At 47.7% G+C, this 60,948-nt stretch overlaps 1 protein-coding gene across 1 annotated transcript; it reads left to right on the top strand.

The window, feature by feature from the left end:
- The first annotated feature begins 19,738 nt into the window (after positions 1-19,738).
- On the top strand, positions 19,739-59,991 carry MEAK7 (MTOR associated protein, eak-7 homolog). Its single transcript, XM_082606146.1, has 8 exons — positions 19,739-20,367; positions 31,834-32,011; positions 34,293-34,523; positions 34,885-35,029; positions 43,978-44,400; positions 48,717-48,835; positions 50,491-50,670; positions 51,158-59,991. Exons 2-8 carry the CDS (start codon positions 31,859-31,861, stop codon positions 51,269-51,271), a joined length of 1,365 nt encoding a protein of 454 aa, XP_082462272.1. The 5' UTR covers positions 19,739-20,367; positions 31,834-31,858; the 3' UTR covers positions 51,272-59,991.
- The last annotated feature ends 957 nt before the right edge of the window (positions 59,992-60,948 follow it).

A 60,948-nucleotide genomic window follows, 5' to 3' on the forward strand; every position in this document is an offset into this window, starting at 1 on the left:
GACTGGCGGGGCTGGCAAAGGCGGATTGTGCTTTCTGAGGGCGATTTGCATGGAATCTGCTTATGCTCTTAGCTTGGCCGGTGCGGATGAACAAAAGATGGATGCAGAGCCCTGGGGCCACGTGGCTGCAGGGAGGCCAGGAGGGAGTTTGGGGTCAGCAGGAGAGGAGGGCCCTTCCCAAGCCTGGGGCTGAGGTGCTTCTCTGCACACAAGGCTTGTGGGGTGGAGAGTGGGGTGCTGTCAGTTCCAAGGTCGGGCTGGGGAGAGGGGCATTGGGGGCACCCCGAAGACAGAGCTCCTGAAAGTGTCTGGGGACCACTGGCTGGTCAGGAGGGGCCTTCCTTAGGTTCTTCTGGGCAAATGGTCAGCAATTCCCTGAACTTTCATCTTGATGTAAAGTAAGGGATGCTTAGCAGTAACTCAAAAAGCGAGTTATTAAGTTATCGTAATTATTAAGTTGGTGTCCATGGGATGGGGAAATATTAACAAAAAGTATGCACATCCTTCTCCGCTCTTCCAAGTGGGGCTGATGGCAGGATTGCCTGGTTGGCATCTCTCAGATCTTTATAGCTCTGATCAGGGAAATGGGTTATGTTTCTCTGAGAAAGGGCACAGCGGATAGATGCAGGGAAGAGGAGACCAGGTGTTTAAAAGGGAGAGAAGGATGGGAGAGAGGAGAGAGCAAGGGTGCTGGGGAGGGAGACGGAGGGGCGGCTGCTGCTTGGGGTGGGACTTTGGGGAGAGAGACGCACGCAGAGGACACTTGTCATGTTGTGGCCATGTGTGTCTCGAATCCCATGCCTGGATGTGGGGACCCACCCACCTGCTGGGTCCTGAGCTAGAAGCCACGTTGAACTCTGTGCCAATTCAGATGCCTGGTTGGAATTAGACGTGCAAGAGCCTGATTGGGTGGGAAGCCTGTGATGGACCGGTGGGGAGTGAGAAGGAGGGGAGACCTACGGTGTGGGTCTGACACCCGGGAAAGGAGACGAAGAAGGAAGAGGCTCGGCCTGCAGGGCAGCACAGAGGGAGTCTTGGCCCGGCTGATGGGGAGCCCCAGAGAGAAGGTGAGGTGATGGAGGAGCCCCCCGGGAGGCCGGAATGCCCCATTCCTCCAGGTCTGTCCTTGGCTGGGATCAGGGAGGCTGCTGAGTTCTCTCTTGGAGAGAGATGTGAGCAGTGCACCCCCATGGCCACCACAAACCCAGGAGCACAGACAGAGTAGCCCCAAAGAGCGTGGGTGCTGGAGGCAAAAGTCCGCTGCAGGACAGGGTTAGAAGATGAGCAGGGTCCCAGGCTGAGAGCCGCTGGTCTACACCAAGAGTGACGGGAAGTTGGATCTTTCGACTCAGCTACGCTGTGGATCCAACAGCCTGTGCTGTCCAACTGTGTGTGTCACACATGGCCCAGCTCAGGTAACCTCCAGCACCTGAGCCCCGAGGCCTGGGGACACTCACAGTCAGTGGGTCTCATCAAACCAACTCCCAGACCCTTCAGTGTCGGGTGTTAGGTGTTCAGGAAGCACCGCCAGATGCTCAGATAAGAACATCCTCTTATTTAGGGCCGGATCCTTCCCTGGTGGCTTCTCCTGGGTGCCCCAGTTTATTTTGTGAAATTTGCTGGTTGGTGGGTGGGGCCCTGTCTCAAGGCCACGCCCCCACCCCTGGGGGAGGAGTTTCGCCTGGCAGTCCCTCTCCAGCCTCAGTTTCCTGTCAGATGTCAATAGCCGCTGGTGCCACTGTCATCGAGGCTGGTGGCACCTGTCTGGGATGAAGGCAGCCTCTGCCATTAGCTCTCGGCAACTGAAATCTCTTAAAGGAGGATGCAGCCTTTCTTCCTCCCAGATGAGAGTGGAGACTTAAACATAAAACCTCCAGAGAAGAGGGGCTGAAATACTCAGAGGTGTAAGCCACAGAGCTGACCTTTGGGGGGCTGAATGGCAGCCCCCCTAAAAAGGCAGGTCCCAGCCCTCATACCTGGCCCCTGGACACGTGACCTCGTTTGGAAGTAGGGTCTTTGCAGATATAATTAAGGCTCTGGATAGGAGCTCATCCTGGATTAGGGTGGGCCCTGAATCTAATGACTGGTGTCCTGACGAGAGACAGAAGTCACAGCCTCAGGAAGGCCGTGTGGTGATGCAGGCGGAGACTGCTCTGATGCGTCTACAAGGTCCCTAATGCCCAGGATTGCTGGCAGCCACCAGAAGCTAGGAGAGGCCTGGGACGGTCTGTCCCTCAGAGCCCCGGAGGGAACCCACTCTGCCGACACCTTGATTTTGGATGCTGACCTCTGGGACTGTGAGAGAATACATTTCTATTGTTTTAAGCCCCACAGTTTGTGGTGCTTCATTAGAGCAGCTCCAGCAAGTAATATTTACAAGAGCCATTCCAGGAAAATCAAGCTTGAACACTGTCTTATGAAGAATAGGTGGGCTTGGAGGCCTGGGAGGCCCAAACCCGGGAGGCCACCCCATTGACCATGTCCTTGCATTTTGCCTTTAGTGAACCAGGTTGAACCTGGGTGATGCTGGGTCTGCTGGGGGTCTTGTTAAAATGCAGATCCTGAGTTAATAGTTGAGGGCGGCCTGAGGTCCTGCATTTCTAACAGACTCCCAGGTGATGCTGCAGGCCCAAGGACCACCCCGGGCAGCAAGGCCTTAGGATAGTGGGTCTGTGAGTGCTCCCTGGACCACGTGTGCCAGGGACACCTGGATGCTGAGCAAGGATGGGGACGTCCCAGGCCCCCACTCCGGACCTGCAGAGTCAGCCTCTCTGGGACCATGCATCACATCTGCCACCTCCCCAGGACAGCCTTACAACCACTGAATTTAAGGTGCCCAGGACCGTGTGGGTTTCTGGGGGTGGTCAGGGCTGGGGAGACAGTGGCCCTGAGGGAGCCAGAGTCCCTTTATTGGGGCCAGGGAAAAAGCATCCATGTTTTTTGAGCCCCTACTGTGTGCCAAGCCCTGTGACAAAATGCCTTCATTCATTAGCATATTTAATCCTCAGAACAACTCCTGGGAGGCAGCTCTTATTCTTACCCCATTTTACAGATGGTGAAACTGAGGCCCAGAGAGAGAGAGGCATCTTACTCAGTGTCCACAGACAGACACGGCGGCGGAGTGGGATGCACAGCCAGCTGTCTGACAGTTCACTGCCCCCAAATTCACGCTGTCTGACTGCATGCCTTTCTGGGTCTCTGCAGAGCTCGGCTTGGGCAGCCCTTCCCAAGCCTTCCGGTGCCTGCGAGTCACCTGGTGAAACTTGGGTTCTGGCTTCCAGGTGATGCTTTCTGCTGCCCTCAGACCAGGCATCGATGGGCCCAGTTTAGGAGACATCCGCAGGATCCCTCTGCAAACACACATAGGAGGTGTGCGACGGCGTGTTCTCGGGGAGGTGTGTGTGTGTGTGGGGTCAGACCACCATCCTGTTTTCTAGCCATTTTAACACCTGGATAGTAGAGGCCAGGCAATTGAATTACGGAGCAGTTGGCTTCATCAGCTAGAGCTGAGTGAATGAGCACCATGCCAAAGGATTTCTTTGAGAATGAAATCCAGTTGTCTCAAAAATCTCATCAGGCACGTGCTTGGAATTACCTTCCCCGAGCAACTTGGCCCTTCCTCCTGAGGACAGAAGGCTCATTCTGCACTAGAGACACCTGGGACCGCAGGGCAGCACTGAGAGCAGGATGGGGGCACCTGGGGGAGCCTCTCTTTACAAAACGACGCCCTTGGGGACGTTGGTGAGTGAGTGCACGTGTGGAAAACCATTCCAGGAGGAAGTTACTGCAGGTCTGTAGTAACTGAGAAACGCGAATCTTCTACGAAGCAAAGCATGTCGGGTTTTTTTTTTGCCTCTTAAACAAATCTTGTCTTGCTAAGATTTCGGTGTTAAAGTGGTTTTACTTTATGGAACAGAGGTGATGACAAATGGCGTTACTTTTTTTTTTTTTTTTTAACATCCTTGTCGGTAAATAAGAAGCAGGCAGCCTCGTATCAGCCCCTTGGTGTTTTTAATTCATCTGTGAAATCCACAAATCTGGAGCCCTTAGCGTTCGGCCGTTGGTATAAAGGTATATGCAAAAGGGTGTTAAACGTAACATCACACATAGAACTAAAAGATGGGGAGCAACGGAAATGCTCATCCATAGTGGATTGGCTTAAATCCGCTCAGACAGTGGCATGTAATGAAAACAGAGGCTTGTGTGGCTCCATGATTAAGTAGAGGAAGGAGAGGTATGAACTTGCAGTCGGCTGCCGGAGTGTGGGTTTAAGGGAAATGGATGGCTGTGAAGGTGGATTCATAGCAGAGCTCTGGGAAAATCCACCAGAAGCTTCTGGCCATGGTGGCCTCTGGGGAGCAGGACTGGGAACTGTGGTGAAATTTCCTTCCTCTCTTGGACTGTTTGAAATTGTTACTGTGTTGGTGTGTTAATATTTCAACCAACAAGTTAATTAACAAAGAAATTGGGAACCAGAGTTAGAGGGGGGATGTTGATTAGGAGGTCAGGAAGAAAATATCTGGTTTGTGGCTAGTGATGGATTTTGCTTCTTTTCACTGATGGTTCTTAAAACTCCCAATGGCTGGTTCGGATGGAGGCTGTTAAATGCACACCGAGCTCGGGGCCCACACCTCTCTGAGGCTTGTTCTCAAACTTGAGGTGCATGGGAATCACGAGGGGGGTGCTCCTTCAAACACAGCTTTCCGGGCCCCACCCCAGAGTCTCTGAAACAGGTCTGCCTGGGGCGTGAGCATCTGAATTTCCAACGAGCTCCCAGCTGGTGCTGAACTATTGGTCTAGGACCCCTGCTTTGAGGACTCCTGGCTTTGGGTATTTCTCTCCCCAGATAACTTGCTAGCCCTTTGCCACAAAGCAGTAGGCAGCAGATGATTTGCTGGCTGATGGTTAACTGGGGAAGCAGAACAGTGATTCCAGCCCGGCTACAGCTGGGAACCCCTCAGGAGCGTTACAAACACCCACCCCTGAGCCTCCGCCTCAGACCCATTATATCAGAAGCTTTCAATGGGGGCTCAGCTGGGGGCACTTAACCCCCCCCCACCTTTTGAATACTGAGTGTCCTAGGCCTGGCGCTGCAAAGTACCACAAGGTGCATGGTTTAAACAACAGAAGTGTATCCCGTCTTAGCTCTGGGAGCCAGAAGTGTGAACTCAAGGTGGCTCTCAGCAGGGGTGGTCCTTCTGAGGCCATGGGGAATGGGTCTGGTCCAGGCCTCTCTCTTTGGCTTGGAGACGGCCGTCTACTCTCTCTCTTAAAAATTTTTTTTTTTAATTTTATATTGGAGTATAGTTGATTTACAATGTTCTGTTAGTTTCAGGCATACAGCAAAGTGATTTAGTTATACATAAACATATATCTACTCTTTTTCAGAGTCTATTTCCCATATAGGTTATTACAGGATATTGAGTAGAGTTCCCTGTGCTGTACAGTAGGTCCTTGTTTGTTATCTGTTTTATATATGGTAGTGTGTATATGTTCATCCCAAACTCCTAATTTATCCCTCCCCCCACCTCTTCTCTTTGGTAACCATAAACTTTTTTTTCTAAGTCTATGTGTCTGTTTTGTAAATAAATTCATTTGTATCATTTTTTAGATTCCACATGTAAGTGATATCATATGACATATATATCATGTGACAAATAGTCTTTCTCTGTCTTCACTTAGTATGATAATCTCTAGGTCATATTGCCGCAAATGGCATTATTTCATTCTTTCTTATACTGTCTCTTCACATCACCCTCCCTTTATGCATGTCTGTCTCTAATTTTTAAAATAAGGACACCAGTCATATTGGACTAGGGGCCCCACCCTATGCCGGTCTGACCTCATCTGAACGAATTACGTCTGCAATGACCCTATTTCCAAATAAGGCCGTAGTCCGAGGTCCGGGGGGGTTAGGACTTCAACGTATGGATTTTGAGGGAGACAGTTCAATAACAGACCGGATGTAAAGTTTGTTTCTCAAACTAATGGGCACACGAATTCTTCGGGACCTTACGGAGATGCAGAATCTGATTGAGAAGGCCTGGGGCAAGGCCCAGGACTCAGCATTTCTAATCAGCGTCCAAAGAGTGAAGACCGGGTTATACTGAGGAAATATTGTTAATGGCATTGTGGTTGGGTAAGAAGGTGTCATTTTTATAGAGATGCAGACGGATATATTTAAGGCTAAAATGTTAGGGTGACTATCATTTTCTTTCAAATACTCCCATGAACAGTAGGAAATAGGGCAAAATGTTGATCATGGTTAAAGCTAGGTGGTGGGGTAAGGTTTGTTTTATTACCCTGCTTTTCCTCATGTTAGAAATTTCTCTTTTTGTGTGTGTGAATGTTGGTCTGGTATTTTTTTGTTTGTTTGTTTTTTTAAATTGAGGTATAGTTGGTTTACAATGTTGTGTTAATTTCTGCTCTACAACAAAGTGACTCAGCTATATATCCATATATGCACACACACATTTTCTTTACTGTTCTTTACCATTCTGGTTTCTCACAGGATATTGAAGACAGTGCCCTGTGCTCTACAGTAGGACCTTGTTGTGTGTCCATTCTCTATGTAAAAGCTTACAGCTGCTCACCCCAGCCTCCCATTCCACCCCTCCCCCGGCCCCCTCCCCCTTGGCAGCCATGAGTCTGTTAGGCTGAGGCAGATGGATGGACAGGTGGACAGGTGGGCGATGCGGGACATTTGGGAGGCGGGCCTTGGGTTCCAGGGCTGGCTCCTGAGTTCTCTGACTGGGAGCGCCAGCTGTATACATCAGTGTCCTCTGTGTGTAGGCACTTTGTTTTTCTACCACTGTCATTTCCTTCCCTGTGCCTCTCGCTGAGTTCTGGGAGGTGTCAGGAAGGGGGTGGGATTCTAGGATTCCCCTGCTGGATTTACCTGCTCTGGGGGCCAGGGACAATTCGTGTTTTTGAGCCACAGTCTTTGCTTCTGTGTCCCCAGCCCTTAGCGTAATGCCCAGAACATGACAGGCACTCAGTAAATGCACTGAATGAATGAACAGTTGTACACTTACTCTGAAGGCCTGGTCTACTCCAGAGGAGCCAGGCTCGGGGAGGTCAAGTGACCTGTCCTAACCGCCGAGCTGGGTCTGAACTTCCAGGCCAGCGCTGTCCAGTGGAAACAGGCAAGCCCCGTGCACGATTCTAAATGTTCTAGTGGCGCATTTTCAAAGCGGAAAGAAAAGGGCAGCATTAACCCTGATGATATATTTTGTTTAACCCAACACAGCCAAGATAAGATTTCAACATGCCATCTCTATTTTATAATTACTGTATCTTGATCATGGCGGTGGTTACACGAATGCACACATGCGATGAAAGGACGTAGAATTATACACACACGTCAGTTTCCTGGTTTTGATACTGTACAATAATTATGATAATTACATAAGATGTCACCATATGAAACTGAGTGAAGGGACCTCTGGGTACTGTCTTTGCAACTTCCCATGAATCTGTAATGATTTCAAAACGAAGCTGAAAATTTTGGAGATATTTTATAGTTCAAATTTTTTTAACTTAAAATTTAAAGATGCAGCCAAGTCTCTGAACTCTGGTGTGTGTTCCACACTCACAGCACATCGCAGCTGGGACCAGTTCAAAGGCTTGGTAGCCACATGTGGCCCGTGGCTGCTGCGTTGAACAGTGATCCTTTTCAGAGGGGGATTCCTGGAGGCCTCTTCAGTCTCTCCCGCTTGCTGGTTGTCTGGTAGAAAAGCTACTTATCTTACCTTAGATAAGTTACTGCCTTCCTCTGAGCCTTAGTTTTCCATATCTGCAAAGTGGGACTAATAGTGGTACTTATCCTACCCAGCTGTTGTGAGCGTTAAATGAGATACTGCGTTGGGCACTTGGTTCAGGCCTGGCCCATGGTTCACTAGAGCCGACGTTTAACTAATATTGTCATATTCAAAACCCCAAACTGCAGCTTCATCTGGTTCCCCTAATGTTATAATGCCCTCCTGCCTCTGTCTGCTAGCTGCTGGCCTCCCCAGGCAATGAATGCCCAAGTATCTCTTCTGGTTTTAACTGCTGAGAAGGAAGTAGGACCACGTCCCCGTGCGTCTCTGGCACCTAACTCCTGGCTGTTGACAGATACCCTGAGATACCCTGTAGCAAGCTGGCTGGGGCCCTGGAGGCCAGACCTGCAAAGATCCGTGCAAAGCTTCTTGCGAAACTGAGGACTTCCTTTCCGAGCCCTGGGCTGAACCCGCAGCGGGCGGGGCAGGCAGCTGCTTTTCACCTTATAAGGCAACCCCTCGACACACAGGTGAGCAGGGGTGAGCGGGCCGCTGCAGGGGCCTTGCTCCTTAGCCCAGCCCCCAAGGCGCTGCTAACTGAGGGTGTGCACCACAGGATCTCAGCAACGGGGGCGGGCGAGGGGGCGATTTGACATCTTTTATAGTTTTAGAGAAGAAGAAAAAGACCGTGCACCACAAAAGCAGAAAAACAGCTTTATCGTGGTGAGAAATGCTGGGTTGACCTCCCAGACACTTACTGCAAAACCAGAATGTAACTAACCCCTCAGAGCAGAGCGCCTGGCTCACAGGATACCGCGAAGGAGGCTGTGTGTGCCCCCGGGGTGGCAGGAGGCAGCCACAGGAATCACCTGCAGAATTTAAGCCCCGTGGGGGGGTGGTCATTGGCTGGAGGGGGCGTAAACCCCATCCCCCCTCCGGAGCCTCAGGGCTCATCCTTGGGGTCTTCCCTGCTGGCCAGGTTAGGTTTGCCCGCACGATCCTTGAACCCTGTTTTGTCTTCAGGGGGCATCACCCTCTCTGCTCCACGTCATAGAGGCATCTGGGGTGGGGATGGGGGGTGGAGGCGGGAAGGTCTCTGGGAGGTGGGATCTGAGCCGAGGCCTGAAGGTGAGGGAGTGGAGAAAGTGGGGCACCTGTCCCGGGCAGAGTGGAAGGGCCCTTACAAAGGCCCTGAGCTGGGGAGTCGGTGTGCCCCTGACCCGATGGGTGGAGGGATGTCGAGGCCCGGGGTGTGGAGGCCACAGGGTCTGCCTGGGACCCGGGGAGGTCACACAAGGGTTTCTAAGCAGAGAGATGTGATCTGACTTAACTGATGGAAACTCACTGAGCTACAGGGAGGCCGGCCTGGGTGGCGTGGGGTGGGGGCACCAGTCTCCATTCTGAGCACCTGCTGCGGCGCCGGGGGTGTGTGGGGGGCACATGCGCGGTGCCGCACTCCTGGGACGCCGCATCCTCGTGCTGCTCCCAGGGCAGCGCGACAGGGTCCCCTCTCCCACCGCTCTCCCTGGCCCCCCTCTCCTGTGCTCTCCTTCCTGTGACCCCTTCGAGGACACTGATGGAGGTTTACTTGGATCATCGGCGAGGTGGGAAGAGGCAAGAGCCCCGAGTAACTGTCCTAGGCTCCAACCTTTGTACACCCTGGGATGCATGTCTCCACTTACTTCTCAGGCCATGTGAGGGGCACCCCCTGCCCCCCTCTTCTCACACCCATCCCCACTGTTCTAACTGAACCAGGGGTGACACGAAATGATTTAAAAAAGGAAACCTTTGGGAGTTCCCCGGTGGCCTAGTGGTTAGGATTCCAGGCTTTTTCACTGCCATGGCCCAGGTTTCAATCCCTGGTCAGGGGAACTGAGATCCTGCAAGCCGTGCACCCAAAAAAAAAAAAAAAAAAAAAAGGAAACTTAAAAAACACATGATCCAAGAAGCTCATTATGGAAAAGGAGGAGCAAGTGTAGAGAGGAGAAGCTGGACGGGACTGACCTCAGCCAGGTGATCAAGGCCAACACTAGCAGTGAGGGGTCTTGGGGGCCACGTGTGCCCTTGATACCTGCAGTGAGAGGGCACTGGACCTCTGGGGTCCACATCCCCCAAATCCCAACCCCAGTCTAATCATGAGGAAAACCTCTGACAAATCCCATTAGAGAGGCACCTTACAGAACACCCATCCAGGTCACCAATAACCAGGAAAAGTCCGAGAAACTGTCATAGCCCAGAGATGCCTAAAGAGATATGATGACTAAATGTAATGCGGGATCAGTACTGGTTCATCAGTGCTGACAAATGTTCTACACAATGTAAGACGTTAATCACAGGGGAAGCTCGGTCGGGGACACACAGGAGCTCTTTGTATCCTATTCTCAACAAGCTTGTAAATCTAAAACTATTCTAAAATATGTTTTTGTGACAACAATGACCGGAGCAAATTGTTTCGCGGAGATCATGAGCGCCACCTTGTGGGCACACGGCTATATTAGCTGTTTCGGGTCTCCTCAGAAACGCAGGGGCACAGACTGGGCTTGGGGAATGGGATAGGCCTGCTTCCGGCTCTGCACTGGCTCCACATCCAGTGGGGAACGTGCAAAGCAAACACAGGACTCCTCATGGTAGCCAGCATCTATTTGCACCTTTACCTTGGGCGGGAGACGGAGCTGACCCATCCCACTGTCACTGGTCCAGGTCAGCCCGGCAGGTGCAGCAGCTTTATTTCCTGCTGTCCCTCCAACCTTATCAGTGTGATGGAGGGAGGGAGCCGCCTTTTCATCCTTGGATAAAAAGCCCAGACATTCCCTGTGGTTTTTTCTCTCCATTCTTAGGAAATTAGGTCCCCGGGTCACTTTAGATTGAAAGTGGTCCCAATTCAGGAACTAAAACTGTCCAGTCCCAGCTAATAAAGTTTGGGGCTTGATTTAATATTAAATCTCTCTTCTCCCCTGGAGCACTTGCCGTGGGTATCAGGGAGAGGGCAGTTTTCCTCTTCTTTGCTCTATTCTTCCCCTACAGCTGCTGTTTCTGGCTAGGGTTGCCAGATACAGCCACAATATCCAGGTAAATTTGTATTTCAGGCAACAAACAGATCACTTCTTGTCAGTGTACGTATGTCCCACGCACTATTTGGGACTATCCGTACCACAAAACGATTCATTGTGTATCTGAAATTCAGAATTAACGGGGCGTCTTGTATCTTTATTTGCTACGTCTGTCCATCCTATCTCTGTCCCCTCCAGGCTCGTGGCGGAGGGAGGAGAGGTGGTAGGTAGGCAGAAGGTTTTTACGTGACGGATGACAGTTTATTCATTTCCCATTGCTGCTGGAGCAAATTACCACAGATTTAGTGGCTCAAGATATTCACTTATTCTCCTACAGTTCAGAAAGTCAGAAGTCTGAAATCAAGAACTCCTTCCCTTGCTTTTTCCAGATTCTAGAAATCCTTCATCTTCAAACCAGCAGGCATAGCAGCTTCCAGTCCCTCCCTCCCTCCTTCCTTCTTCGCCCCTCCCCCCATCATCACATCTCTTTGTCTGACTCTGACACTCCGCGCTCTCTTTTTTTTTTAATTAATTAATTTATTTTTGGCTGCATTGGGTCTTTGTTGCTGCGCGCGGGTTTTCTCTAGTTGTGGAGAGCAGGGGCTACTCTTCATCGCTGTGCGTGGGCTTCTCATTGCGGTGGCTTCTCTTGTTGTGGAGCATGGGCTCTAGGCACACAGGTTTCAGTAATTGTGGCACATGGGCTCAGTAGTTGTGGCTCGCGGGCTCTAGAGTGCAGGCTCAGTAGTTGTGGCGCACGGGCTTAGTTGCTCCGCGGCATGTGGGACCTTCCCAGACCAGAGATTGAACCCGTGTCCCCTGCACTGAAAGGCAGATTCTTAACCACTGCGTCACCAGGGAAGTCCTGTCCTGCTCTCTCTCATAAGGACCTGTGATGACACTGGGCCCACCTGGATAATCCAGGATCATCTCCCATCTCAAGATCCTTAATCACATCTGCAAAGTTCCCTTTGCCATGTCAGGCCACATAGCCCCGCAGGTTCTGGGAATTAGGACCTGGACATCTTTGAGGGCTGCTGTTCCGCGTCCCACGGGAAGCACGCTGGCTTCAGGTCATCTGGGCCTGGCCCATGTTTTGAGCTGACTTTGATCTTATGGTCACCTCTGCGCATCCTTGGGAGGCCTCCTTGGCCACTGCAACTCCCCTGACTGGGCACTGCCTGCCCTGGGCTGACTGATGCCCTGCAGCCTGTTGCCATGGGGCCCTGGGGAGACTCACTGTGATTCCAGGCGGCTGCGCCCAGGGTGTGTCCTGAATCCTGTCCCAGATCCTCCTCCTCTGACGGGCTGCTGGGTGGCAGGGTGGTCACCGCCGGGAGCAGAGCCCGCTCCGCTGCCCTCACACCTTGGCTGTGTCACGTGTGATGTGGCCATTGGCTGGAGCCCTCGGAGGGGCAGTGTAGCCCCAAACCCCCAGGCCCTGAGGTCGGAGGCAGGCTCCCCCCTCTCCTCCCGGGGAAACAGACTCGGCCCTCCAACAAGTCTCTCCCCAGATCTCCCCTCATCTCCATGACCTTGACCCTTTGACACCTTCCTCCTGCGAGGGGTTGAGCCTCCCAGCAGTGGAGATGTGAGCTCACAGGAGGGAAGAAAGAAGGCCTGCCTGGCAGCGGGAGAACGGCCGGTGAGGCTGGGAGAGATGCGGACTGGGCGGAACGTCCCAGAGAAAGCGGAAATACACAGGGGACCAGGGGGTTGGGGGTCCCCGGCCTGCAGGCCAGCTTCATAGAGTGAAGAAGCTGCCTTTGCTGGGTCCGTGATGAGCTGAGGGCTCCCCAAACCAAGGTCACAGTGGGACCCTCTGGTCAGAAGGGCCCATTGTATCCACGTAATTTATGACTGTTGATGTCAGCTGTGATCATCTGCGTGCGGTAGCCTGGTCAGTTTACTGCCCTGTATGGTTCACGCCCATCTCCATTTCCATCCTGATCTCTCTGGAAGGAAGTCACCATGTGCAGCCCAGGCCCAAGGAGAGGGAGTCATGCTCCGCCTCCCCCACTTGGGAGCATCTGCATAAAGTACTGGGGTTCTCTGGAAAGGGAGATGTGCCTTCCACATTTATTTAATGCATCACATATATATGAACAAGTTTTATTAGCTTTGCTTTCAAGATTGCTTTCATGAAGCAGCAGCTGTATGAGTAGGGAAAGCTTTAAGCCTAAGGCTATGTTTGACAGAGATTCACCCAAATTGCATTACATTCTACAGTCCAGAAACTGAAAAGCCATTTATGTCTCAGTTCCTTTGGGATTTATTCTAAAGGCTTTTAGATTGTTTTGGAGTTGAGAATTTTTAACCACAAAAAGTCCAAGTGGTCGTGTAGAATGTCAGCACTGAAGTAGCCCAAGGCCTCTTTCTTGGTCATGCGCATCACTATGTTTATGATGTTTATTTCAAATCTACTCTTTCAACGCAGGAATATGTCTCACAGGAGGGGCTGGAGACCCAAAGTACACCCTGAGTGACCTCAGAAAATTCCGGGTATTTCAAACTTGCTCTTGAGTTGAATGCCTGTAGCTGTATCCATGTGTGTTGGGGCCAGATCTATAACTGGGTATTCTCCAAATAAACCCAGTGTTTTAAAAAAAAGTCTACTTTTTATTGAAGTATAGTTGATATACAATATTGTGTTAGTTTCAGGTATAAAGTGATTCACTTTTATACATATGTGTATATGTGTAATGTTTTTTCAGGTTCTTTTCCATTATAGGTTATTACAACATTGAATATAGTTCCCTGTGCTATACAGTAGGTCCTTGTTTATTTTATACATGGTGGTGTGTATCTGTTAATCCCATGACCCTCTTTTCCCCTTTGGTAACCATAAATTTGTTTTCCTTGTCTGTGAGTCTGTTTTGTAAATAAGTTCATTTGTATCATTTTTTTTAAAGATGTCACATATAAGTGATATCATATAATATTTGTCTTTGTCTGACTTACTTCACTTAATATGATAATCTCTAGATCCATCCATGTTGCTGCAAATGGCATTCTTTCATTCTTTTTTATGGCTGAGTAATATTCCATTGTATATATGTACCACATCTTCTTTATCCATTCATCTGTTGATGGGCACTTAGGTTGCTTCCGTGTCTTGGCTATTGTGAATAGTGCTGCTATGAACATAGGGGTGCATGTATCTTTTCGAATTGTAGTTTTGTCTGGGTATATGCCCAGGAGTGGGATTGCTGGATCATATGGCAACTCTATTTTTAATTTTTTGAGGAACCTCTGTACTGTTTTCCATAGTGGATGTACCAATTTACATTCCCACCAACAGTGTAGGGGGGTTCCCTATTCTCCACACCCTCTCCAGCATTTGTTATGTGTAGATTTTTTAACGATGGCCATTCTGATGGGTGTGAGGTGGTACCTCATTGTAGTTTTGATCTGCATTTCTCTAATAATCAGTGATGTTGAGCATCTTTCCATGTGCCTATTGGCCATCTGTATGTCTTCTTTGGAGAAATGTCTCTTTAGGTCTTCTGCCCATTTTTCGATTGGGTTGTTTGTTTTTTTGTTGTTGAATTGTATGAGCCATTTGTATATTTTGGAAATTAAGCCCTCGTTAGTTGCATCGTCTGCAGAGATTTTTCTCCCGTTCTGTAGGTTGTCCTTTCGTCTTGTTTATGGTTTCCTTTGCTGTGCAAAAGCTTGTAAGTTTGATGAGGTCCCGTTTATTTATTTTCACTTTTATTTCTATTGCCTTGGGAGACTGACCTAAGAAAACAGTGGTACAATTTATGTCAGAGAATGTTTTGTCTATGCTCTCTTCTAGGAGTTTTATGGTGATATATCTTATGTTTAAGTCTTTAAGCCATTTTGAGTTTATTTTTGTGCATGGTGAGAGGGTGTGTTCTAACTTCACTGATTTACATGTAGCTGTCCAGCTTTCCCAAGATCACTTGCTGAAGAGACTGTCTTTTCTGCATTGTATATTCTTGCCTCCTTTGTTGAAGATTTATTGACCATAGGTGTGTGGGCTTATTTCTGGGCTCTCTGTTCTGTTCCATTGATCCATATGTCTGTTTTTGTGCCAACACCACACTGTTTTGATTACTGTAGTATTGTCTGAAGTCTGGGAGGGTTATGCCTCCGGCTTCGTTCTTTTTCTTCAGGATGGCTTTGGCAGTTCTGGGTCTTCTGTGGTTCCATGTCAATTTTAAGATTATTTGTTCTAGTTTTGTGAAAAATATCATGGGTAATTTGATGGGGATTGCATTATATCTATAGATTGCTTTGGGTAGTACACCATTTTAACAATATTAATTCTTCCAATCCAAGAGCATGGGTTATCTTTTCACTTCTTTGAATCATCTTCTATCTCCTTTATCAGTGTTTTATAGTTCTCAGCGTGTAGGTCTTTCATTTCGTTGGTTAGGTTTATTCCTAGGTATTTTATTATTTTTTTGACGCAATTTTAAACAGGATTGGTAAACTCAGTTTTTAAAGAAATGTCATAAAAATGTACAATTTGAAGCTTATATAAATATTATAAATATACATGAAAAAATATAAATACAAAATATAAATATTATTAAAATATAAGCTTCTTGGAGCTCACTGATTCTCTCTTCCATATGGTCTGCTCTATTTCCAGTGCTTTTTAATGCATTTTTCATCTCATTGAGTTCTTCAGCTCCAGAATTTTTGTTCTTTTTTAGAGTTTAGTATCTTTCCTAAAGTCTTTCTTCTGTTCCTTAATTTTAGTCCTGAGCTCATTGAACTGCCTTTCTGAGTTCTGTTGTAGCTCTTTGAGTTTCTTTATGACAGCTATGTTGAATTCTCTATCAGTTAGATCATAGTATTCCTTGACTTTATGTTTGGTTTCTGGAGACTTGTCATTTTCCTTTTGTGATATGATGTTATTGTGGCTCTTTATGCTTTACGAGTTGTTCCTCTGTTGGCACATTTGAAGTAGCAAACACCTTTCTTCTTTGGGTAAAGTTTTTTTTTTTAATTCTAAGAATTCATTTTATAAATAAAATATATAAATAAAATATATAAATAAAAATATAAATATTATTAAAATATAAGCTTCTTCAAGCTCACTAATTTTCTATGAATTCATTTGAATTCTAAGAATTCTAAGAATTCATGCTAGTAAAAAAAAAAAAACCCAAACAAAAAACCGTAACAGTAACTGCAGTCCGGCCACTGTCTGCTTTTATACAGCCAGTGAGCTAAGGATGACTTTCACACTTTAAACAGTTGGAAACAAAATCAGAAGAATAATATTTTACGATGTGTGAAAATTATGTGAAATTCACATTTCTGTGTCCATAAATGTGTGACATAAACAGCCATGTCCAACTCTTTTTCTATTGCCTGTGGCTATTTTGGTGCCACAAGAGCTGTGAGTAGCTGTGACAGAGATGGTATGGCTTGAAAAATCAAAAATATTTACTGTCGGGCCCTTGACAGAAAAAGTCTGCCACCCCTGGTTTCGTGCTTAGCCCAATAAAAGGCTTTTTCAGGGAGGAGAATGATATCACTTGATGTTGCTTAGAATTGCTGGCGCTTGGGGATAAAAAGCAGACCAACTTTTAGTTGGTTTTATTGTCGGTATCTCTACAGCCGGGGGGCCCCCGCTGCCCCCCATTGCCTGCACCTGGGACCACCATAGCCCCCTGCCCTGGGCATGCTCTGGCCTCTAGGAAATTGCCTTTTTGCACAGAATGCCACCACCTCGGATATTCCTGAAAGTATACTCATGAGGTTTGCACGCATAAGTACAGGGGATCTAATCCTTCCACTCCCTTGGCTGCAGGCGGCAGAAACCTCAGTGCGTGGAGACGAAGAGCAGGGGTTACTCCCTCGTGTCCAGGAGGGTGAGGGCGCCTGGGCTGCGGAACACTTTGCTCCCACCGGACAGCCTTGGTGCTCAAACCCATCTCTCCACGAGGGCCTGTGCCTTACGGGCGGAAGCATTCAGGCAGTCCCCAGGCAGTCCCCAGGCAGTCCCCAGGCAGCAGGCAAGAGGGGCTCTGGCCAGGAGGCACCCGATTGGCTGGAACGGTGGGGACGAGGGTGAACTAAATGAGTCTGGAAGGCAGTAGTCCCTTGACACAAAAAAGGAAAATGTTCAGATGGCCTCTGAGTTCTTTTTTTTTTTAATTGAAGTACAGTTGACTAAAATGTCATGTTAGTTCCAGGTGTACAGCAAAGTGATTCAGATATATATATATATATATATATATATATATATTTCAGATTCTTTTCCCTTATAAATTATTACAATATATTGAGTATAGTTCCCTGTGCTATATAGTAGGTCCTTGTTGGTTTCCTATTTTATATATAGTGGTGTATATCTGTTAATCCCAAACTCCTAATTTATCCCTCCCCTCCCTTCCCCTTTGGTAACCATAGGTTTGTTTTCTATGTGTATGTGTCTATTTCTGTTTTTGTAAATAAGTTCGTTTGTACTTTTTTTTTTTTAAGATTCCACATATAAGCAATATCGTATGATATTTGTGTTTCTCTGTCTGGCTTACTTCACTTAGTATGATAATCTCTAGGTCCATGCATGTTGCTGTAAATGGCATTCATTCTTTTTTGTGGCTTAGTATATTCCATTGTATATGTATGTATATGTATATGTATATATACACACTACATCTTCTTTATCTAGTTCTCTGCTGATGGACACTTAGGTTGCTTCCACGTCTTGGCTTTTGTAAATAGCGCCGTTATGAACGTAGGCATGCATGTATCTTCTTGAATTATAGTGTTCTATGGATATATGCCCAGGAGTGGGATTGCTGGATCACATGGCAACTCTATTTTTAGTTTTTTTAAGGAACCTCCATACTGTTCTCCAGCTCTGAATTCTTTTTTTTTTTTTTTTTTTTTTGTGGTATGTGGGCCTCTCACTGTTGTGGCCTCTCTCGTTGCGGAGCACAGGCTCCGGACATGCAGGCTCAGCGGCCATGGCTCACGGGCCCAGCCGCTCCGCGGCATGTGGGATCCTCCCGGACCAGGGCACGAACCCGTGTCCCCTGCATCGGCAGGCTGACTCTCAACCACTGCGCCACCAGGGAAGCCCCTGAATTCTTTTTAAGCCTTGAAGTCTCTGTGTATTTTTTAATATCCCATCTATTTTCCCGCCATAGCTTCTCACTGTCCTGGTTTTTCTCCGTTATCTTCCCCAGCCTCTCCTCCACAGCCAGAAACCCCCCACCCATCCCCTCCCCTCAATTTAATCATGCTTCTCCCCACTCATTCAGCAGGTGGATCTGAATGATAAAGGACTAGAAGACTGAGGGCAGGGACTGTAATGCTCACTGCTGTATCACCAGGCCTGGCATGTATGTAGTAGGTGCTCAGTACTATCTGGGGACCTGTGACCGGCACTGCTCTTGCCCTTTGGACCTTACAGCTGTCCTTGCCCCACAGGCCCAAGACCACCAAGATCAACCCGCAGTCTGACAAATCAGGCCTGTTCACCCAGTGCACTGGGAACCCTGGGCAGCTCAAACTGACAAAGGCAAAGAGAGATTTCATAGGACTTTGTGGAAAGGGGTTTGGGTGAAACTTAAAAGAAGCAGCGTTTCAACAGGCTCAGGGCCAAACAGGGCTGTGTGGGAAGCAGCCAGCATCTCGTCTGCGCTGCAGTGTAGACTCGGCTCTCGTTCCCTTGGGAACCACAAAGTTAGGAGGGCAGTGGACCATCATGTCCAGAAACCACGTATATGGATCTGCACCTGGATTGGAAATCCAGGCTGCTTCTCCGTCAAAGTTGACTTAAATTCTCAGGCGGGAGCAGGAAGTTTCATTCTGAGTGATAGAATTTCAAACAGCGAAGTTTCTGCTCGTCTATGATCTTACAGTTCAAAGTTATTTTTGAGTAAAACAGTCACTACACAAAAAAGGGGGTTGTTATGACACTTTACAGCTGCAGCTGAGTGTCCTTGAGAAATGTTGTTCCTTGTGAACTTGAGGACAGCAAAACCCAGCAGCTGGTTTTATCTGTGTCTGTTACTCTGCTTGATCCTATGATGCCATTTCTCAGTCTTGGGGGCAGGATAAGGATTTCTGTGCTAACTGTTCCATTGGCTCTGGCTGGGAGATGGGTTGGAGGAGGGAAGGAGGCTGTTATTGGGGTCTGGCCCAGACAGGGGGCCCTGGGGACATGGAGGGAAGTGGGTGGATGCAGGCCAGATCTTGGAGGTGAAACAGATTGAGTAAGTAATGGAACATGGGGAGAGAAGGTGGAGGAAGCATCCAGGATGGTTCCAGTTCTCTGACTTGGGCCTGGAAGGTGGTGGCCGGCCCTCAGGAAGGAGGTAAATAGGAGATGCAGTTTTGGAGGGAAGAGTTTGGGTTTGGCTGGGCTGAGTTTGAGATGCAGCCTGATGGGCGTTAGGGGTCAGAGTGCAGTCTAGACCACCAGGTGGACGTGCAGGTTTGGGGGTCAGCAGAGCAGACAGGTGGGAAGTGAAGTCACCAGGAAGACAGTCAGGAGGAAGGAATTAATCTCAGGGAGGATGCGTAGAGTGAAAACTACCAGGGAGGGAGGGGAGAAAAGCCAGGGCCGAGTGACCTAGATGCCCAGGAAGGAGAGTTTGAATAAGGCAGGAATGCTGATTGTGAACCCCTGCATGTAAGGACTGAAAGTGCCCCATGGATCTAGTGACAGAGCCCCTGGGGCCAGGTTTCAGTGGTTTGGGGAACGAATGGAAGGTTTATAAATCCGGACAACAGTCCTGAGACATTTTGGAGTGAAGCTGGGGTCGAGGGGTTGGGGATGGGGTGGGAGAAGCTGGAGAAGGCCTGAGGGTCTAGGTGAGTTTATTTATCAAGACTGGATAGACTTAAGCACGTTGAAATGCCACTGGAAAGGACTGGGGGTCAGAGAACCAAGACAGAAGTGAGGGCTCCCAGGAAGAGAGGGGGGCTGGGCTGCGGAGGACCAGAAGCGGGGGTGGGGGGCAGGCAGGAGCCCGGGCCCTGGGATGCGAGGCTGCGCCCAGATTGGTTGGGGGAGGGGGAGGGGTGCCAGAGGAGGGTTGCCTGGGTCTTAATCCATGGAGGCCTCAGTAGTGGAGGGTCCCGAGGCTGGGTTACCTGCCTCTCTCGTCTCTCGCTGGGTCTCCCTTAGGCCCGCTCTCCTCTCTCCCAGCTCCGTCCTCATCCCGGCCACACCCTGTGCTCCCAAAGCCCAGCTACTTTACCCGAGGCCAGACAACCCCTCCCTCCCCAGGTACTCCTCCCTGGCTCCTCCCATGAACCCTCAGCCACTCTCTTTAGCAGTTCCGCCTCCAGCGTCTTTTCCAGCTCCTCCCACTGCGGCGCCCCAGGAATCCCACCTCCTTCCTTCCTGCGGCCGGCCCCGCCCACGGCCCCGCCCTCACCCTCCTGCGCCGGCCCGCTCCCCATGAGGTGCATATCCATTGGCTGAATTCTTTATAAGGCTCCGCCCCCTAGACTTCAGCTTCTGCGATTGGGGCAGATAGCCGTCCGTCAGCGCCGTCGTCTGGCAACGGGGTGGACTGCTCTAGAGGAACACCTGTGGACTGCAACCGGAACGGCAGGTCAGGTCGGCTCTGGGGCGGAGGGCGAGGGTCTCGGTGAGCGGGTGGGGGTGTGGGAGGGGGAAGGTCGTTGGTCAGGAGGCCTGGAGGGGCAGCCTGGCCAGCTTAGGGGTGGGGGCGATGACCCTGGTCCTGGGAGCGAATGGTGCCAGAGTGGAGCTGGGCCCTGCCCCTCCCTGGCAGCCCGTGCCTCTCTGCCCTGCGGCGGGGTGGGGAGTGGTGGGGGGGACAGCTGCGAGGGAGGAAGTCTCCCCGCGTGGTCAGTTGGAGCACAGAATCACTCCTCACATTCTGCTTCCCGTGTGGTTGAGATCAGAGGGTTCCGGCAGATTCTTACCCGAGGGTTCTCAGGGTGGAGGCCCGCTGTCAGAAGGGAAAGCGAGAGGGAGCTGTAGGGACGCAGGAGGAACTGGGGAGCATCGGCGGAGGAGGCGAGGCAGGGGGCTGTACTGGAGTGTGTGCCGGGCTGGGGCGGTCTCTCTAATGACCACAGCCTACTCACTTTGTCCCCGGAGAGTGGAAGTGATGGCTAAATTCAGGGCAGAGGGGAGAGAAGTGCTCCTAGGCTGGCACCCTGCAGATGAGCCACTGGGGCTCCCTGGAGGGAGGGAAGCCAGCATAGGGCAGGAGCGGGACAGGTCACCTTCTGGCTAGCAGGGACTCTGCACAGCTGGCGGCTGGCCCAGGCTCAAGCTGACCCTTTGCAGAAGGGCTGCCGATTCTGGGATGTAAACAAAGCTTGAAGCAGATGAGGGGCTGGGAGTCTTCCCAGAAGGGGCGTACTGAGGGCCAGATTGCTGCTCCCAGGACAGTGGCCCCTTGGAGGTGGAGAGTCCAGGGTGTCCCTCGAGGACAGGAGTCCTCAGAGAGGCTCTGAAAAGAGGTGTCTGAGCCATGCTAGGATGCCAGCAGTAACTGCGGCCCATTCTGCAGAAAAACAGCTCCTGGCTCCCTCCCTAGCCCTGGGGAGTTTGTTCCTTGCAAGCTGGGCTGTTTGTCTTGTTCCAAGGCAAGAAACCTTCTGCTGCCTTGGGCTCATGTGTCTCCTCCTCTGGCCTCCAGAAAGCCGAATTATTGATAAATGCCCTATGCTGCCTCATTTAATCCTTTCCCCCTCATTACAGGGCTGGTGGCACTTTCCCTGTTTTACTAGGGTTGGAAACGGCTTCATAACTTGCCCTCAGTCGTAACACCGACCAGAGTCAGAGCTTGAATTCGGATGTGTGCGTCTTTGCTTACACCATCTGGATACCAGCGCACTTCAGTGCCCACCCTCCCACTCTGCCCCACGGCCCTGCATCTAGCAGCACCCCTGGTTGTTATCCACTAGATGCCAGCAGCACCCCTCTCCCTGGTTGTGACAACCAGACGACATTGCCAGCTGTCCCCCGGCAAACAAAACCGCCCCCAGTTGAGAACCACTGGGGTTAGCAATCTTAAAGGAACACTGAGGTGCGTCCTCTTGAAAGAGAACGTGATGTACGTAAACCTGCAGGAGACTCAGGCCAGCGTTGGGTTGTTTTATGCACAGCTTGCCCGGAAAAAAAAAAAGCCTGTGGCACATATCGAGGTGCACCCAGGACAGTCCCATGAGAAAACCATTGCCAGGGACTGAGAGAAAGTTCAGGAATATGCATCTGGGGAGAAGTAAGGATGCATCAAAGGCCTTCAGTTCCTCCCCAAATTTGATTAGAGAGATTTCAGGCCTGACAAAACGATGGAGTCTAGGCTAGATGAACTTGGGGACGCTGTATCATTACTTTATCCTGCCTTGTGGAGCTCTTTAACAGGAGCGGGGTGTCCTTGGAGCTGTCTGAAGATGTGTCCTCTTAGCAGTGCCCTGCGGACACCGAGCATGGTGGGCCGGGCCTGGGGCGTGGTCTGAGAGGCTGCCCTTTCTTCCACCTTTTGTTGACCCCAGGCCTGTGGCTCCTGCTTCAGGGTGTAGCAGTTCTCCCTCCAGGAGGAAAAACCAGTGTTGCCAGCCGCCCTGCTTCTGGGCCTTCCCTGGCATCTCTTCCAGGTGCCGCCCTGAGCCTACCGCATGCCGATGGGCTTCTGCCCTCCGGTCCTCCCTGTGGGCGCCTCGCCCAGCTCTGGTCCTTTCTCGCAGGCATTTGGACCCTGAGGAGGCCAGGCTGCTGTTTCCAGACGACAGTGGAGGAGCCTGTTTCCGGTGGGACAGAGGAGGGGGCTGGGATGGGCTGCAAGGGAGGGGCTGGGTACAGGCAGACGAGGCCACCTTGCTCCGTAGCCCCCTCTGGCCCCCTCCGCACACCAGACCTCGCCTGGACGATGTCGGTTTCACGCTGCACCTTTGTGTGCACTGCCCTGCTTCCTGGGTGAACCACCTGTGGGTGCCGGGAAACCCAGCCAGAACATGTCCTTTGGGACATTTTCCACTCTCGCCCCATCCCTGCCGATCCCCGCAGCATTTGCTGGACGGGCCGCTCCTGCAGGCCCTGGGCCTTTCTGAGGCTTCTGTCTGCTCTCCCTCTGACGGGGCCTGGCCTAGGAGACACTGAGTTTGTTATCTGTTGAAGGAATTAGATGCATGTGCTGATGTCAGGAAGGCCAGGGTGCTAAGGAAGGATGTTTTCCCAGGATGTGGGGAGTTTGAGGTGCGTCATTTAGATGGAGCCCCCGTCCTTGCTGTCAGCTCTCCCTGGTGGCCCAGGCCTGGTGGGCCATGGGGTACAGAGGTGGGCAGGGGACTGGTCACGGGTGGTGGAGTGAGTGGCACTGATCCAAGGGGCCCTGAGTGCCTGGGGTCTGGGAGTGAGTCCCGTGGGGCCCGAACGTGAGGGACCCAGGCAAGGCCGCCCTCCTGGAGTTAGCACACGGGACCTCATGAGGTGGTGAGAGAACAGGCCGTCCACCCGAGGGGTGGGCGGGGAACAACACAGCCGTTGGACTGGCACGTCCGCATGCCTGCGTGTGCCAGGCTGGCTCAGGTGCTGGCCAGGTGGCCGTGCAGCGGTCTCTTTAATGGCATTCAGATTCTACGGTGGCTGAGTCAGGCATGCAGGTGTGGGTGCAGCGCAAGCAGAGTGAGTCAGGAGGGACCTGAGTCCACGTCAGTTAAGGCAGCAGTCGGTTTTGGGAAAGTCAAGAAGGCCGGGTAGTCTTGGAACCTGAGGCTGAGTAGATGGTGAGGGGTGCAGAGGTGGACATGAGGGTCCTCTGAGCCAGACAACGGGCAGGAGGGAACTGTCTGCAGAGACTGGTATCTGACGTTCCGAGGGGACCACACGCATCTGCCAGGTTGGCCTTGGGAGCCCACCTGGGTGGGCACGGCTGTCAGCCGGCCTGGAGGGTCCAGCTCTGATATGAAGCTGTGCTGACATCTCAAAAACCTTTCCCCCCAGGTGTTCAAAAGGCCGTCATCTCTTCCAGAGTTTAGGTGAGTCAGGGGCCTTCTCATGTCACAAACCTTAAGGTTTTCTAGATGAAGTGAAAAAACATGGTGATCTTTGCTAGGAAGACCCTGAGAACGAAACAGATTTCACTAGGGTACCTTTAAATTCATGTACCATTTCCAGGCTTTCAGCAGGATAACAAGGTAGGGACGCAGGGAGAGTTGTGTGACAGGTCTTTTGGGGACTTGATAAATTAACACAGATTTTGAGAGAATCTTGAATTTCCGTGGTTGGAAGGGTATGAATCTACAAATACTTTTGACTAAAGCTATCGTGATTTATCACTAATGGAAGTAAAGCTGGGGTGGAACCAAGTGAAAGCAAAATCATGCTGTGTAGACAGATCAGGCACTGTGCGGGGTTCCAGAATAACCTGCAGCCTGCTTTCTGGTCAACAGAACAGGGCAGCATCCTTCTTAATGATTACGCTAGCCCTCCTCTGTTCCTCCTGCATCCTTGATGAAAAGGATTAAGCTACCCAGTCACTGAATGGCACCAACCCCTTCTCTGAACTTTCCAAGAAAGCATTCCCCTTCACGCTCTCACCGAGACCCCATGCTTCCTCACTGCCTTGGGTTGGAAATGCAGCTCTGACCACACGCGTACTCCACTTGTCTTTAGCTAGGGGGCATCGACCTATTTTCTATTGTGCTTTCTCTTAGGCGTTGCTTTCAGACACTTAATACTAAGAGCACGGCTTTGCAGTTGGCAGAATATATTGAATTAACTGCAGCATCAGCGATGTTCGTACCTTCTTTCTGCCTTTGCTTGGCAGTCTTTCCTGCTCTCTTCCAGAAGTGGCAGGTATTTAACAATCAAATGATGATGACTCGTCTCCTCATCAAGCCCTACATGGTCAGGTTGTTTCTTGGGGCTCTTAGAAAAGTTGACAAACAGGACAGGTCTGCCTTGGCATGGCCGCTTGGGCTGTTCCCCCTGGAGGGGACCAGGCACCAGGTGGTACCACTCGCTGTATCTTAGACATGAAGGAAGCCTCACGCAGGCTGGACCTCGAGCCCAGGGCCGGACGTTTTCCTTCTTGGCTCTTACACTGCTGAAAAACTTGAGAATTGGAACCATTTAGATCAGGTGGCCCGTGAGTGATAGCCCCAAACTGGGCTGCACAAGCATCCGTTTCCAGCAGCCTTGGCAAGTGCACTACAGCTCCCATCCAGGGAGCCCTCCACTGGAGGCTTCCTGTTTGGGGCAGATGGGCACCCCTGCCAGAATGGCTGGATTAAAAAGATGGAAAAATAGCAAGAATGTCAGAGAGGATATGGAGAAATTGGAACCCTCCTGCTTTCCTGCTGGGAATGTAAAACAGAAAATAGTTTGGCAATTCCTCAAAAAGTGAACATCAGATTATACAACCCAGCAACTCCATTCCTAGGTATAGTACCTGCTGCCTCCAAATTTGAAAGCAGGGACTCAGACAAGTACGTGTACACATATGTTCACAGCAGCACTGTTCACAACACCCAAAGGATAGAAACAGCCCAAATGTCCCATCAGCAGATGAATGGATAAACCAAAGCTGGTATCTCCATATACCATAAATATTATTCAGCCATAAAAAGGAAGGAAGCACTGATCATGCTACCATGCAGATGCAATTTTAAAACATTATGCTGGGGGCTTCCATGGTGGCGCAGTGGTTGAGAGTCTGCTTGCCGATGCAGGGGACACGGGTTCGTGCCCCGGTCTGGGAGGATCCCACATGCCACAGAGCGGCTGGGCCCGTGAGCCATGGCTGCTGAGCCTGTGCGTCCGGAGCCTGTGCTCCGCGACGGGAGAGGCCACAACAGTGAGAGGCCCACGTACCGTAAAACAAAAAAAACAAAAAAAAACATTATGCTGAGTGAAAAAAGCCAGACCCCAAAGACCGTGTACTGGATGATTTCATTTACATGAAATGTTTGAAATAAGCAAATCCACAGAGAAAGCGCATTAGTGGTTGCCAGGGGCTGAGGGATCGGGGATGGGGAATAACCACTAATGGGTGTGGTGTGTCTTTTGGGGTGATGGAAGTGTTTTAGAACTAGGTAAAGGTGGTGGTCTCACAATGTTGTGAATGTCCCAAATGCCACTGAATTGTTCACTTTTTTTTTTTTTTGGTACCTGGAGTTTCCTTTATTTTTTTTTATCTTTTGTTTTTATAAATAGATCTTTATTGGAGTATAATCGCTTTACAATACTGTGTTAGTTTCTGTTGTACACCAAAGCGAGTCAGCCATATGCATACATATGTCCCCATATCCCCTCCCTCTTCAGCCTCCCTCCCACCCTCCCTATCCCACCCCTCTAGGTCATCACAGAGCACCGAGCTGATCTCCCTGTGCTTTGCTGCTGCTTCCCACTAGCTAACTGTTTTACATTCGGTAATGTAAATATGTCAGTGCTACTCTCACTTTGCCCCAGCTTCCCTCTCCCACCCTGTGTCCTCAAGTCCATTCTCTATGTCTACCTCTTTATTCCTGCCCTGCAACTAGGTTCATCAGTACCTTTTTTTTTTTTTAGATTCCATATATACACGTTAGAATATAGTGTTTGTTTTTCTCTTTCTGACTTATTTCACTCTATGACAGACTTTAGGTCCATCCACCTCACTACAAATATCTCAATTTCGTTTCTTTTTATGTCTGAGTAATATTGCATTGTATCTATGTGCCACATCTTCTTTATCCATTCATCTGTCGATGGACACTTAGGTTGCTTCCACGTCCTGGCTGTTGTAAATAGAGCTGCAGTGAACACTGTGGCACATGTCTCTTTTTGAATTATGGTTTTCTCAGGGTATATGCCCAGTAGTGGGATTGCTGGGTCATATGGTAGTTCGATTTTTAGTTTTTTAAGGAACCTCCATACTGTTTTCCATAGTGGTTGTATCAATTTACGTTCCCACCGACAGTGCAGGAGGGTTCCCTTTTCACCAAACCTTTTCCAGCATTTATTGTTTCTAAATTTTTTGTTAATAGCCATTCTGACTGGCGTGAGGTGATACCTCATTGTAGTTTTGATTTGCATTTCTCTAATAATTAGTGATGTTGAGCATCTTTTCATGTGCCTCTTGGCCATCTGTATGTCTTCCTTGGTGAAATGTCTTTTTAGGTCTTCCGTTCATTTTTTAATTGGATTGTTTGTTTTTTTGATATTGAGCTCCATGAGCTGTTTGTATATTTGGAGATTAATCCTTTGTCTGTTGTTTCATTTGCAAATATTTTCTCCCATTCTGAGAGTTGTCTTTTTGTCTTGTTTATGGTTTCCTTTGCTGTGTAAAAGCTTTTAAGTTTAATTAAGTCCCATTTGTTTATTTTTGTTTTTATTTCCGTTTCTCTAGGAGGTGGGTCAAAAATGATCTTGCTGTGGTTTATGCCAAAGAGTGTTTTTCCTATGTTTTCCTCTAAGAGTTTTATAGTGTCTGGCCTTACATTTAGGTCTTTAATCCATTTGGAGTTTATTTTTGTGTATGGTGGTAGGGAGTGTATTTCATTATTTTACATGTAACTGTCCAATTTTCCCTGCACCACTTATTGAAGAGGCTGTCTTTTCTACATTGTATGTTCTTGCCTCCTTTTTCATAAATTAGGTGCCCATATGTGTGTGGGTTTATTTCTGGGCATTCTGTCCTGTACCATTGATCTATATTTCTGTTTTTGTGCCAGTACCATACTGTCTTGATTACTGTAGCTTTGTGGTATAGTCTGAAGTCGGGGAGCCTGATCCTTCCAACTCTTTCTTTCTCAATATTGCTTTGGCTATTCGGGGTCTTTTTTGTTTCCATACGAATTGTAGTGGCATTCTACATTGGTAGTTTGATAAGGATTGCATTGAATCTGTAGATTGCTTTGGGTAGTATAGTCATTTTCACAATATTGATTCTTTCAATCCAAGAACATGGTATATTTCTCCATCTATTTGTGTCTTTTTTTTTTTTTTTTTGCTGTACATGGGCCTCTCACTGTTGTGGCCTCTCCCATTGCGGAGCACAGGCTCCGGACACGCAGGCTCAGCAGCCATGGCTCACGGGGCCAGCCGCTCCACGGCATGTGGGATCTTCCCGGACCAGGGCACGAACCCGTGTCCCCTGCATCGACAGGTGGACTCTGAACCACTGTGCCACTAGGGAAGCCCTGTTTGTGTCATCTTTGATTTCTTTCATCAGTGTTTTATAGTTTTCTGAGTACAAATCTTTCACCTCTTTAGGCAAGTTTATTCCGAGGTATTTTATTTTTGTTGAGATGGTAAATGGGATTGTTTCCTTAATTTCTCTTTCTGATTATTTGTTGTTGGTGTATAGGAATGCCAGAGATTTCTGTGCATTAATTTTGTATCTTGCAACCTTACCAAATTCATTGATTATTTCTAGTAGTTTTCTGGTGGCATCTTTAGGATTTTCTGTGTATAGTATCATGTCCTCTGCAAAGAGTGACAGTCTTACTTCTTCTTTTCCAATTTGTATTCCTTTTATTTCTTTTTCTTCTCTGATAGCCGTGGCTAGGACTTCCAAAACTATGTTGAATAAGAGTGGAGAGAGTGGACATCCTTGTCTTTTTCCTGATCTTAGAGGAAATGCTTTCAGTTTCTCACCATTGAGTATGATGTTTGCTGTGGGTCTGTCATATATGGCCTTTATTATGTTGAGGTAGGTTCCCTCTATGCCCATTTTCTGGAGAGTTTTTATCATAAATGGGTGTTGAATTTTGTCAAAAACCTTTTCTGCATCTGTTGAGATTATCATATGGTTTTTATTCCTTAATTTGTTAATGTGGTGTATCACATTGATTGATTTGCATATATTGAAGAATCTTTGCATCTCTGGGATAAATCCCACTTAATCATAGTTTATGATCCTTTTAATGTGCTGTTGGATTCTGTTTGCTAGTATTTTGTTCAGGGTTTTTGCATCTATATTCATTAGTGATACTGGTCTCTAATTTTCTTTTTTTGTGATATCTTTTCCTAGTTTTGGTGTCAGGGTGAAGGTGGCTTCATAGAATGAATTTGGGACTGTTTCTCCCTCTGCAATGTTTTGGAAGAGTTTGAGAAGGATAGGTGTTAACTCTACTCTAAATGTTTGATAGAATTTGCCTCTGAAGCCATCTGGTCCTGGACCTTTGTTTGGTGGAAGATTTTTAATTACAGTTAAAATTTCATTTCTTGTGATAGGTATATTTTTTATCAAAAATATTTATTTTTTTAGGATATATTTTCTAATTCTTCCTGGTTCAGTCTTGGAAAATTGTACCTTTCTAAGAATTTGTCCATTTCTTTGTGGTTGTCCATTTTATTGGCATATAGTTCTTTGTAGTAATCTCTTATAATCCTTTGTATTTGTGCAGTATCAATTGTGATTTCTCCTTTTTCATTTCTAATTTTATTGATTTGCGTCCTCTCCCTTTTTTTCTTGATGAGTCTGGCTAAGGGTTTATCAATTTTGTTTACCTTCTCAGAGAACCAGCTTTTAGTTTTATTGATCTTTGCTATTGTTTTGTCTGTTTCTATTTCATTTATTTCTCCTCTGATTTTTATCATTTCTTTCCTTCTACTGACTTTGGGTTTTCTTTGTTCTTATTTCTTTAGTTGTTTTACGTGTAGGGTTAGATTGTTTATTTGAGATTTTTCTTGTTTCTTGAGGTGAGATTGAATTGCTATAGACTTCCCTCTTAGAACTGGGTTTTGCTATGTCCATAGGTTTTGGGTCGTCATGTTTTCATTGTCATTTGTTTCTATATATTTTTTAATTCCTTCTATGATTTCTTCAGTGATCTCTTGGTTATTTAGTAGCGCACTGTTTAGTCTCCATGTATTTGTGTTTTTTTACAGTTTTTTTTCTTGTAATTGATTTCCAGTCTCATAGTGTTGTGGTCAGGAAAGATGCTTGATATGATTTCAGCTTTCTTAAATTTTCTGAGGCTTGATTTGTGACCCAAGATGTGATCTATCCTGGAGAATGTTCCATGTGCACTTGAGAAGAAAGTGTATTCTGCCACTTTTGGGTAGAATGTTCTATAAATATCAGTTAAATCTAACTGGTCTATTGTGTCATTTAAAGCTTGTGTTTCCATATTTATTTTCTGTTTGGATGATCTGTCCATTGGTGTAAGTGGCGTGTTAAAGTCCCCTACTATTATTGTGTTACCATCAATTTCCTCTTTTATAGCTGTTAGCAGTTGCCTTATGTATTGAGGTGCTCCTGTGTTGGGTGCATAAACATTTATAATTGTTATATCTTCTCCTTGGGTTGATCCTTTGATCATTATGTAGTGTCCCTCCTTACCTCTTGTAACAGTCTTTATTTTAAAGTCTATTTTATTGGATATGAGTATTGCTTCTCCAGCTTTCTTTTGATTTCCATTTGCAAGGAATATCCTTTTCTATCCTTTCACCTTCAGTCTGTATGTGTCGCTAAGTCTGAAGTGGCTCTCTTGTAGACAGCATATATTTGGGTCTTGTTTTTGTATCCATTCAGCCAGTCTGTATCTTTTGGTTGGGGCATTTAATCCATTTACACTCAAGGTTATTATTGATATGTATGTTCCTATGACCATTTTCTTAATTGTTTTGGGTTTGTTTTCGTAGATCTTTTTCTTCTCTTGTGTTTCCCCCCAGAGAAGTTTTTTTAGCACTTGTTGTAGAGCTGGTTTGGTGGTGCTGAATTCTCTTAGCTTTTGCTTGTCTGAAAAGCTTTTGATTTCTCCCTTGAATCTGAATGAGATCCTTGCTGGGTAATCTTGGTTGTAGGTTTTTCTCTTTCATCACTTTAAGTATATCCTGACACTCCCTTCTGGCCTGCAGAGTTTCTGCTGAAAAATCAGCTGATAACATTATGGGAATTCCTTTGTATGTTATTTACTTATTTATTTTTTAATAAATTAATTTTATTTATTTATTTTTGGCTGCATTGGGTCTTCGTCACTTCATGCGGGCTTTCTCCAGTAGCGGTGAGTGGGGGCTACTGTTCGTTGTGGTGTGCGGGCTTCTCATTGTGGTGGCTTCTCTTTTTGTGGAGCATGGGCTCTAGGTGCACGGGCTTCAGCAGTTGTGGCATGCGGGCTCAGTAGTTGTGGCTCCTGGGCTCTAGAGCGCAGGCTCAGTAGTTGTGGCGCATGGTCTTAGTTGCTTGGTGACATGTGGGATCTTCCCCTACCAGGGCTCGAACCTGTGTCCCCTGCATTGGCAGGCAGATTCTTAACCACTGTGCCACCAGGGAAGTCCAGATCTCACAGCTTTGGCCAACCATGATCACAGCCGTCTGAGGTTGGGCTGTGATTATTCCCATTTTACAAACGAGGAAACTGGGGCACAGAGAGTTTTGGTTGCTTGCCCAAGACCATACAGCCAGCCAGGTGGAGCCAGGATCACAAAGGGAAAAACATGTCTAATAGCACATCTGCTCTGTAGGTGATACTTGCAGGGTGTTGATTTTATTTAAATATGTACGATCATCCAGCCTTATAGATTATTTTTTCAACTCAGACTTTTAAAAAATGAATATTTAGATTGAAATCCTGATTTTTCTACATTTTAGTTACATTAGCTTAGAAACTGTTTTTGAATAAAGAAATCGGCTGATGGGCTTCCCTGGTGGCGCAGTGGTTGAGAGTCCGCCTGCCGATGCAGGGGACACGGGTTCGTGTCCCAGTCCGGGAAGATCCCACATGCTGCGGAGCGGCTAGGCCTGTGAGCCATGGCCGCTGAGCCTGCGCATCCGGAGCCTGTGCTCCGCAACGGGAGAGGCCACAACGGTGAGAGGCCCGCGTACTGCAAAAAAAAAAAAAAAAAAAAAAGAGAAATCGACTGTTGGTTGGCAATTATGATCAGGCCTCAGGCAGTCAGAAGAATTAGAATTGGGTTTTCCCACTTTATTTGTGTTGACCATTAATTTCTACCACACTGAAACAACATTACATAGCTCTGATGTGTTGTAGCTGCATTTTGCACTTAGGTCAATATTGATTACCTTCACCATATAATTATCGATGTTTATTTTCTATGATTATTACATTTTGATTTCCCTCCTAACTGGGTGTGAACTTTCCTTCTGCAGAGAATCCTGCCAGCTACCAGGACAGATGGGGAATAACGGGAGCCACCCAGGGCAGAGTTTCTCCTCGCGGTTTCGTCCTGAGGAGCAGGCCGAGATTGACAGATTGTTCGATGCTCTGTCGTCAGAGAAACTTGGCCCCAGTACCTCGCCCAGATCCTTCTCTCTGCAGGCACTGAAGGCAAGAGGAACAGTCAGAAGTTCATGTTTAGTTTGGAGAGGGGTCAGGCCAGAATCGGCTGTCTGTTCCTGTGAGACAGGTGTGGGAACACTGGGGCATGTGTTTTCTAGAAAGGGACAGATAGTACCTATTTTCAGCTTTGTGGGTTCTGCGGTCAGTGTTGCAGCTGCTCTGCTCAGCCTTTGTTTCACAGTGTTTTGGGTACTTTTCCCACTTGAGGGTGACTAGAGGGGCTGGCCTCTTCCTGTCTCTTGAACCACTGTCCCTGGTTTCCCTCCAGACGAGAGTGACAGGCTGCCCTTTGCTGTATTTGTGGGTCCAATAACTGCAAAGTTTCAAGTCCACCTTGGCCTTTAGGATTCGTAAATGTTTGACGTCCTAGGAATTGTGTGGTTTTCCTAACAAAATAACGAAGTTTCAGAGTCAAGGTTCACCTGACAACGCGTGAGAACTGCCCATTTACCCATTTTTGGCCCCGTTCCATGGGGCTCTTAGCCACGCCTGGCTCTGGCCAGGGAGGACTGGGGTCACAGCTTTGTGTGTGTGTGTGTGTGTGTGTGTGTGTGTCTCCACTAGACCAAAAGCACCCCAGTCTGCTGGGTCGCCCACTAAGCTGGAGCAGACAGAACAAGACAGGCCACTTAGGGACTTAACTGCTGAGTTGGTGACAATGTTCACACGTGTTTATCAAGAAAAATAGGGTGGGGCTTCCCTGGTGGCTCAGTGGTTCAGAATCCTCCTGCCAGTGCAGGGGACACGGGTTTGAGCCCTGGTCCGGGAAGATCCCACATGCCGCAGAGCAGCTAAGCCCATGCACCACAACTACTGAGCCTGCATTCTACAGCTCGTGAGCCACAACTACTGAGCCTGCACACCACAACTACTGAAGCCTGCGTGCCTAGAGCCTGTGCTCCACAAGAGAAGCCACCACAATGAGAAGCCCGCGCACCGCAACAAAGAGTAGCCCCCGCTCGCCGCAACTAGAGAAAGCCCACGCACAGCAACGAAGACCCAACGCAGCAAAAAAAAAAAAAGATAAATAGGGTGAAAAGTTGGTCAGAAAACCTTGGCAACCAAAGAAAGGTTCCTTTGGGAACGAATTAGAGGTTTCTCTTCCAGTAGAACTTTGGAAACACCGACAGAAATAGGAATACTCTTTTTGAGCAATGAGGGTGGGAAACTGCTTTATAAGAAATGCAGAATATCGATGTTGTCACCGTGTAGACGTGGGAAGTTGTTACAGGAGAGTTCGTTTTCAGACCCCACTGATTCAGTTCATGGTTTGCCTTCTCTCCCCCTGTATTTGTGATCCCTGGACCAAATCAGATTTGATGTTGGAGTCAAAGAGAAAAGGATATTTACAGAATGTTACTGGCAAGGCAATTAAAAACTAGATTTTAAAAAAAATCTTTTGGCCGTGCTGCATGGCATGTAGGATCTTAGCTCCCTGACCAGAGATGGAACCCATGCCCCCTCCATTGGCAGTGTGGAGTCTTAACCACTGGACCGCCAGGGAAGTCCCAAGAACTAAATTGTTAAAATTTTTTAAAATTTTTATTGGAGTGTAGTTGATTTATAGTGTTGTGTTAGTTTCTGCTATACAGCAAAGCGACTCAGTTATACATATACATATATCTACTCTTTTTTAGCTTCTATTCCCATATAGGTCATTACAGAGTTTTGAGTAGTTCCCTGTGCTATACAGTAGGACCTTATTAGTTATCTATTTTATATATGGTAGTATGTATATGTCACTCCCAATCTCCCAATTTATCCTTTCCCCCCCTTTCCAGTGCATACTGAGCACAAAGAACTTGGATTGCTAAAGCTAGCTAATATATTTGGAAGTCCATAATATAGAGGACACCAATTTAGCCCTACACAGACCGTATGTTCCATATGGAAATAAATTTAGACATGCAAATGACAGCTACTAGAATCTAGAATTGAGCAGATGTTGTGAGCAGAGTGAAGAGCAGACAATGGCCAGAGGCAGGAATGACACGGCCAGTCTGGGGAGACTGGGAAGTCTGGAGGGCAGGATGGGAACAGGTGATCGAAGAGTCTGATGGCCAAGATGAGCCACAAGCCAGGATGCGTTAGGTGTGTGGGTCCTGGGGTGTCATGATGCCCTTAGGTGGGGAGAGATGGTGCATTTGGGGATCTAGGAAGGTTATGTGCTGGTAGCAGTGGTTGGTCTTTCTCCCTTAGCTATTTTTCCATCATCCTGCCTCATTTGACTGGCACCCCGTCTGAGCTTTTCACCTACCTGTCCCCGCAGAGCCATGTGGGGGAAGCTCTTCCCCCAGAGATGGTCACCAGACTGTTTGAGGGCATGCGGAGGGTGGACGTGACTGGGAAGACCAAGGGGCCCAGTGAGCGCATCTCCCGGGAGCAGTTCACAGTGTCCATGTCCCACCTGTTGAAAGGAAATGCTGAGGAGAAAAGTCTCGTGATCCTGAAAATGATTTCTGCCACAGAAGGTCCAGTGAAAGCAAGAGAGGTCCAAAAGGTAAGAGGCCACCAGGCCCTTTGCAGCCATCCCAGGCAGCCTTGGTTTCCTTTGGTGGGGGACCTAGGACGATTAAGCAGCTGATGGAGGCATTGTGCACAAGTCCACCCGGAGAGGGGGTGGTACCTAGACCATGTCACTAGTTGAGGTCAGAACTCCTGGACAAAAAGGCACTGGCAATCTAGACCAGCCAAAGGTATCATTAGAAAAATGAGTAATTACCCAAGTTACATCATCTGTTTCAGATTGTGGTCCATCACAGTTGGCCTTAAAGAGATGAGACACCCTTCCCCATGTTGATATGATGTAGGTCATAGGTCACAATGGAAATGCGATTAATGGTAAAATTGCGGTCTTCAAGTTTACAGAGGATCTGGTTGGCTCTGTGGCACACGTGCTAAACTACAGACAGGAGCTGAGAGGCTGGACTCAGAAGCAAGCCCCAGGCTCCCTGTCCAGGGTGCAGGTGCTGGCCGCTCAGCTGTGCTCCGAGATGAAGCTTCAAGGCAAGTGCCCTTCCTCAGTCCTTACACTTTGGCCTTGTAGAGTGGTATCACGCCATCTCCATTACTGTAGGCTCGTACTAAAGTTTTGGAACCAGCAAATGTGAGTCTTCCAACTTTGGAGGATTATTTAGATTATTTAATTGTGGGCAGTCATTCATAGTATATCCTTATAATCCTTATTTCTGCAGGGTCAGTAGTGATGTCCCCACTTTCATTTCTGATGTTAGCCATTTGATTCTTCTCCTTTTTTCTTGGTCAGTCTAGCTAATGGTTTGTTCACTTTTTGTTATTTTCAAAGAGCCAACTTTTGGTTTTATGGGTTTTCTCTGTTGTCTAATCTCTATTTCATTTATCTTCATCCAAGTCTTTTATTTCTTTCTTCTGCTTCTTTTAGATTTAGTTTGTTTTTCTTTCCTTTTTTTAAAAAAAATTTTATTGAAGTATAATTGATTTACAATGTGTCAATTTCTGCTGTACAGCAAAGTGACTCAGTTTATATATATGAATATATACATTCTTACTCTTTTTTAAAAAAATATTTATTTATTTTTGGCTGCATCAGGTCTTAGTTGCAGCATGCAGGATCTTTCATTGCAGTGTGCGGGCTTCTCTCTAGTTGTGGAGCATGGGCGCAGTAGGTGTGGCGCATGGGCTTAGTTGCCCCACGGCATGTGGGTTCTTAGTTCCCTGACCAGGGATTGAACCAGAGTCCCCTGCATTGCAAGATGGATTCTTAACCACTGGACCACCAGGGAAGTCCCTATATTATTATTCATTTCCATTATGGTTTGTCACAGGATATTAAATATAGTTGCCTGTGCCATACAGTAGGACCTTGTTGTTTATCCATCCTATATATACCAGTTTGTATCTGCTAATCCCAAACTCCCAATCCTTCCCTCCCCTCCCCCACCTCACCCTTGGCAACCACAAGTCTATTCTCTATGTCTGTGAGTCTGTTTTTGTTTCATAGATATGTGTCATATTTTAGATTCCACATATAAGTGATATATAGTATTTGTCTTTCTCTTTCTGACTTACCTTTCTTAGTACGATAATCTCTAGGTCCCTCCATGTTGCTGCAAATGGCATTATTTCATTCTTTTTTATGGCTGAGTAATATTCCATTATATATATCTGCCACATCTCCTTTATCCATTCATCTGTCGATGGACATTTAGGTTGTTTCCATGTCCTGGCTATTGTAAATGGTGCTGCAATGAACACTGGGGTACATGTGTCTTTTTTTTTTTTTTTTTTTTTTGCGGTACGCGGGCCTCTCACTCTTGTGGCCTCTCCTGTTGCGGAGCACAGGCTCCGGACACGCAGGCTCAGTGGCCATGGCTCACGGGCCCAGCCGCTCTGCAGCATGTGGGATCCTCCCGGACTGTGGCACGAACCCGTGTCCCCTGCATCGGCAGGCGGACTCTCAACCACTGCGCCACCAGGGAAGCCCTGTATGACTTTTTTAATGTGTTGTTGGATTCGGTTTGCTAATAATTCGTTGAGAATTTTTGCATCTATATTCATCAAAGATATTGGCCTGTAATTATCTTTTTTGTTAGTGTCTTTGTCTGCGTTTGGTATCAGGGTGACGGTGTCTTCATAGAATGTCTTTGGGAGTGTTCCTTCCTCTTCAGTGTTTTTGAAGAATTTGTGAAAGATCGGTATAAGTTCTTCTTTGTATGTTTGGTAGAATTTGCCTGTGAAGCCATATGGTCCTGGAATCTTATTTTAGGCAGGTTTTGTTTTGTTTGCTGTTTGTTTGTTTTTTTAACAGATTTGATTTCTTTTCTAGTGATTGGTCTGTTTAAGTTGTCTCTTTCTTTGTGATTCAGTTTTGGTGGGCTGTATGTTTCTAGAAAGTTGTCCATTTCTTGGAGGTTGTCAAATTTGTTAGCATATAATTGTTTATAGTATTCACTCATGGTTTTTTGTATTTCTGTGGTATCTGTTGTGATTTCTCTTCTTTCATTTCTTATTTTGTTTATTTCATTTATTATTTTGTTTATTTCATTTCTTATTTTGTTTATTTGGGTCTTCTCTCTCTTCTTTTTGGTGAGCCTGGCCAAAGGTTTGTCAATTTTGTTTACCCTTTCAAAGAAACAGCTCTTCATTTTAAATAAAACTATGGTTTTATTGATTTTTTGGTTTGTTTTTTAATCTCTCTTTTATTTATTTCGTTTCTGATCTTTATTATGTTTCCTTTGCTTTATTATCTTTTCCTTTAGGTTTTGTTTGTTCTTTTTCTAATTTTTTTAGGTAGTGTTTTAGGTTGTTTATTTCAGATATTTGTTTCTTTTTTTAAAAATATATTTATTTATTTAGTTTTGGCTATGCTGGGTTTTCGTTGCTGTGCGCGGGCTTTCTCTAGTTGCGGCGAGCAGGGGCTACTCTTTGTTGCAGTGCGCAGGTTTCTCATTGCAGTGGCTTCTCTTTGTTGCGGAGCACAGGCTCTAGGCACGCGGGCTTCAATAGTTGTGGCACACAGGCTCAGTAGTTGTGGCTCACGGGCTCTAGTGCACAGGCTCTGTAGTTGTGGTACACGGGCTTAGTTGCTCTGCGGCATGTGGGATCCTCCCGGACCAGGGCTTGAACCCGTGTCCCCTGCATTGGTAGGCAGACTCCCAACCACTGCACCACCAGGGAAGTCCCAAGATATTTGTTTCTTAAAGAAGGCCTGTATCACTATGAACTACCCTCTAAGAACTGCTTTTGCTACATCCCATAGTTCTTGTATGGTTGTGTTTTCATTGTCACTTGCTCAAGGTAGTTTTTAATTTCTTCTCTGATTTCATCATTGACCCATTGGGGTTTTTTTTTAAAGTATTTTAATTTTTGGCTGCATTGGGTCTTCGTTGCTGCATGTGGGCTTTCTCTAGTTGTCGTGAGTGGGGGCTACTCTTTGTTGCAGTGCACGGGCTTCTCATTATGGTGGCTTCTCTTGTTTTGGAACAGGGCTCTAGGCTCGTGGGCTTCAGTTGTGGCACGTGGGCTCAGTAGTTGTGGTGCATGGGCTTAGCTGCTCTGCAGCATGTGGGATCTTCCTGGACCAGGGCTCAGACCCGTGTGTCCCCTGCATTGGAAGGCACATTCTTAACCACTGCACCACCAGGGAAGCCTGACCCATTGTTTTTTTAGTAGCATGTTTAGTCTCTATGTAATTGTTTTTTTCTCGTTTCTTTTCTGTGGTTTAGTTTTAGTTTCATGCTGTTGTGGTCAGAAAAGATGCTTGAAATAATTTCTATACTCTTAAATTTGTTGAGGCTTGTTTTGTGCCCAAGTGTGTGGTCAATCCTAGAAAATGTTCTGTGTGCACTTGAAAATAATGTATTTTTTTAAGATGTAATGTCCTGAAGATATCAATTAAGTCTAACTGTTCTAATGTATGATTCGGGACCTCTGTTGCCTTAATGATTTTCTGTCTCAAAGATCTGTTCATTGATGTGAGTGTGGTGTTAAAGTCTCCTACTATTACTATATTCCTGTCAGTTTCTTCCTTTATGTCTGTTTGTTTTCTGTATTTGGGAGCTCCTATATTGGGTGCATATATGTTGACAAATGTAATATCCTCTCCTTGTATTGATCCTTTTATTATTATATAGTGTCCTTCCTTATCTTTCTTTATAACCTTTGTTTTAAAGTCTTTTTTGTCTGATATGAGTATTGTAACCCCTGCTTTCTTTTCATTTCCGTTTGCCTGCAGTATCTTTCTCCATCCCCTCACTTTTAATACACATGTGTCCTTTGCCCTAAAGTGGGTCTCTTGTAGGCAGCATATTGTAGACTCTTGTTTTTTATCCAATCTGCCACTCAGTGTCTTTTGATGGGAGCATTTAGTCCATTGATATTAAGGTAATTATTGATAGATATATATTTATTGCCATTTTAAACCTTATTTTCCTGTTGATTTTATATTCTTTTGTCCCTTCTTGTTTTTCCTTTTGTGGTTTGATGCTTTTCTTTTGTATTTTGCTTATAGTTTTTTCTTTTTGATTTTTGTGAATCTGTTGTATGTTTTTGATTTGTGGTTGCCCTGTTTTTCAAGTATGTTAACCCCTTCCTTTATCTACTTGCTTTAGACTGGTAGTCACGTAGGCTCAAACACATTCTAGAAAAATAATTGTGATTTTCTCTTTCTTATAGATTCTTACTACTTTTCTATTTAGAGAAGACCTTTCAATATTTCTTTTAGGATAGGTTTAGTATTGCTGTATTTTTTTAGTTTTCGCTTGTCTGAGAAATTCTTTCTTTCTCCTTCTATTCTAAATGATAATCTTGCCAGGTAGAGTGTCCTAGGTTGCAGATATTTCCCTTTCAGGACTTTGAATATATCTTGCTGTTCCCTTCTGGCCTGCAATGTTTCTGTAGAGAAATCAGCTGATAGCCTTATGGGGGTTCCGTTGTCATTAACTCTGTGTTTTTCTCTTGCTGCCTTTAGAATCCTCTTTTTATGTTTAACTTTTTTTTTTTGTTTGTTTGTTTTGTTTTTTTTGTTTTTTGCAGTATGCGGGCCTCTCACTGTTGTGGCCTCTCCCATTGCAGAGTACAGGCTCCGGATGTGCAGGCCCAGCGGCCATGGCCCACGGGCCCAGTCGTTCCGTGGCATGTGGGATCTTCCCGGACCGGGGCACGAACCCGTGTCTCCTGCATTGGCAGGCGGACTTTCAACCACTGTGCCACCAGGGAAGCCCTATGTTTAACTTTTGACATTTTTATTATAATATGTCTTGGTGTAGGTCTTCTTGGGTTTATTTTGTTCAGGACCCTCTGTGTTTCCTGTATCTGGATATCTGTTTCCTTTTTTTAGCTTTGGGAAGTTTTTAGCCATAATTTCTTCAAATACATTTTCAGTCTCCTTTTCTCTTTCTTCTCCTTCTGGGATCCCTATTATGTGTAGATTGGCAGGCTTTGTATTCTCCCATAGGTCTCTTATATTGCTTTCATTTTTTTCACTTGGCTTTCTGTCTGACGTCCTGATTGGGTGATTTCCTTTACTCTATCTTCCAGATCACTTATTCGTTCTTCTGCATTATTTATTCTGCTATTCATAGCCTTTGGTTCTGCTTTCGTCTCAGCAAATGAACCTTCTAATGTTTCTTGACTCCTCATTATAGTTTCTAGTTCCTTTTTACAGTAATCTGCATTTCTATCGACAGCCCTTCTTAATTCCTTCAGTATTTTCATTATCTCCTTTTTGAACTTGGTATCTATTAGACTGAAGAGGCCTGTTGCATTGTTTGTTCTTTTAGGGGAATTCTCTCGATATATTAATTGGGAGTGGTCCCTCTCCTTCTTCATTTTACTTATATTTCTCTTGCTCTATGAGTTTAGGAGAAACAATTATCTACTGTGGTCTTGGAGGGCTATTTTTATGTGGGAGTGTCCCTGTGTAGCCTGCATGGGTTTAATATTTTTTTGGTGCAAGGGCTGTTTTTAGTAGGGATGCCTGCTGCCGCTTTCCTCAGTGTGTGCTGGCTGTTGTCCCCTTGATAGGAGGTGCGGCTGGTGTTGCAGTGACCAGAGCCTGCACTGGACAGTGAGTGGGGACTCCTCTTCCCTCTGTGGTTATCACTGCCCTGTCCAGGGCAGGGTCTGCTCTCTAGTTGTTGGTGTAGAAGCCCCCAGCTCTGTTTCTTAGCTGCATTTCTGATCTGCACTGCAAGAATAGGCAGGATTGGAGCGCTCCCACTGGGAGAGGAGCCACTGGGTATTACTCTGCTGGAGCTGTTCACCTGTGAGCGTGTCACCTTTCACCTGCTGTGTGGGCTCACAAAGTCCACTGTTGTTGGCACTGCCCTCAGCCCCACCTCAACTGTGGGTGTGCTGGCAGTCCGCCCTGGTGCCTCTCAGGCTTTGTTTTCACAAGGCCACCAGCGCAGATCCACTGAAGTCAGGTCCCAGGACTGCAGTAGTTACATACCTGGACCCACTGTGGGAGCTTATGGATGCAGCTCAGACCCTGGCCCAGCCCAACCCATGCGTGTACGTGCCCACAAAGCCCAGAACTGCTAATGCCAGACCCGTCCCAGCTGCGGGAGCACCAGTTGTCTGTCTGGATGTTCCACAGGCACTGAATTTACAAAGTCGGCCGTGGAGGTATAAATCCAAGGTTCACGCAGCCGTGGGGAGAGATTTCAGCTCTGCTTCCTAAGTCACACAGCCTGTGGGCCTCAGCTGTGATTTTAGCCCCAGCTCTGCATACGGGAAACCCACTGGTGTCTGCTTCTGGGGACACCAGGGCAGTGGCTGGGGCACATGAGCCTGCCCAGGCAGGAGGGGACCGGGGTGGCCGGGGTGTGTGACCTGCCTGGGCAGGAGCCTGTCCTGGAGCCTGCATAGGCAGGAGCCGGCAGGTGGGGAAAGAGGCTGCGATGGCAGCCCCGCCTCTACCTTGGCATGCCACTTAACAATGGCGCTTCGCTTCTGTGGCGGCCCGGGGTTCTTCCGCAAACACTCCTGGTTGCTGCGCCCCACGCTCCGGCCCCTTCAGGCTGTCTCCGCACAGCCAACAGCAGTCCTCTCCCTGGGTCTGTCCTCTAAACCCCGTGTGACAGCACCCAGCCCCCACCCATACCAGCGGACGCGCGTCTCAGGCTGGGGCACACAGGGCGGTGGCACAACTGTCCATGTAGGTCTCTCTCTGTCCTGCCTGCCACTAACTGGTTGCCGTGCTCTCCTCCAAGCCTCTGAAGGTCCCTTTCTGTCCCGGCCGATCTCCCCACCAGTGAGGCTTCCCTGGGTGTGGGAACCTCTCCTCTCCTTCAGCTCCACCCCCGCAGGGGCACAGGTCTCGTCCCACTTCCTCTATTGTTTTTTTCCTTTGTCCTGCCCAGTTGCTTGGAGATCTTTCTTGTCCTTTGAGGTGTTTGAGGTCTTCTGCTAGTTTTCTGAGAGCATTATTGCATTCATAGATGTATTCTTGATGTTTTTGTGGGAAGAGGTGAGTTCCATGTCCTACTACTGACGATCTTGATTCTGATTGCTAGTTTGATTTTCTTTTTTTCATTTCTCAAGTTAGAAGTTTAGGTTATTGATTTGAGATCTCTCTTCTTTTTCATATAGGCATTTATGACTATAAATTTCCCTCTAAGCATTGCTTTAGCTGAAGCCCATAAGTTTTGGTATATCGTGTTTTTGTTTTCATTCATCTCAGTTTTTTCTTTCTTTCTTTTTTTAAAAAAATTATTTATTTATTTATGTGGTCGTTCTGGGTCTTAGTTGTGGCAGGTGGGCTCCTTAGTTGCGGCTCGCTGGCTCCTTAGTTGTGGCATGCGAACTCTTAGTTGTGGCATGCATGTGGGATCTAGTTCCCTGACCAGGGATTGAACCCGTGTCCCCTGAATTGGGAGCGTGGAATCTTATCCACTGTGCCACCAGGGAAGTCCCCATCTCAGTATTTTCTAACTTCCCTCGTGATTTCTTCTTTGGCCTGTTGGTCGTTTAGAGGTATATTCTTTAATTTCTATGTGTTTGTGAAATTCCCAAATTGCCTTGTTACTGATTGGTAATTTCATTACATTGTGGTTGAAGAACATACATTACATGATTTCAGTTCTTTTCAATTTATTGAGGCATGTTTTATGGCCTAACGTATGGTCTGTTCTGGAGAATGTTGCAGGTACACTTGAGAAGAATATATATTCTGCTATTGTTGGCTGAGAAACAGTATATAATTAAATTTACTTGGGATTTAAAAATACCTTGTGGTGAATCTCTCTGCAAAGTAGATTCGTTTTATAAAAGTGTTACTGTTTTATTATAAAGCTGGATTTTGAAACACAGTTTGAAAAATTAAGTGAGGTATTTGGAACTTGGAAAGAATAATGACAATATACTGTATAATACTGTTATATAGATACATATATATACACATATATACGCATACATACACACATATGTATATACACACATATATACACATATATACACATATATACATACACACATATACACACATATACACATATATATACACACATATATATATACACACATATATATATATATGAATGAAGTACTGATAGCTTGTCTTTTGGTATCACCTCCATGTCACCTCTGTTCTTAGTAGGTAAGAGATGGAGATCAGAAGGATGGGTGCTGGTCGGAAACAATTAAGTATAATTTGTAGTTAATGAAATCCGTGCTCCCCAGATAAACTAGAGGGGTGCCCAGGAAGTAACCGACCACTACCCTGCCGTAGCTGGAGGACAGCACACTTTCTAAATCCTTTCCAAATGATTTTGTTAGGACTAGTGGCTTTTGGTGTAGCCCTCTCAGGAGGGATTGCTGGGGAGTCTTGGGGCCCTGGGGTGAGGGTGTAGCTGTCTCCTGTGTCTCTGAAATGCAGCTTGGAGCAGAGAGAAAAGATAAGAGTGTCGATGTTGAATTGTTTAGATGAGCACTGTCCGACAGAGACAGAATGTGAACTCCAAAGCCAACCACATACGAAATTTTACATATTTCAGTAACCACATGGAAATACCAAAAAGAAACAAGCAAAATTAATTTTAAGAATATGTCCAGGGCTTCCCTGGTGGCGCAGTGGTTGAGAGTCCGCCTGCCGATGCAGGGGACACGGGTTCGTGCCCCGGTCCGGGAAGATCCCACATGCCGCGGAGCGGCTGGGCCCGTGAGCCATGGCCGCTGAGCCTGCGCGTCCGGAGCCTGTGCTCCGCAACGGGAGAGGCCACAGCAGTGAGAGGCCCGCGTACCGCAAAAAAACCAAAAAAGAATATGTCCAAAGTATACTTTAACATGGGCAATCAATGTAAAAAAAAATGAGATATTTTACGTTTTCTTTTTCACGCCAAGCCTTTGAAATGGGGTGTGCATTTTACACTTAATGTGCATCTCGATGCGTGGCTCTTCCGCTGGACAGAGCAGGTTTAGGTAAGTAGATAAAAGGTGATGTCATCACCCACTAATACTGTTTTCTCCTCCCCTAGGCGGTGAGAAGCTTCTGGGGCCTCAGCGGCTGGACTGTGACCGAGCCACGATTGAGGACTGGGTGTTCAGGGCCCCCCACGTGGCCACGTTTCTGAGCGTGGTCATCCACCAAGGCTTTCTCCTCCTGTGCTCGTCCCTCGATCTGGCCACCCTGGTCCCTGAGCGCCAAGTCGACCAGGAGCGGGAGTTTGCGAGCATCCTGGATGTCCTGTCCGTCATCTACATCAACTCCCACCTGCCCAGGGAGCAGCGGCATCACTGGCGCCTGCTGTTCTCATCCGAACTCCACGGGCACAGCTTCGCCCAGCTCTGTGGGCGCATCACACATGGGGGGCCCTGCGTGGTGCTGCTCGAGGACCATGACGGCCACGTGTTCGGTGGCTTTGCTTCCTGCCCCTGGGAGGTCCAACCTCAGTTTCAAGGTAAGTCTTGGCCACCAAAGCCCCACGTGGTAGCAGCAGTGCCCATGACAAGTTCTGGTCAGACGGCTGCCGTGTGGAGGCCGCCGAGCCCCGCCAGGGGCTGTGCGTGTTTCTTCCATCTCCTCCCATAAGCGTTTTGCTAGACACGTTTGGGAGGATAGTGAAACGTGGTGTTTCTTTATGATGGTTTAACTTCATGGATTTCTTTATAGATTCTGGCTGCAGGGTCAGGTAAGCAGGACAGCTGTCCTCACCCCTGGATTTCAGGTGAGGAAACAGCGGATCAGCATCATTAAATGATGCCAGGTCCTGACCATGGGCGAGGCTGGGCTGTAGGGGCTGCGTAGGGGACTGGGAGATACCGGCTCTTGCAGGTGGGGTGTGTTTTCTCGGGGAACCGTCTTCCTTTCTTGGAACCCCCTGTGTGGGTCTGCTTTGCTGCCAATGCCCGTAGTTCTTCGGTTTTGTGATTTTGCTGGAGATTGGAAGCTCTTTGCTAGACCTTGAATGCCCTGGATGAAAGGCCCTAATGAAATACTTCCCCTCCTCAAAAAACTACTCTGATAAACGCTCTTAAAGGACTCGTTTTGAAAACGCTCATCTCCTGTCAGTGGGCTGTCCTCGTACTCAGAGGTGAACCTGTCTTCCCAGGATGGATGGCACTGTGTGTCCCCTGGGACCTGCCCTGGGCTGCCTAAGTCTGTGTTCTCAGAAGGTCTCCTGGGGGCCAACAGCTGTGAGGTGGAGGGCTTTTCCTAGTGGCTCTGAGCAGCCAGATACAGGCCTGTCCTCACTCCCCTCAGCTAAATGGGGCAGCCTGGCCGACGCAGTTCCGGGGAGGGTCCCTCCCAGTGAGGGGGCGAGGCTAACACCCTCCCTGGCTGGGTCAGTGGAAGGGAGAGCCCAGGGTCCTGAGATGCGAAATACGGGGGAGAAAGGCCACGTGCTCCTCTGGGGTGGGGGCTGCACGTCGTAGCCAGACAGCTGTCAGCTGCGTCCCCGCCCCCCCTTCTCTCCACCCCGCTCTCACCTGCATTGCTGCAGGTGCCTTCTGCCTGGCCCTCGGCTCTTGGTCTCACCCGTCCAGGTCATTTGCCACATCCCAGCCCACCTGCTGTGGTGCTTGTCCCCCGGAGACCCTTGGACGGACCCCCAGTGCGCTCAGAATGGTGAATCCTTTATCTCCAGCCTCACGACCTCTACTGTGCCCTGTGCTCTGGACTCAGTCTCACTGAATTACCCAGAGTTTCCACAACAGGCTGCGCTCTCATCTCAGGACTTGGCACGTGCTGCTTTTTCTCCCTCTTCCACCTGTTGGCACAGTCAGCTCCTTGTCGGGACTCAGTCCAGGGTCACCTGCTTCAGGAAGCCTTCCCGACCACACGAGTGCCACCTACTTACTCCCTGTGGTCCTCTACGGGACTGCACGCTTCTGGAATTGTTCCCATCTTCCTTGCACCAGGGAAGCTTCTGGTTGGGGAGCCGTGTCCAGGTGCAGAGGTGCCATTGCGGGAGAGGTTTTAGCAGGGGTGGGGTGGCCCTTGTCTGGGGTGGGTGGAAGGGATCATGGTGTGAAGGCTGGGTGCCTCCATCCCTGAGATCCTGTTGTTTCCAGGGTTTGGTTTTCTCTAGGTTTTAGATTGTTCTAGATCTTTAATCCAGCTGTTGCTACCAGCCCTTCCCCACTGTGTCAGGGTCCCTAAGACCACCCACGTGTCAGTGAGTCGCTAGGAGGACTCGGGGACTCAGCACAGAGCTGTCATCACAGCTGATCTATTACAGTGAGAGGATGCAGAGCATGACCAGCCCTGGGGCTGGGTAGGGGTTGGGAGGGTGAAGTCCGGGGGAACCAGGCTCCAGCATCCTCTCTAGTGGGGTCGCACAGGACGCGCTAAGTTCCCCCAGCCGCGAGCTGTGACAGCACGTGTGCAGAGTCGTCCATCAGGGATGCGTTAGAGCTTCAGTGCGCGGGGTCTTTATTCGGGGGGCCGTTCACACGAGCACCCTCTGCCTGATGTGCACCCAAACCCCAGACTCACAGGAGGACAGCAGGGGTCCGGCACCACCGCCCCCTGTCTGTTCACACGGCTTAGGCACAGGGAGCCGGTCATCAGTCCTGGGACGGGGGACCCTCCCCAAATCCACCTTCCCAGACGCTGGCTGAGGGCCGACCCTGGAAGGCGGCCCTTCTGGGGACCCCAGTCTCAGGCCTGGGCTTCCACACACCCAGGTCTCTCTGTCACGGTGTCACGGGGAGGGGCTCTGGGGGGGTGACGGGCTGGGTCTCTATGTGGTTGGAGGATGTGGAAAAACCCTGAGAATCATTATTGTAGACGGAACTTCCACTTCTTCCAGCTCCTTTAGTATTAACTCCAGGTCAGCTCTGCTGCGTCTTCATGTTTTATTAACAAGCAGAATTCATGTTCTTGAAGAAAGGTGGAAAAATGCAATTACTGAGTTTTCAGACTTGAGCTCATTCTATTCTGAAGTGAGGACGGAGTTCCAGCAGAGGGCAGCCTAGCATCACAGGTTCCAGTCAAGTTCAGGGCGTTCCTGTCCATTTGTCCCGGGAGTATTTGAGCCTTGAGATGATGTGACAGCCGCTGGGTCACTTCCTTTTCGCCTCTGTCGTCCATGGGGCAGCCGCAGGCCCGCAGCTCTGGGCTGAGTCCGGCTCTGTCCAGGGCAAGCTGATGACCCTCTCTGGGCCTCCGTTCCCCAGAACCACAGGCATGGCAGCTTGTAACCCACTGGGCGATGGGGGGTGGGGTCACTGTGAGAGTTGGGTGAGGATCCCCTCTGTGGAAGTGATGTTTTTACGGGTCATGTGACTCCTTGGTCCTTGCCCTGCACCCTCGAGGGTCATCTTCCCCACGGGGCCCTTCTCTCCGGGCACAGACCCCAGGATGGACTAGAGTGGGGTCCGTTGTAGCCAAGGGGCCCACGCTTTGTGGCCCCATCACCTCACTTAGCATCCGGGACCCAGCAAATGTTGGTTGAAAGGCAGCCTTAGGATGGCAAGGCAAAGTGATGCTTAGGCCCAGTGCCCGGGGCCACAGGTGGGCCCAGGCAATTCCTTGAGGCTAAACCCAACCTTCTGAGGCACATGGACTCAAGCCGGAGTCTTTAGCCTGGAGGGGAGCCCTGTGCCACCTGGTCCCGGTAAGCTCCTCAGGCTCACCTCCCCCTTTCCCCCACCAGGGCTCCCACCCTGCGCTATAGCCAAGGGCCCTGCTGTTCCCCCATGCCCTGCCACGTCCCTGCGGGGTCCCTCCTCCATGAGTGGCTCTCACCCAACCGTCTCCACCTCAGGACGTCCTTCCCGACTTCGGGAGAGCTAAGTACCCTCAGAGGCCCCCTGGGATCCATCTTGATCGGAGACCCGAGCGTCCCTGGTCCTGACTCTGCAGGTCCAGGCCCATCTGTGGCCAAGGGCTGTCCTCCCCGAGGCCCCTCTGGGGCTCAAAGCCCCCTTCCTGTCCGTCCTTCACATTCGGGCTCCCCGTCTGCTTTCTGGAGCTTCCTTCCCACCTGACAAATGGCCCGACCCCCAAGTACCTGAGCTTGGTCCTGTGTCAGGTGCCCTCACGCTGTCACCGTGCAGGGGCAGTCCTTCCGGCCAAGGTCTCACAGCTGTGGGGAGCATCCCTGGTTTGGCTCTGGCCTAGCCGCGAGTTCCCTTGGTGAGGTGCAGCCTCCGTCCCCTCCCTAGTGAGTGCATCGGGGAGGGGAGGAGTCTCTGAGATGGAGGGTGCTGTTCATTTCCAGGATTTTGACCGGTACCTTCTCTGAGTGGTGGCATGCCCACTCCTGTGCCCGGGCAAAGGTAGAGGGTCACCTTTCCCTGCGTGTCCCCTCCCCTCCCTGTGGGCAGCTGTGTCTACAGGTACCCTGCCTTCTCCGCTCTGGATGGTGTGCCTACTTGAGGCCGTGTGAGTGCCCAGCCAATACCTGGAGTGGCCGCCTGCCCCTTACTCCGTAGTTGAGACGAGGCTGCTCTTTCTGACTCTGGGGCGGTGGGACAGGGCTCCCACCTCCCCGGGAGAGCGCTAACAGGTGTCCCCAGCAAGCAGATGTCACATTCCTTTGTAACGGTCACGCTCAGCCTGCACCCGCAGCTCATCCTACGGTCCCGGGCTCCGCCCGCTGGCCCGCCGGCCCTGCCCCCGATGCGCAGGAGCCCCGCGCACGCCGAGGACCCGAGAGGAGCTCTTCCTGCTCAGCCATCCGAGCCGCGGCCCGTTTCCCTTTCCTGCTTCTCCCCGTGCGCAGCTCCGATGGCTGACCTTGCTTCCTTTTGCTCTGGTCAATTTCAGGGGATGACAGGTGCTTCCTGTTCTCCATCTCCCCCAGCATGGCCGTGTACACCTGCACGGGCTACAATGGCCACTACATGTACCTGAATCAGGGGCAGCAGACCATCCCGAATGGACTGGTAAGGACGTGGGAGGGCAGGGCACATCCCCCGCGTGGTGAGGCACTGACCCCGCCGTGCCCGGGGACACTCCGCCCCGCGTCAGGGCAGCCGTTCGCGCTCAGCGCGTTCTGCCCGAGTCTCCGGGTGGTGGTGCGATGCGCGACAGTGAGGACGGCATTTCTCTCGTGGAGAAAAGGGGCCTCTGCGGGGGCATCTCTGGGGTTTGTGTGCGCATGACCGAGTCGGCCGGTGTTCCTGGCCATCACGTGGTTGGTCTGTGGCCTTCGTGGCTGGAGATGCTGCCCTGCCCGGGGCACGACCCGGGCGCGGGGCCGGGGCTGGGCTCCCCAGACCCTTTGGACCCATTGGGGGTTGTCTGCTCTGTGCTCCAGCCGGGACTCGGCCACAGGAAGAAGAGGACGCGGGGGAAGGCCGGGGGCGGTGGTGGGGGCAGGGCTGGGGTGAGGCGCGGGGATGGGCGCCCGCACAGATGCTTAGCTTGGGTGAGAAATGTGCCTCCTGGCAGCACCAGCCTATTTCTTTCCCCTGCTTCTTAAAAAGCCCCTCTCGGGAAATTCCAGCCCTGTGTCTGCAAAGCCAAGGGCCGGGGAGGCTGGTCCATCTTGTCGGTGTGGAGAGGGACCTGCGCTCCTTCCCAGGCTCACTCTGAGGCTCCCATGGGGCCACCTGATGACCCCGGACGCCTTTCAGAAAGGACAGTTTGGTGATGACAGGGCCGAGGGCCTTGGCCTCAGGAGCAGCACCCAGTGGGTCCCGGTGGTGGTCAGTAATCGGCCCGAGGGGAGAAGTAGCCCGGAGGTTAGCTGCTTTTCCTGCCCTGGTCTCTTGCTCAGCGTTAGCTCCAGGCTCCCCGGGCCCCGGGGGAGGCGCTGGTGGAGAGGGCACCTAGAGAAAGGGATCAGAGAGGTTGAACAGCAGTCTGTTCCCATCGGCCGCTAGCTCAGAGCCGGCAGTGTGCCGAGTGGTTCCCGCCTTCCCGGGGCTGCTTCCTCCTTTCCCTCCCTGCTGTGCTGAGTGAACGACCTACCTGCTTGAGCACCCGGTCCTGGGCCGGGTGAGGATCAGCATCCCTGTCTGGGAAGTGCTGTGTAGACCTCTCCCCTTATTTTACCGATTGGGGTCTCTAGGCCTGATGGCCTGTTTTCTGTTTTTTTTTTTTTTTTTTTTTTTTTTTGCTGTATGTGGGCCTCTCACTGTTGTGGCCTCTCCCGTTGTGGAGCACAGGCTCCGGACACGCAGGCTCAGCAGCCATGGCTCACGGGCCCAGCCGCTCCACGGCATGTGGGATCCTCCCGGACCGGGGCACGAACCCACGTCCCCTGTATCAGGAGGCAGGCTCTCAACCACTGCGCCACCAGGGAAGCCCGGCCTGTATTCTTTTGTCCTCTGTTGTCACTTGTGTTTCCCGCCAGGGCATCCCCGTGAGAAAGGACCATGGGGTAGGAGTCAGGACACCGTGATGAGTGTTCTAGGAACTTGTCATGGGATACTTAAATTGTATCGATCTGTGAATATGTATTTCACAGTTAAAAAAAAAAAAAGGAAGAAAATTGTGTTCGCTTCTCATTCGCCCTGGTGGCATGACGGCTGGGCTGGGCTTCAGGTGTCCGATGCGCCAGACCGAGGCGCTGCTGATGCCTCTCCCTCCGCAGGGCATGGGAGGGCAGCACAATTATTTTGGCCTGTGGATCGATGTCGATTTCGGGAAAGGACACAGCAAGGCCAAGCCCACATGCACCACGTACAACAGCCCTCAGCTCTCGGCCCAGGAGGACTTCCGGTTCGAGAAGATGGAGGTGTGGGCGGTGGGAGATGCTTCGGTGACACAGCTGGTGAGCATGGGGGCGTTTCTCCCCTTTCTCAGCTTTGTCCCTTTTACTCCTCCATCTGGAGATGGTTTATTCCAATTTGTTTCCAGCAGCCGTTGCTGGCCAGAGGGATGCCAGTGGGTGCACAGGAGAGGAGAGAATCCTGTCTGGGGTCTGTGGAGGTTTAGTAGAAAGAACCACCCCAGGGAGGTGGGATCCCGGGGGGGTGGGGACTTGTCTGCAAGATGAGGAGGGTCTGGGGTTCCTTCTAGTTCCGGGGTTTGACGATGAATCGCCGTTGGGGCCCCTGCGCCTCGTCACCTCCCAACGGTGGCATCCCGGGGCGGGGGGGACTCTGGGGCTCGGGGGACTCTGGGGCTCGGGGGAGAGCCTTTACCACATTTCCCTTGTGGCAACAGTGGGAAATTCCCCTCTGATAAACTTGACAGCAGCAGGACGTCACTGCCTGGTTTTGGTCACTGAACACACCCATCCTTCCCTTCTTCCCAAGGCCAAGAACACCAAGAGCGTTCTGGACGTGGACCCTGCGGCCCAGGCCCTGCTGGAAGTCAGTGGGCGGATTCGCCACAGCGAAGGGCTCCGGGAGGTGCCTGATGACCAGTGAGGAGGAGCCCCCAGCACGGGCCTTCCTGGAGCTGGAGCACAGCCTGCAGACTGTGCTTTACTTTAATCCAGAGCGTGCTGGTCACGTCTAGGTAGTCCTGGAGGTGCCTAATTGAAACAGAGTACGGTTCCTCTGATGCTATATATCGATTGGTGGGTGTGTCTCCCCCGAAATCCTGAGTGTCCAATTACCAACTTGATTCTTAGACTTTGCTCATTTTGTACAGATGAAATCCAAAGACGATGCTGAGACGTTTGAGGCCGACTGGAATTAGCAGTGGTTGGGGATTTGAGTTCTTGCTGTAGGGGAGGTGGGGGTCCACTCACTGAGGGTCACTTGGCCTCTGCACAGGCCTCCCAGATAAAAGCCTCGATGTCCCATTTCTACTGGTAAAGGGCAGAGGTGCTCAGATGGGTATCTCAACGCTTTGGGGAACAGCTTCCTCTGACATGGAATTTCTGTATTTCGAAAAAAAAAAAAAAAAGCACAAGAGTGTACTAACGGGGGTAATAGCTGGAGATTTTGAAGATAACGGTGACATGGGTCTTCAGTAAGTTTCAGTATCTGCCTTTCTCAGCTGTTTTTAACACATTGCTGACCAGAGACTTATTAATGCGTCTTTTGTTACCCAAACATCATTGACCGGAGACGTTTCAGTATTCATTTACATAACAAATCGCCGTCCACAGGCGTTAGTTTCTGCAAAAATCCCCCAGTCAATGATGAGTTAAGTGAATCTGTGCTATGAGTAAATGGGAAAACCAGGAGGTCTACAGAGAAGCAAAGTTGTGGTTCTCCTACTAAGTTAAGCGTGGGGACATGCGGGGCCCTGAGGCTAAGATTCCTGTTAATACACGTATGGCTTGTCGCAGGAATTGGTGGTGAGTAACTTGACTGGCCCGGGCTCCCAACCTCCCAGCATCACCCCCACCCCATGCTGCTTCCCGAGGGGACGTTGGGTACTTTGACAGCGTGGACTTGCTTTAAACGAACAGTGACCCTGAAGGGCTAGCAGAGATGTTGGTGGGCTGGACCTCAGGCAGGGCTGCCGTGTCCCTTCCAGTCCCCGCATCCCTCGGAGGCGGCCTGAAGAACCTCCGGACACACCGAGAATCCCGCTCAGCGGAGCTTTCTCCTTTGCTACACATTGCCCTTCTGCAGATCTGACGAAAATGCTGCCTTGTTACTGAGTTGCCCCCAGTTATAAGCCATAGTAAACTGAGCTGTTTGCATTTTACAGGCTCTGCATTTTCTACCTGGAGGCTCATCAAACTCTGCACTGAGCCCTGAGCAGAAGGCCTTGCACATGGGCCTTCGGAAGAGAAGTGCTCAGACAGTGACATGCACACTCGGTCATGATTGATTTTTCTTATAAAAAGCTAGTTTTTAATAGCTTCTCAGGTACATTTTGTGCCTTCTTAATTGATGGGAAGCAGATGCAGCATCTTAGGACCCTCAGATATCCTTACCATAATCGGAAGAATTAGGCCCCGAGTCTTCAGTGTGTTACAGAATATTTTTTTTAGAAAAATGCAATGAAATAATGCCTCACTAATAAAAGGTCCGTTGAAGACCCCTTACCACCGCCTCTGTCTGTGGCTGTCAGAGAGGCTGCATGTGTCTGCCGGCCTGTTTTCTGCCTTGTGCCTCTTCTAACAAGAGTGCAGGTCATACCTGGGGGCCTGACGGTTTCCTAAGACAGCACACTTCCATGAGGGAAGCTGGGCGCCCAGCCCAGGCGCTTGGTCACCTGGGGGTGTTCGGCCCTCACAAGGGGCGTGGGGCAGCCGTGTGATTCCCCAGCACGTGTGGTCCCGAGCACACAGACCAGTTTGGTGTCAGCCGTGCCCAGGGCCACAGGACCCGAGGAACCACGCTCCTCCTGGGCCTGAGAAACCCGTGATGCTAGTTTTAACATGTGATGAGTTTGTTCTTTGATAAAATGGGAATAAGAATTCAGGTTGTAAGGACTAGCGGTCTCCCTGGAGGTGAAGACTCATAAGGGCCCCTGATAGGCGCTGGAAGGAAGGAGTGAAGAAACGCTGTTCATGGTATGGCATGGCTGTTGTTACTTTTTTCCCCCACCATATTTTTTTCTGGAAATTTTTTTTTTATTGAATGGAAGAGTCTTTAAATTCTCCAGTGCTTTACAGTTTTAAAAGGTTTCACACACATGATCTTATATAATCCCATAATTTCCCCCCCCATTGCCCCTCCCCACTGGTAACCACTAGTTTGGTCTCTGTATCTGTGAGTCTGCTTCTTTTTCATTTTATTCACTAGTTTGTTGTATTTTTTAGATTTCACATATAAGTGATACCAGACAGTATTTGTCTTTCTCTGTCTGACTTATTTCATTTAGCATAATGCCCTCCAAGTCCATCCATGTTGCTGCAAATGGCAAAATTTCATTCTTTTTTATGGCTGAGTAATATTCCATTATATATATATGTACACACACACCACATATTCACATGTATGTATATATATGCACACCACATATTCTTTATCCATCCATCGGTTGATAGATCCACCGTATTTTTTTTTAATTAAAAAATTAGCTTATGCATACACAGCAAAAAAGGTCAAAATACAAAAGGATGTACCTTGAAAGCTAAGTCTTCCTCCTGCCTCCGCTCCAGCATTTTGTTCCCAAGAGGTAACGTGTTGTACCCACTGGTCTGACCCTCACCTTTGTTTTGGGTGGAAATTGCTCTGTATCTACCCATTTATTCTCATTGTCTATGTTATGTCCCAGGAGATGGATGTCCCATCCTTTCTGGTGTTCAGCCATCCCCGGCTGGGGAACGGTCTGTTTGTAGCTAATCGTTACTGGAATGAATATCGTTTATATACATCTTGGTGTGGTTTTGTCTGGCGAATAAACTCTTTGAAGCTGAATTTCTGGATCAAAAGGTACATGCTTTTTTATTTAGATATTAACAAGTGAACCTCTTTCAAGCTAGATTTATACTTTTGAGACCTGGAATGCCCGTTTGCCATGTTTTCACCAGTACTATATTAAAATTTAGTTTTTGTTTACCTGATGCCTGAAAACTAAATTTTTTTTTCTATTTCTCTTATGAATGACAGTGAAGAGCTTCATTTTTCAGGAACGGTGTGTGTCCTATCCCTCACCTGGTTTCCGAGGGTGTGGGTTTATTGGTTTGCAAGAGTGCTCTTGTTTTAAAATACATTTTATTTATTTATTTATTTTTGGCTGTGTTGGGTCTTCATTGCTGCACGCGCAGGCTTTCTCTAGTTGTGGCGAGCAGGGGCTACTCTTCGTTGCAGTGCATGGGCTTCTCGTTGCAGTGGCTTCTCTTGTTGTGGAGCATGGGCTCTAGAGGTGCGGGCTTCAGTATCTGTGGCACGCGGGCTGTGTAGTTGTGGCTCGTGGGCTCTAGAGCGCAGGCTCAGTAGTTGTGGTGCACGGGCTTAGTTGCCCCGCGGCATGTGGGATCTTCCCGGACCAGGACTCAAACCTGTGTCCCCTGCATTAGCAGGCGGATTCTTAACCAGTGTGCCACCAGGGAATTCCAAGAGCGCTCTTATGAATTAAGTAAAATGGCATTGGCCACGTGTGGTAAATGTTCTCTCCAGTTTGTCTGCCTTTATTTTTCCGTACATAAATTTTGCATTTGATGTCCTCATATTTGCCAGCTTCTGAGATCTGTGGTTTGCTTGGGAAGTTTTTCTCCACTCTGAGATTAAACAAAAAGAAATACCATGTTTTCTTCTACTACTACTGCGCTTTCCACTTACACTTCTGAATCTTTGATCCATTCAAAACGTATTTTAATTTTTTATTTATTTGTTGTTTTGATTCTCTTTTTAAAATTTTTTATTTTATATTGAACTATTATAGTTGATTTACAATGTTGTATTAGTTTCAGGTGTACAACAAAGTGATTCAGTTATACATATATGTTATTTTCCAACTTCTTTTCACATGTATGTTGTTATAGAATATCGAGTAGAGTTCCTTGTGCTGTATAGTAGGTCCTTGTTGGTTATCTGTTTTACATATAGTAGTGTGTACATGTCAATCCTAAACTTCCAGTTTATCCCCCCATTGCCTTTCCCCTTTGGCAACCATAAGTTTGTTTTCGAAGTCTGTGAGTCTGTTTCTGTTTTGTAAATTAATTCATTTGTATCATTTTTTAAAGATTCTTCATACAAGCGATGTCATATGATATTTGTCTTTCTCTGTCTGGCTCACTTCACTTAGTATGATAGTCTCCAGGTCCATCCATGTTGCTCCAAATGGCATTATTTCATTCCTTTTAATGGCTGAGTAATATTCCATTGTATATATGTACCACATGTTCTTTATCCACTCCTCTGTCGATGGACATTTAGGTTGCTTCAATGTCTTGGCTTCTGTAAATAGTGCTGCAATGAACATTGGGGTGCATGTATCCTTCCGAACCATGGTTTTCCCCCCGATATATGCCCAGTAGTGGGATTGTCGGATCATATAGCAAGTCTGTTTTTAGTTTTTTAAGGAACCTCCATACTGTTCTCCATAGTGGCTGTATCAATTTACATTCCCACCAACAGTGTAGGAAGGTTCCCTTTTCTCCACACCCTCTCCAGCATTTATTGTTTGTAGGCTTTTTGATGATGGCCATTCTGACCTGTGTGAGGTGGTACCTCATTGTAGTTTTGATTTGCATCTCTCTAATAATTGGCGATGTTGAGCATCTTTTCATGTGCCTGTTGGCCATCTGTATGTCTTCTTTGGAGAAATGTCTATTTAGGTATTCTGCCCATTTTTTGATTGGGTTGTTTGTTTTTTTGATATTGAGCTGCATGAGCTGTTTGCATGTTTTGGAGATTAAGCCCTTGTCAGTTGCTTCGTTTGCAAATATTTTCTCCCATTCTGTGGGTTGTCTTTTCATTCTGTTTATGGTTTCCTTTGCTGTGCAAAGGCTTTTGAGTGCCATGAGGTCCCATTTGTTTATTTTTGTTTTTATTTCTATTACTCTAGGAGACAGATCAAAAAAGATCTTGCTGCGATTTATGTCAAAGAGTGTCCTGCCTATGTTTTCCTCTAAGAGTTTGATAGTATCTGGTATTACATTTAGGTCTATTTTGAGTTTATTTTTGTGTGTGGTGTTAGAGAATGTTCTAATTTCATTCTTTTACATGTAGCTGTCCAGTTTTCCCAGCACCACTTATTGAAGAGACTGTCTTTTCTCCATTGTATAGTCTTGCCTCCTTTGTCATAGATTAATTCACCATAGATGCGTGGGCTTTCTATCCTGTTCCATTGATCTACATTTCTGTTTTTTTGTGCCAGTACCATACTGTTTTGATTACTGTAGCTTTGAAGTATAGTCTGAAGTCATGGGGCCTGATTCCTCCAGTTCTGTTTTTCTTTCTCAAGATTGCTTTGGCTTAAACTATTTTAAAATATACCTCTATCTTACCCCCAAATAAATTCCAGTACACTTTATATTAAACTCTGTGTCTCTTTCCCACTGACTTAAAATGCTACTTTCTCACTGAAGGTCTCTGTCTCATGTTTTAATTATCAGAGTTTTATGATAAAAAGATGTAAGAGCTATTCCTTTATTACTACTGGGCTTTTTTGTTTCTTTGTTTTGTTTTTCCTTCAAATACTTGCCTGCTTATTTTGTCTGATCTTTGGTAGCACTTTGACTACTTCTAAGAAGCTTGACAGTATTTTCTTTTTCTTTTTTTTTTGATAGTATTTTCAAGATGGCATTAAATATCAATGAACGTAAGCAGAACTGACATTGGCTAATGCTGATTCTTCTTATCCAAGAACAGGAACATCTCAGTTTGCCATGTAAATTTTTGTTGTCACTGCTGACACTGTGAGTGGACTTGCCCCCCGCCCCAACTGATGGTTCTTTGAACATTGGAAAGCTCTTGATTTTTCTACATAGTGTTGTACCCCGTTACCTTACTGAATTCTTTTATCTAGTGGTTCTCGACCTTGAGCCCGCATCAGAATCACCTAGAGGGCTTCTTAAAGTACAGACTGGGGACCTCCACTCCCAGAGTTTGATTCAGTAGTTCTGGGGAGGGACTAGAGAATTTACATTGCTAATAAATTCCCAGGTGATGCTGCTGTGACTGGTCTGGGGACCTCACACAGAGAACCACTGCTGTTCATTGTTTCTGATAATCTATGAATTCTCTGGGAGTTTGCAGCTATTATGATTCTTTTTGTCTGAAAAAAAAATTTTGCCTTTATTTTATTTTGGCTGCGTTGGGTTTTCGTTGCTGTGTGTGGCTTTCTCTAATTGCTGTGAGCGGGGGCTACTCTTTGATGTGGGCTTCTTACTGCGGCGGCTTCTCTTGTTGTGGAGCACGGGCTCTAGGCATGCGGGCTCAGTAGTTGTGGCGTGCAGGCTCTAGGGCGCATGAGCTTCAGTAGTTGCGACGCACGGGCTCAGTAGTTGTGGTGCATGGGCTTAGTTGCTCTGTGACATGTGGGATCTTCCCGGACCAGGGATCAAACCCGTGTCCCTTGCGTTGGCAGGTGGATTCTTAACCACTGCACCACCAGGGAAGTCCTTCCCTTTATTTTTGAAGGATTGTTTTTTGCTTTTTTTTTTTTAAAGATATTTTGACATTTTCCCCCTGGTACTTTAAAGCATCTTTCTGTTACGTTTTGGCTTGTGTGATTTCTCTTTCCCCCCCCCAGCTTTATTGAGATATAATTGACACATAAGGTTGTATAGTTTAAGGTGTACACTGTGTTGATTGCAGCTATTATGATGGCATACCTGGAAATAAGGATAATTTCCCTACCTGATTTCTAGACCTTTCATTTCTTCCTCTTGATTAATTGTATCAGCAAATACTTTACGAATTTTAACAATAACGATGCATCCTTCTTATTTCTGACTTGAATGGAAATGCATCTAGTCTTTTATACATTAAGTGTGATGCTGGCTTTTGTTTTGAGATGCTTCATATATACATATATATATATATATATAAAAGCATACACTTTTCATGCAAAGAAAGTACCCATTTGTATTTGTTATTAAGAGTGTCAAGAGTAGATGTTCAATTTTATAAAAAGCTTTTTTTTTAGCATCCATGTGTTTCTTCAGAGTTATTAATAAGAAATACCAAATTCTTCCAAATATTAAGGTTCCAAATACTGAGCCATCTTTGTGCTTTAAAAAAAAAATTTTTTTTAATTTTATTTATTTATTTTTGGCTGCATTGGGTCTTCATTGCCGTGCGTGGGCTTTCTCTAGTTGCAGCGAGCGGGGGCTACTCTTCACTGAAGTGTGCAGACTTTTCATTGTGGTGGCTTCTCCTTGCAGAGGATGGGCTTAAGTAGTTGTGGCACACAGGCTCAGTAGTTGTGGCACACAGGCTTAGTTGCTCCGTGGCATGTGGGATCTTCCCAGACCAGGGCTCGAACCCGTGTCCCCTGCATTAGCAGGCAGATTCTCAACCACTGCGCCACCAGGGAAGCTCCCTCTATCTACTTTTTGAGATCAATTTATTTCCTTGCTTGTGGTCAGTTAAGAGTCTCCTAGTGAAGTTTCTGTGTTTTTCCTAAATTTTCTCTACTGTGCTCTATGAATTTGGATGTTGTGTTGGTATATACCCAGGCCTATTAGATTTTTGGTGGTGGTTATGTCTTATTAAATTCCCTTCTTTGTCTCACTGAATGCTCTTGGCCTGGATTTTTAAAATCTCATCTGACATTAGTAGTGTCACCCCTGTTGAGTGAGTTGTTGTCTGCATTTGCCTGGTATATTTTTGCTCAATTTTCTTGAGTCTTTTTTTTTCCTTGAACTTTATTTTGAAATAATTTTAGATTGACATAGAAGTTGTAAAAATAGTGCAGAGAGTTCCTGTGTGCCCATCACCCAGCTTCCCCCAATGAAAACATCTTAAATAACCACAGACCAAATGATCAAAACCAGGAAATCAGAGTTAATGCAATACTATGAACTAAACAGCTCAAACCTTATGTGAATTTTACCAGTTTTTCCATAGTACTTGATTTGAGGCCTACTTGAAGTTAAGGGCACAGTCCTCCAGATAGCAAAGTCTACCCAAGACTTCTAAAACCAACTGCAAGTTCGGGGAATTCCCCAAACCACCCTCAGGTTGGATAATTTGCTAAAAAAACAAAAAAACAAAAAAACACCTCATGGAAACCTATCATACTGATGGTCATATTTATTACAGGGAAAGGATACAAATGAGAACCAGACAAAGGGAAGAATCTGGGAGAGTTCAAAACACAGAGCCTCTGGTTGTCCTCTTCTTGTGAGTCCTTCTAGAGAATCATTGAGCCTGAGGGTAGTCTTGGGGACCCCTGCCACAAGTTATATGAAATTTTACTACACGTGTAGATCAGTGAAACCACCACTACAATTGGGATACAGAACTGTCCTGTCACCCCCAGACTCCTTCAGGTTCTCCCTCGACAGTCGTACCCTCTTAATCCTACCCTTAGCAACCTCAAATCCATTTTCCATCATTATAATTTTGTCACCTTGGGGATCTCTGTAAATGGAACCATTTAGTATGTAACCTTTTAAGACTGGATACTATCACTCAGCATAATACCCATGAGATCCATCCAAGTTGTTCTGTGTATGTTCCTTCTCATTGCTGGGGAGCACTCCAGTGTATGGTTGTACCAGTTTCTTTATCTGTTCACTCTCTTAAGGACATTTGGGTTATTTCTAAGATTTGGCTCTTGTAAATAAACCTGCCATGAACTTTCATGTGCAGATTTTTGTGTGATAAGTCACCTTTAGGATCAATACCTAGGAGTAGGATTGATGGGTCACGTGCTAAGTGTATGTTAAAGTTTACAGGATGTTTCGAAGTTCTCCAGAGAGGCTGTAGCAGTTACGTCCCCATCAGCAACATATAAGAGTTCCAGATGCTTTGCATCCTTGTCATCACTTAGTATTGTCAGTATTTTATTTTAGCCACTTTAATAGGTGTGTAGTGTATTTCATTGTGGGTTAAGGTTGCCTTTCCCTACTGGTTAATGATGTTGAACATCTTTTCTTGTGCTTACTTACCATGGGTTTGTCCTCTTTGGTGAAGACTCAGTTCAAGAATTCTGCCCTTTTTCTAAAATTTAACTGTTAAGTTTTGAGATTTAAAAAATATTCTGGCTCCAAGTCCTTTGTTAGATATGATTTGATAATGCTTTTCTTTCAGTGTGTAGGTTCTAAAAAATTCTCTTAATTGTAACTTTCATGAGTAAAATTTTTTAAATTTGTGAAATTCAATTTATCAATTTTTCTTTTCTTTTATGGATAGTACTTTTGGTGTCATGTCTAAGAACTCTTTGCCTAATCCTCAATTCCAAACATTTTCTCTTTTGTTTTCTTCTATGATTTGGTCTATTGCCCATTTTTGGTTAATTTTTGTAGAAAGTATAAGAGGTTCTTTTTTGCTATGGATGTCCAGTTGTTGCAGCACCATTTGTTGAAATGAATATTTTTTCTCCCTTGAATTGCTGTTGGCTTTTTGTCGAAAATAAATTGGCTATACTTGTGTGGGACTATTTCTGGACTCAATTCTGACATTGATCTGTGTGTCTGTTACTTTACCAATATTGCCCTGTCTTGGTTACTGTAGCTATATAGTAAGTCTTAAAACCAGGAAATATGTTTCTTCCAACTTTTTGCCCCTTTTTCAGAATT

The sequence above is a fragment of the Mesoplodon mirus genome, assembly GCF_964341445.2.
Source record: "Mesoplodon mirus genome assembly, chromosome: 19".
In the NCBI taxonomy this organism is placed as follows: Eukaryota; Metazoa; Chordata; class Mammalia; order Artiodactyla; family Ziphiidae; genus Mesoplodon; species Mesoplodon mirus.

Coding starts and splice junctions, on each gene's coding strand:
- MEAK7 (XM_082606146.1), top strand. CDS start 31,859: ATGGGGAATAACGGGAGCCACCCAGGGCAGAGTTTCTCCTCGCGGTTT. Junction 35,030..43,977: donor CTCCGAGATGAAGCTTCAAG/GCAAGTGCCCTT, acceptor CTCCTCCCCTAG/GCGGTGAGAAGCTTCTGGGG. Junction 50,671..51,157: donor ATGCTTCGGTGACACAGCTG/GTGAGCATGGGG, acceptor CTTCTTCCCAAG/GCCAAGAACACCAAGAGCGT.